A 61,157-nucleotide genomic window follows, 5' to 3' on the forward strand; every position below is an offset into this window, starting at 1 on the left:
AATTTGTTATTCCATGAGGATTTTAATGTCTAATTTGTTATAATACTTATATTAAAGAGCTCTTTCTCGTATTTCAGAAATTTAGGATACAAAAATATTTCGAGTATTATAGGCTTGTACGTCATCCTTTTTAACAATGTTTTTCTTCTTTTGAGGACCGAAGTGATGGCGTCACATTTTTTTTTTGCATTTCAGCATTTTTGATACCATATTTCGAAAGAGCATGATGAAATACATTACAAATCAAATTTTGGTGGGAATTGGTCCATGTATAGATATGACGTCATGAATACATAATTAGCCCCATTGCAGTATGGGCTTTTTGGCTCCTAAAATTAAGAACTACATGTAGGCCTATAGGATTATACATTGACTTCAATGGGGCTAATTATGTATTCATGAGGTCATATCTTACCGGGGCGGCCCCATGGACCGATCCCCACCAAATTTGAATTGTAGAGGTATTTCATCATACTCAATCGAAATATGGTATCAAAATCAAATATGGTAAAATACAACCCAAAAAAAGAAAAAAGAAAATTGATGATGTCACACTTCAGTGGGCCGACTCTATTGTTTTACTCTTGATTTGACCGTGTCCATGATCTAATGATAATTGTGAATGACAGACTTTCCCGCGCTTTGTAGCCAGTTTCCCGCCACTGTATGCGGTAGTTGTCAATTGCGTCAAGTTCCTGCGCTTCCAGGACCGCGAAAAACAAAATAAAGGAATTACAAAAGTAAACCTAAATCGGTTCATTAGAGCAGATCACACGAGAGGAAAATCTGCTTGCAGTCTCGGGGGAAAAAAAACCTCGATGGGCAACAATGAACGCATGCTTTTATTTCTTTTGAAAATCATTTTATTTTCAGATTTAAGTTGAATTATGAAGGCCCTATATCTTAATTAAAGCATGGGAAGATACTAAAGCTCCATGTGTGGGGAATAAGGGGGGGGGTAAATACTGTGCTCTTATTAGTTCCAGAGCAATTAACCATACTTTTAATTTTCCATGTATCAAAAATTGAAATTTCATTACCAAAGCTGGGTTCATGAAGCAAACAATAATTGTGGATTCGCAGCTAAGGTTTTGGATGATGCCACGAAAATTGTTCGGTATGCGGTATAGTGTTTCCACATGGACATATTGAGTTTTTACCGAATTTGTTTATTTGTCATTATAATCGTAAGTTTCCGTCTTCTACGTAGTTCATAATAAATTAGTCAATCAATCAATCGTTCAATAATCAATCAATCAATCAATTAATGTATTGGAAGATATCTGATATTGTGTTTTATTGTAACACTTAAAGGTCAAGTCCACCCCAGAAAATGTTGATTTGAATAAATAGAGAAAAATCAAACAATTAGCATAACGCTGAAAATTTAATCAAAATCGGATGTAAAATAAGAAAGTTATGACATTTTAAAGTTTCGCTTATTTTTCACAAAACAGTGATATGCTTAATTCAGTGACATGGCAAATGAGACAGTGTCCCTCACTCACTATTTCTTTTGTTTTGTTATTGTTTGAATTATACAATATTTCATTTTTTTACAGATTTGACTATCAGGACCAACTTGACTAAACCATATAGTATTAAACAATTGTAATTCCACATATTCAGGGAGAAATTAATTATTGTTTCACTTGACAATGAGGAGAAAATTAGAATATTTCATAATTTAAAATACAAAATAAATAGTGAGGGGATGACGTCATCAGTCTCCTCATTTGCATACCGACCAGGATGTGCATATAACTATTTTGTGAAATTAAGCGAAACTTTAAAATGTCATAACTCTCTTATTTTACACCTGATTTTGATGAAATTTTCAGTGTTATATGCTTGTTGGATTTTCCTCTTTTTATTCAAATAAACTTTTTGCTGGGATGGACTTGTCCTTTAAGGAAAAAAAATGTATAGTGTTAAATTTATGAGTTGTCAAGGTATTTGTAAAGAGGTGAGATTTTTGTTTGTTATACGTATTTTATTTTGTATATGAATAAAGTTGTTGTCAAATAAAAACAACTCAATACAAAAAAATAAAAATGAAAAATTAATTAAAAATATTAGTCAATCAATAACAGGTCAAACAATGAAACTGATAAGTTCAGTACACTTATGCATGACACCGATATCACCTTTTTGTTATTTTTATTGTCTATATTTTGACTGCTTCATCATTAATGTTTTTGTTTATATAATATAGTTCATATAGTTGTTAATGTTTTATGTCGATTGTTCCCCCTAATTCAACAAACGATATTCAATGACTCTATGAACTAATGACCCGTACACCATGTGTCTTGGCACGAGTATATGGGCCGTTACTGATATGCTATTTCCTCCCATAAATTATATTTTATGGGGAACATAAAATCAGAAAATGAACACAAAGCGAACAACCGTTCAGGGGATAGTAAAAAATGTTCTATCAGTGGCAATGACAAAAAATACTCTCATATACATTAAAACAAGAGATACTTTTGTAGATTTATGTCGTCAAAGCTTCAACATTATGAAAAAAAGAAAAGTTATCAATTATCTTTTGAATTGGTTGAATTGAATTGAATCTTGAAGCGTGCCATATAACGAAATTAACATGATTGTATGTACCACGAACCAATAACGACACATCTTTTCCATATTTATGATAACGTCTATATACATAATAAAAAAATTATCGAAAGATAAAGTCAAATTTGTAAAAGAATACATCGTTTATAGGCCTTTATAGGGCTACGTATCAGGGCCTGCTACGTGTGTTTATCATGTTTAATATGAGCAAATTTAAAGGGATGGTCCAGGCTGGAGGTATTTATATCTCAATAAATAGAGTAAAATTCTCAGATCAAAATGCTTAAAATTAGATCAAAATGCTTAAAATTTGATCAAAATCGGATAACAAATAACAAAGTTATTGAATTTTAAAACTTTGCATTATTCCGGTGAAACAGTTCTATAGGCATGTCTTTATGAATATTCATTTGGCTAATGATGTCATATCACCACTTGTTCTTTTGTATTTTATTATATGAAATCAGGTTTATTCATTTTTTTTTCTACCAAGAACTAAAACAATTGGATTGACAAATGATTAAATGCATTAGTTATTTATTGCCGCAACTTATTTCACCACAATGGAGACACATTATTTATACATCTATGAAAAAATGAAACATTTATGGTTTCATGTAATAGCATAAGAAAAAGGAAAGTGGGGATGTGACATCATCAGCCCACCTAATGAATATTCATGACTATGTGCATTTACCTGTTTTCACAAAAACTTGATAAATTTTGAAAATCAATAACTTTGCTTTCTGTTATTCGATTTTGATGAAATTTTCAGCATTTTGCTCTGTGAATTTTACTCTATTTATTTAGATATGTTTTCAGTCCAGACCATCCCTTAATGACCGGAAATCGACGAACTCCTTCCCCTATTGGTCTGCTGTGTTTAATTTGTAAATTTCTGAGTGCTGTTATAAAAAGTATTATGAAATTATGAGGGCCTATATTCCTCGAGTAATCTATCGGGTATCATATTTAATTAGGCCTAAATTATTATATTATTTTGATGTAATTCATGTTGTGTATTTTTTCTATTGAATTTCCTCAAAAGACATACTAGAGACCCCATGCATACGCTGAATTACACATAATTCTGTCTCTTTTCCTAATTCTAATCTGTGGACAGGGGTAATGTAGAAGTCAGGGGCGGAGCCAGTTATTTAGATTAGAGGGGCATTATCTACCCACCTCACCTCAATTTAATAATCGTGATATCATAATTTAATATTCTATGAGTCAAACTTCCCTTTATTTTACTTCTGCTTCTTATTTCTTGCCCTGTCTTATTTCTCTTACCCCTCCCCGACATACCCATTTTAAAGCTGCCTTTGAACCGATCGAAAGTGAGGGGGTGAGACCCCCCTGCCACCGCTCCTAGATATATACCGGATGGGACAGATGCATGAGCACTTTGATAAATAAAAACGTTCTACAGAAAAACTCGTCCTCCATAATTATGAGACGGGATATATTTGAAATACCAAATTCCTGGAAATGACACGACCCTGGATGGACAATTTAACAATTCTTTTCCGTTTGAAGGAAGAAGGTCGGTCAAGGGAGGACATTTTCTAACCAGTCCGGCGAAATTTGAGTACATACACGCAAGAATGCTGGTTGAGAATCGAGTTGTGCTCATGCACTATATAGGCCGATATTGGCCTATAAAATTATATTTTCAAGTACATTATGTTAATACGCCGCGCCTCATTATAATATTGCAATAAATGATGCTGTAATGAATTTTATTCTAATTTTGGGGTATATACCCCAGTGGCGTAATGAGCCAAGACTTTTGAGGGGGCCAGGTGTGGCGTATCGGGTATAACTTATTTTTTAAAAGTTGCAAGAGCGAAGTGAGCGAGCAAAAATTTCAACATTTTTATTACAAATATCAAATGTTGTGATAGATTTCGACATAATATTCAGAAAATATAATGATAATAAAAAATATAATATGTTTCATTCTCTCTCTTTTTTTTCCTGAGTCTTAACACTCCCCCTACTGTGCACCACCGCTATACCAGCAGGCTCAAGTGAGCAGCTTGCCGTTTTGTTTCCCTTGAAAAAAACGAATAGAAAATGCTATTTTCCCCTCTTTGCACAGCTTCGCTCACTGTTTGAAATTAGGCCAACAAGCAGAGGCAGGCATAATTATATAACAAGTTATAAGCAACGAGCTTGATGTTTTGTAAATATTTCTTATACACGAGCTACTTTTGGATCAGATAGAACGATTGTTTAAAGGGATGGTTCGGGCTGAAAATATTTATATCTAAATACATAGAGTAGAATTCACTGAGTAAAACGCCAAAAATTTCATCAAAATCGGATAACAAATAATAAAGTTATTGAAGTTTAAATTTTAGAAATATTTTGTGAAAACAGTCATCATGAATATTCATTATAGGTGGGCTGATGATGTCACATCTCCACTTTCCGTTTTCTTATGTTATTACATAAATCATAAGTTTTTCATTATTTCATACTTGTGTGAATAATATGTCTCCCTTATAATGAAATAAGTTGCATCAATATATATCTAATGCACTAAATCAGTTGTCATCAAATTTTTCTAGTTCTTGGAGGAAAAAAATTGAATAAACCTAATTTCATATAATAAAATACAAACGAACAAGTGGGGATGTGGCATCATCAGCCCACCTAATGAATATTCATGACTACTGTTTTCACAAAATATTGCTTAACTTTTTCGGCCTTTTTCTCAGTGAATTCTACTCTATTTATTAAGCTATAAATACTTTCAGCCCGGACCGTCCCTTTAAGCTGCTGTAGTAGGGTACATGCTCTACCACACCTTCCCAAGTCAAGCAGGAACGCTACCGCGCTCCTTCTTTTCGATTCCTATATGACATCATTATCTCGGTTATACTTGTATATAATTAATGTAAAAATGTCGTTGTAGTTTTGTCTGACCAATTTATTGTATCTCCGTTGTCTGACCAGGGAATTGTTAGTGTCCTTTGGGTGCGTAACACAAAACTCAGCAATTATCGTGAACATTTTTTTTTACGATTGATTACATTGACTACAATGTACAATCAATCGTGAAAATCAAGCTTTATAAATCGCTAAACTTTGTGTTGTAATATAGGTCCATGGTTATAATACAGGGGAACCTGATCTGACCATGTAGGTCTGTAGTCTGACAAACCTAAAATGGGGATGGGGTTTATCTTATGGAATATGGGTTGGGGTGGGGGGTCTAATAACTTCCGTACCATGTGACGTCAGAGGGCCGGTACCTCGATTAGTGAGCCGAGAAATCGGTGAATGGCAAACCGGATGTCGGTCGTAGCCCATTTCCGGTTAGCTCCTTGACCTTCCTTTGCCGTCGGGTCATCTCATTAATATCAGGGAAAAGACAAATTGTGTTCCTTATTTGATTAAAAAGGTATGATAAAGGTGGTCATAAAGCTACGGGAAGAAAATAGATAGCCTATGAATATAAATGCTCCTTCAAGAAGTTCAAGTTCGGTAGTCATTTACATGCAGAGACAAGTGGTACTGCCTGACTCCTAACTATGTACGTCAAGATTCGGGTAAAGTTGAAACGCACCCACCTAAAGCTTGAAAGGGCCTAGGATGCCGAGATATTCAGTTGTTATCTAAAGGTTCGATTTCAAAGGCTACACGAATACCCCCCCCCCCCTTCTCCCTATACATACATGACAAAATGTACATTTACACGGCGTAACCACTACATTCCAACACGATTTCCCATGCACTTTTTGTCTGCCATACTGGTCTCTTTTTATGCGCATATACAAAATATGTATTTCAAAAACCGAAAAGACTGGATAATAGATTCAGCTACAATAAACATCCCCAGCACCATAGTGCATTTCAAGTAATTACATTCTCAGTTTGCGAACCATTGATCGAAAATAATCTATGAATCATAGACCTGCCATTACTTCACAATGTTGCGGATTCCGAACAAGACTACGCTCGGTCGGTAACTAAGGACGCTCTACACATCGGCACGCCATTTTTCTGTGTTGTGGTTTTGATGTGGAACCAAGTCCTGTTCCTCACTGAACATAGAGTAGTATCTCATGTTGATGAAGCGTCTACAGGTTTCTTTTTAATACGCTCTCTATATTTTTAATCGGATTTTTCATAGGCCTATATTATGTTGACCAGCTTATCCTCTTGTGAACTGTCAAATTACTTATTTTTTAATTCTGGAAAGTTTTAGCTCGACAGCTCTCAGAAGATGGAAGCTTACGTCTCTTCATCATCCCCTCACATTGAAACCAAATTTATCACATAGTGTTGTCGAAGATCGTGTGACGTCATGACCTACATTGTTTTACTACTAAACAAAATTATCTCAAGGATCTTGATCTAATATCGGTCTTTCATTTTACAAATACAACCCGGATCCAAATTGAATAGGAAAAGGAAAGAAGGGGGAGGGGGGGGGGGGCTTTTTTCGGAATCGAAACTATATAGGTCAAAATAAAAATGATCCAGAAAAAATTTCAATCAAGCAGTTTTTCATGAACATTCATAATCAGAATCGAACGTAACATGTAATGTGATATAATATTTTTCACCGTTTAAAGTTTCGTTTTATTTCATGCAGAAAACAGATGAGGTTTATATATAATATATGCATAAAACGAGTGATATAAACAAATAAGAAAGTAGATTGGTTTCAACACACTAGACCTATTTATTTTCTATTTCAGTTTATGAAATATAAAATAATCCCCATCCTTCGAACATTATCCACTTTGGGAAACTTAAAGATACTATAACTAATGGATCCGATTTTTGATTAGATTTTAAGCGTTTTCACTATGTAGTTAGCCTGTTAGGCGTACATAAACGTTTATTGGGGTGGAATTGGCCTTTAAAATGGGCCATTGTAAAACGATCAGCTGACCAAATATTTCCTGTGTCAAAAACATGCAATAATTGTGCAGTTAACCCCCCCCCACACCCCCTCATCTTTTTTCTTTCCTAACCTCTCCAATGTACTTTTAATGAAGCACAAATTATTTTGCTGAAAGGGCGAGGCGCCAGGACCTACAGACACGCTTGGTTTTTAGAGTAAATAGGAAATGGTCGGAATTATCAATATGATGTGGGTCCATGATGGTTTCGCTATAAAAACGTTTAAAAAAAAGTCATCACCATTGCTTCTCACCATATCTGATTGATTGATTGATTCTGACTGATTGATTCAATATTATGAAGACGAGAGATATATTAGTTCTATATCGGGTTTATTTAACAAATTTAATACTTAATGGATGTCACTTCATTCTTTATCTACTTGAGAGAAATGTTTAAGTAGTATTATTGTTTGAGATCATTTAATGATTGTGTAATAATGTTTGCTTGTCGGTATATTTTGATATTATTTGACTCAATAAAAGGTCTTTGGAGGGCTAAAAAGAAGTTGGAAAAAATATCTGATTGATATCTTAATGATATCTGAATGGGCTGCCCCTTTCTATCGAATAGAGAGCAATGAGCGATTTGATTCGCGTTTCTTCTTTTAATTCATTGATTTCAATTAGGGGGTGCGATATACCAGTGCAGGCATATCAAATAAGGCCCAGATAAGTACATGAAGTATCATGATTATGCATGTTATATATTCAGTCTCAATATTTAACCTGCATCTCACATATGGAGCTTTTCTGACGAAGTCGTAAAGGGTTTCGAACCTTAAACCTTCCCAACCACGTTATTTCCACATTGAACATTTTGTATAGTTGGATATGATGTCAACGAAAATATATACTGATAAAAATTATTCAAAAAAATATCTACCAGGCAGTTGATATTAATGAATTAAAGAATTCTCCCCCAAAAATGATGAAATTAAAATGGGATATGTTGCCTCCTCCCCTTGTTGAATAGAACGGATTATGGAGTTGAAAAATGCTCACAAAATGTTAAACCACTTTGATCTAAATTCTCATAATATAACTTCTGACGTTTAAATTCCGCAGATTTTTCATGCAGTTTAAAACCGACAATCCCTTGATTAATTTTTACTCAGATTTTATTTATATTTTCTACAAAAAATATTTGTTATCAATTTTCGATGTTCGATGGTTATTTAAGAACAGAGAAGATATAATAAATTACGCATATACAGTATAGGCTTTACTCTGCTTACGTACGTATGTACGTGGCGAAGTCGCGCTCGCCCCTCGAGTTTTTATAAATAGTAACTTCTGCCTAGCACCAGCGGATCGAGGGGCTGTACTTGTTGTAGGAGTGACAAAGCATAGCTCCACCACTCATGTTTTATGCATAGCTTATACGCAGATACGGAGCGCACCATTGGCCAAACGTTCGCGGGCTTGGCGCTCCGTGATTATTCGTCTTCAACATTTGTCACAAGAGATTGGAACCCCAATAGCCCCAAAACTTTGAAAAGGGGCCATAAAACCTAATCGAAAACTCTCTCTTTTTACCTGTATGATCATATATTTTGTTCATACCACGCCACATCATCTGAAAATATTATAAAAGCTAACTATCCTATCCCATTGTCAAGCCCTTTCCCCTTATCAATATTTTTTTTTCTTTCTCTGAATCGATGTAAATTTCACACAACACAGATCCAGGGAAGTATTTCTGAATGACGAATTTCTAAAGTCCCGCCTCCTAAATGATATCATCGCGGGAAAAAGAAAAGGGAGAGGTTTATTTTGCTATGCTACGTTGTACCCATTGAATTACTATATTGGACATGCAAGCTACATTAAAAAAATATTAAGATATAGAAGTCACCAACCTGGTGGTGTTTTTTTTTTTTTTTTTGGTGGGGGGGGGGGGGGGGCTTGATGGCTAATAAAGCAAGAATGCTTGCAATCAAGTTGCCAGAAGATCGAAGGCTTAAGGACTTTAAGGTCCTATCTGAGGGACCAAAAATGCCTACAATGGTGAAATTGATGTAAAGTGGGCCTTAGAATTATAAATACGAATGAATCATTAATTTCATATCGAGATGAAATATTGCTCATAATTTCAAGTGATAAAAAACCCCGTATTACAGGAGATCCGTTTTCATGTCTATTTCATAACGAAAGTAGTGGGGTAAAACTCTAACTGAAGGAATTGAGCTCAGATCGTTACTGATCGGATAGAATCTAATGAACAGATACTGGGGAAATTTATTCCCCTTGATATGGCAAATAGAAATACCGATTAATCAATTATAATCTACGTGTATGAGCTCTAACATTTCTTTGTTCATTTTGTCGGGTTGTAAACGCGCTTTAGGGTCTGCGACAGAAGACTAGGGCGTGCTGGGGATTTGGAGGAGACGTCCACACAGCGAGCCGCAGGCTCGATAAGGAAGTGTACTGTCTAGAATTTGTACACAGTCTATTGGGAGCGTGATGCCAATACACTGTACTGTATGTATTGGTATTCGCTTTGTGTACATTGTGTATGAGGATGCGGCCGGTCGATTTGTACAGTATACTGTGTGCGGCTATGCTGTATGGTAATACATTGGAGCGAGTGCATTGCGAATCTCCACGCACACATGCGTGTAGTCAAGTTTGCACATGGAGTAAGCGAGAATTCTGGAAAATATTTGAAAAATCATAAAATCGCCCCTACCCAATCAAAAGTTATAATCCAACCATTCATCGTGTTAAGAAAAATATGCTCTTTCCAATGAGGTGATTTTCGTTTAAAAATTCCCCGATTTGTTTTTTTTGAAAAATTTCATAGGCCTATACGTAAGTGTACAGTGGTATGGTATATGCCTTTTCTGAACACAACATATTATCGATACTAACTGATTAGCAATAGTTTGTGAGAGGTCCTTAAACCCTGAAATCTATAATTTTACCCATGCAAAATTATTCCCCTCGATTTCATCAATAAATTATGGTCTACTCCCTCCCCCATTTGAATTTCCCAATTTTGTTTTTGCTGCAAAATGCCAAACGATGAACTAGTCGATGAATGATAATAAAAAGGTAACAATTCAGTCAAAAAGTCGTGCAGTTGAACTGGTATAATTTATTTTGGGCATATTCGATATAGAGGTAGGGTACCCAATTCCGAAACTATATTTCACAGCCTGTATGCAGGCTTACTTCACAAAGAGGTATACCATGGCTCCCCAAAACGTTGGGCCGTTCCCGATCGAATCTTTGACCATACACATCGCATACACATTCCATCAATAGATTTTCAGCAACAGGCCCTAGCCAGCCAGATCCCCACGTGAAAAAAAAGACCAGACCATAAAAGAAACCTATTCAGAGACAAGCCCCCCCCCCCCCGTGTGCGCTTTCCCCTCCCCCCATGTCCCCTCCCAAACGCAAAGAAAAGACAGAGGGGGTGGGGAGGAAGAGAGAGAGAGAGAAGAAAAGAAGGAAAAATGAAACGTGTGTGGTATATATCGTGCATGGAGTTATGAGTTGGGCTAGCTATCTAGCTTTTGACCAATCACAAAATAGTGTCTTGTTGGGTATACCTCTTGCATATTCATGACAGCAACCACTGGTTGAATACATGCGCGAACTTTGTATACACGTACATGTATAATAAAGAACTACTCGGATACACACACAAGCATGCGTTGTGAGGGAATTTACCATCGATGCATTCGGTAGAGGGGCAGCACCGAGTTCACAGGCCTAACGTAGAGAACCCGAAGTGAATCGTCGAAAAGTTGTGGAGTTTGGGTCCATATTAGTGGTGATATTTACCCGTTTTCGCCCATATTTCGAGATCCCATCTCCACTGGGTTTGTAGGTCCTGTTCGTCTGCTGTACCCCGTCGTGTCAAGTCATCCAAAATCACCGATTCCCCCTTCCTATTTTGCCTTTAGAAGTTGAAGAACATCACATCAAACTCGATCAAAACTCAAAAAGTAACTTCGGCTCTCGTGCACCGCAAAACGAGCTTGTGGAACGATCATGGAAAACTTGTTCTGCTTCGAACAAGAATATTTTGACCATGCTAAATCACCTATGTCATACGTGGACCAAGTCTTATTGCGAGATAAAAATTTGGACAACTTATTAGCAGTCGAAGAACAATATGTGTTGTCGGCGGACTATTTTGGTAACCACTTCCAACGAGAGCTGAGACCATCGATGAGAAAACTTGTGGTGGACTGGATGTTTGAAGTGAGTATTTCCTACGTTTTTCAGTTTCAAAATAATTTATTTTTTATTTCAATCACTAGAATATATTCTAAGCTTTATTTTGATGTGCAATTTGTTCGAGTTTCCTTTTTTTAAACATTTTTTTCTTAATTTGAAAGAAGTCACCGACTTCCAGAATGAACTCTATAGTCTTATGAATGATTTCAATGTCAAACCAATCATGTTGATTATTCGGTTAAGTTTGCTCTGATTTGTTTTTTGTTGAAGGACTTTTTACAGGAATGTATTTTAAAATATTACCTTCTGTTGTATCTATTTTTACCATTCTTTCTGTTTTCAGGAAGTTTTAATTTGAACCGTCATTAACTTAGCATGTTGTATTCGTTGTGGCCGACTTGCAAACTTATCGGACCCTCGATCAAGTTGATTTTCTGTGTCAGTCTGATCTCATATTTTAGCCTAGAGGGTTCTAATTACTGTCAGTTGTTTCTATGTTGACAAATTGTATAAATGTATTTGTAACAATTATTATTCGTTGCCCATTAGACGTGTGTGATTTGTCTATTGTCATTGACTTTACAAAGTTTAACGCGATGGGCACTTGATTTTGAGCGCGGCTTCAGATGGCACTGAAATAGACGGCCTTTTCTGCTTTCTGAAGACTTAAGTTAAAAATCTGTCCATATTAAAAGTTAGCCCAGATATTTCTCTTTCAGGTAATACCAAAGTTGTCACAATTAATTCTGCCAGTTATTTTTTCCGAATTTAACACGAATTTTTGCCAAGCCAACTTTTGAGAGCGCAAAGGGCCTGATCGCATTGACTCCAACGTTGTGCGCGACGCAAAATCTGCAGATCTAATTCTGCAACCACCCTAGAAAGTAATGATTTTGTTATTTTTTGCTCCTTTTTTCGAAAAAGTAGCCATATGAAATAGATGTGTATGTTTTAGTCTTTCTGCCCATGCTTTGAAATTATATAAAATGTTCCGGTGTTCATTTATTTCGAATTAATTTTGATGAGTGTTTTGAGGCGAGTAGGCGATCGCTTTTTGGTTTTCGCAAACTGGTCGGCTGAGCTAGCTGTGTGCATAGGCATTGGCTTGCTGTAAAGCCACGGGACGGGCGCTTGACTGCATACTGTATCTAATTTACCGGCAAATGATCTTTCGATCGTGTATACATGGGTACATGGGGAGGCGCGCGCTTTTTCTATTTCGACAAATTTAATTGGAGGTTGGGAGGCTGGTTGCGCAGAGACAGAAGAAACTTGGTACCAAAATATATTTGGGTGGAACTTTGAAGATTAAAATTGGGAGTTCCAATAATCTGATCACTGATTATATTAACTGAATAATAAATATGCAAAATCATCATTCAAGAGTGCATCTATTTCGTTAATTACTCTTTTTATTAATTGATAGATTCTATATAAAATCATGAACAAGATAACTGAAGAGCTAGAGTAATATCTCGTGCAACTCGCGGATATAGCCAGTTTGTATCCAACCAATTTATTGGGGAAGTTCATTTGTTTAGTTTAGTATTCGTAAACAGATCAATATGTAGGGAAATGTTAAAATGCAATTCAACGTACATCCGTGTTTTCGCTCATCCGCAATTTTTACAATTTTATTTTAGTCTTTCCGTGGGCTGATAATAAAAACATCGGTCTCGATCTAGACCAAATTAAATATTCTTGCACTTTATGGGGCATTTCCCCCGTCTATTGTGATTTAAATATGAGCCAAAACTGAAAAAGGACGTGATGGATCTGAAAATCTGGTCTAATAATATATTTCTACAACAAACTACAGTATTATAAAAGTTTATTATATTAACTTTTAATTGATCTTGAGTACTCTATTGCTGCGCCCTGTTTATTTCCCCCCATAAATTTTCTACCCCAATACCCGAATGGTAAACAAAAACGATTAAAATATTTTTGACTTTGTAAGTATTTTTTCTTTTCGATCAGATTTTTTTTTTCTGGAGTTATTCCAAATGAATACACGCTCTTTCTCTTTTTAAAGGTTTATATTTTTAAGTTGTCGCGATTGGATTATTTTTTGTGGAGTTATTCCAAATGAATTTACACGCTCTTTCTCTATTTTTTTAATTATTTATTTTTTGTCGCGATTGGATTATTTTTTGTGGAGTTATTCCAAATGAATTTACACGCTCTTTCACTATTTTTGTTTTGTTTGTATAGGTTTGCGAAGAACAACAAAGAGAGGAGGATGTGTTCCCACTTTCAGTCAATTATCTGGACAGATTCCTCTCGATGGAGAGAATATCACGGGACAGGTTCCAACTCTTAGGCGCCACCTGTATGTTTCTTGCTTCAAAACTCCTAGAAACAATTCCCCTAACGTCAGAAAAACTTATCATCTACACAGACAATAGCATCACATTGGAGCAACTTCTCGTAAGTCCTTCCATTTTTTGGTGCTTTTTATGCAGGTCAATTGTTTCAGAGTAATCAATTTTCAGGCATGAAGTATTTTAAAATGGAAATAAATCGAGATGAGTGTAATGTTTTCTTGGTTAAAAGTACGCGGCGAGACGACGATGGCCGACAGAGTCGCGAGAAAGTTTTGGAATGAGGATGAAGTTTCCGCGATTGATGATATAAAAAAAAGTATTTTCGCACTTTGAGTGTTTGATGAGATGATATCAGAAGTGTTTGAGAATGAATTACAGATGATATTTTCTGTCTGGAGTCGTAAAACATGAAAATTATTCTGTAAACATTCTTAGGCAATTTTGATGAGGCTTTGTTTGTTGGATTATATTTCATGGATATTTTATTAATCACCAGTTTGCCAGGTAAGTTTTTGTTTTTGTTTGGTGTAATTGTGTTTTATTACATCTAGTATTGTCACCCCCTCCACTTTTTAAAAGCTTAGTCACTAGACAATTTATTTTCTAATTTGATAAATACCGGGTACTTAAAATTGTTATTATAAAATACAAGCTTAACGCGCCCCTTATGATTTTCAGTACGTTGCGCAGGGTACTTGTGTATTGTCTACGGGAAATGAGTGTGTACGGTAATTGTATTGGTAATATGCGTCTCCGTGTGTATCTCGGATCGGGGAACGGACCAATTACACTCAACAATGACGGCGCGCATACATTACAGTGAGCATGACGTGTAGGTGTGTTCTCTGTGTAACTCTCTCATTGGCTGAAAATTTTCCCAGGGGCGCGCCGCATGTGAAACTTTCGGCGCGCGTTCTGGAAGTAATTATTTCCACATTGTATAACATTATAAGCGGGGCGTAGTTCACCTTGAAAAAGTGCAACTTTGTTTACATTATCACTTCAGAACCTTTTGTACAGCATTCTACTTTTATTTGCATTTTTGAAAAAGAAAAAAAAATCTGGATTAATCATGACAAAAAATGCCTAATGAAATAAAAGGCAGTAAAAAAAAATAGAGAAAAGATTATGATTCAATTATGTGATGTGATCATGACAAGATTATTTTTGCTGTAGAAACTTTGTTCTGGGAATTAGGGGTGTAGTCTGATTCCATATTTCCATGTACTAGTACATGTATTAAGATTTTTTTTTCTCTTCTAATTTTTTTGAAATATTCTGTTTATCCTATATATTCTAAAGTGGTGGATTCATATAGTAATTGAAAAATATAGGCTTACAATTGGAAAGGTTTGGTTATTATTTTTAGGGTATTTTTTTGTAAAATGAAATTCCTTAAAAAAGAAATTATGTGAGCCTATTTTATTTTGGATTTTGGTGGTAGCTAGCTGTCTTGTTCCTCTAAATACTTTGTCTGTCCTTAGCAATTCAACGGTTCTGAGGTTTCTTTTCAACTCATGATGATAGGAAGACTTTAAAATCAGCTAGGCATAGTTAGGAAGAAAAAGGAAGGGGAAAAAAGAGAATCCATAGGGGCAACTCTTTTTTGAAACAGTATGGGTCATCTTGGTCCCCATTGAATGGCTTCTCTCTTTGTAATCTTTGGTAAGAATGAGGATCAATTGATCGAAGCAGGGAGAGGCATTGATTATGTATTGAGTGGAGCATGGGAAAATTCGCCTGGACCAAGAACCAATGCATGTGTGTGGGAAGCACAGAACGGGGGGAGATAAATGAAAGAGAAAAAAAAATCAATATGGCTTCATAGGGCGATATGTTCAAAGGATTAAATGTACTTTCTAAGCTCTGGAATTTCTAAAATTACATTCCTTCATCAAAAGGAAATCGACATGATAGTGCCACATAATATACCCTGTGGATTAGGAAACGATAGCGCAAGGGATTACAACTCTGTTTTGAAATATTGATAATGTTTGCCTACATTTTATTAATGATTGCGATTTCAGATGAGAGTTTGTTTGGAAATGATAGTTCCCAAACTAAATTAGATTTGGTCACCCTCAAGCAGAGTTGTCATTTTAAAAAGAATTTTAAATGGTATTTAAAAAAAATAATTTTGCCTATCTTGGCCAACACGAGGTTGATAAGTTATAGTAACTTTTCAAACTCCAGCAATTCTCTCTTACATGTAACTTTCAGCATATACAAAACTTTTTCATTATTTGATATCAGTATTGTTTGACCCCCCCCCACCAAGCTTTCTTTTTTATTGATATTAATTACCAGTCCATACTGTACATGTATGTATTGGCCTCATTAAATTTGCCTTTAATTTAAAGTATAAAAAAGGGTAGAGTAGATAACCTAGCTTGACGAATGATAAGTGAATTGTTCCCCCCACATCGTGCCATAGTGTTCAATTCCACACACTTCAAATTTTCTTGCTTTCAGATGAGCTTACCAGAACAGAGACCTGGTTAATATTCTTTCCAAGAACTAAGTAATCTTAACTCATTTGCATAGTTTCTATACATTCAGGATATACATACAGGCATCAAAATCAGGTTTAGTTGAGAATCAGTCAACTTTGAACCATATGTACCATGACTGATGTGTTGGTTTAAGCTTGTAACTTGTCACAAAGGGGGTTTAAAATGGTGAGTTGTCTAATTCTTTATGAAGATAAATCATTCTGATGGATTTATCTATTCAGAGGACTGCTTTGTCTTTAATCCCCAAATGATTTATTCTTTGAAAAGAGGATTAAAGGATCAAGAGCTTGGGACCATTTATATTGGTGTGTGAACTTGATGGTTCTAAGCCTTAAATAAGTGTCAAGTTCAAAACTATACAAAGGAGTCCTATCTTTCGTGCTATATCTAATCATGGATCTGCTACAGGTCCATAATGTAATCATGCCGCTGCAAACATTAACAAATTAATCTTTAAAATTTACCCACCTTTAAAGGAAATTTTTGTCATTGATATTGCATGATAAGTTTAGATATATCTGAAAATGCAATGTATTTGTTTTGTTTTGGTATATTAAAAGTTCATATAGATTAATCATTAAGGAGGTAAATTTGATATATTCTAAATATCTGAAATTTATTTTTACTTGCATTTGAAATGCAGGAAATCGTGGTGGCATTGCCCTTTAAAAACGTTGACCAGGAAGTTCTGTTTTGCCACAGCAGTGTGTACAGCTGCAAAGAGATGCAAACCAATGGAGGAATGGGAGCATTCTTTTCTTTTCCTGCGAATCTCCTACATCCATTTCTGTCTGACATGGCTTTTCGTTCCAGTCTACCAGTAAATCTTAGAACTCGGCTCAACTTCGTGTTACGTTTCATGGATAGGGTCAAAATGGAGTTGTCATAGTTTAAAAAAACATAGTAAAACAAAAACTTTTGGTTTTATGAAATAGGGCAGCACATATCAGCTGACTTAGTATGAACGACCTTGTGATCCGAAAGGTCAGGCACGGTAGACTGTACATACAATGGTTTCTTGTGAATCATGGGACAGGTAGACAGTATTTTTGCTATGAATTACGCAATTTTGTCATCTTGATTAGGGAATTTTTTTTTCTTCTTCAATTTTCTAATTCTAAATCAGCTTTTATGATTGATGTAATTATTTTTGATGTAATCTAGTATGAAGTAAGTTATAAAAATAAATTATAGAGATAATGTTTGAGTTATTGATATTTGATTTATGTAATTTATGGATACTTGAGTTGTTGAATTTTCTCATACAAAAAAAAGCCTTATCGGAGTTCTTTAATGATATGTTCTCACTTCTCACACATATTCAATTCAAGAGATTGCTGTATCGATACCCTTAACATCGAAACAGGATGCAGTATCTGGTAATTAGTCTGAGTGTGAAATACGAACTTCAGTCAGTCATACATACGTTTATTTAACGAGACATACAATTTATGAATGAGCTCCCTCGGCGTAGTCTGCGTTCAGTCCCTACCAGTGATTTACATGTAGGTACCGTACAGACAGAGGCCCCTGAATTCGAAACAAGTTGTATTTGTGCTAGTCTTGTGTGAAGACCCACTTGTTGCTCAAAGTTTCAACCATAGTCTATACATGCAGACTAGCTTCAGTCAATGATCATGTGAATAGTGGATATATTTTATTATTGAGAAAAGCAAAGTAGGATTTGTATATTTAGAGAGTTTTTTTATTATTTTACTTTGTACATCAATATGTTTGTGTGTATTTGGGGTTGGTTGCATTAGTTTTACAGTAGGTGAGTTCATATGGTAAATGGTAATGTTTCAATACCATTCATTGCCTTTAACATTCAAGAATTTAAAAAAATAATTACGTTTTGCATCAGCTATTTTAACGTTTTATAAAAGCAGGACTTGATGAAGTCTCTCATGTCGGGATTCCGGATGCAACAAGATCCTTGTTATGTTTCTATTGATGATAATTATTTCCCCTTTCTTCTTCTCTTCTCTCATATGTATTTATTCGAACCGATAGATACTGGAACAAAGGGCCATGTCTGTTTTAGTGTTGAGAATTCGTAAGAAACTAGAGATTGTGAAGCCTTTTGCTGGTGGTGCTTGAAATCAGCAAGAGAGGCTGGCAATTACATAAGCGTTTCCTTTTTTGAAACGTTTTAATGGTGGTCAAGATTTGATACGATTATAGAAATCATGTGATGAATTTTTACTTCACACTTTGTCTCCAGTGCATGAAGGACATGTTTTATGCCAAAGAATGTTATAATTATTCGGCTTGATTGTATGATATTTTTACCTGATAGTACACACACATAATTAATTACCCACAAAAAATATTAGTCATTAATTAATCACTATTATTCAATTTTCAAAGAATCTACGTTCTACCCCAGCAAACATACAAAGATAGAATGAACATGTATGTAATAAGGTTATGGGGATATGGAAATTGTGGGTTGATATGGATATAAGGTCATTTTGTCTACAAACATTACTTTATCCCCTCATGCAGCTAATGTTATTTTAGGAGTGTCATTGACTCATGATATATGAGTGTGTGGTCAGAGTGGTTTCTTATGTTTCTTGTGGTCACTCTGAGAGGACTGAGGATCCTGGAGGAAATTTAATCTTCCTTGTCCAAAACTAAACAGGATCTTGCTTTTAATTTTGACAAAAATGACACCATTCTTGCTAAATGTTTCCTTTTCCTATCCTCAAATACTTCTATGAGTTGGGATGAAGGATTCGAAACCAAATGTTTGGTTAACATGGTTGTGGAATGATCACTTTAAAACTTGTGGTTATGTTTTCTCTTTCCTCTCTAGCCACATTTGACCAAGATATAGTTTCGACTCTCAAGAGATTTCAATTCACTCTTGGATATTTTTACAGGGCTAAAGAGTACGGAACTTCATGTGGACATGACGTGTATTTGATTAGAATGAAATTATTAGACATTTTTCCAGCCCCACCCATGTTAGACCATGCAGTATATTTACACGTACCAATGTTATGGCAAAGTGTAAGAGAAGCGTTTTATAAAGCACCAATTTTAACAGTTTGACAAATAATTGTTCAATTATTTATTGGATGATTCATGTCATGATATCCTATTGATATCCATTGCCATTTTAAGACAATATTATGATTATAAATATTAGAAATTAATTAAAAATATAAATATAAAATTTAAAAATATAAAACTATAGATTGGCTCATTAATGAAAAATAAAAATACTGATGAATTTATAGATTAGATTTTTCATTTATTGATTATTTGGTAGCTATTGAAACAAAATATCAAGTGCACTTGTAGATTCTGTTTCATTAAGATAATTTGAATAATTAAAACAAATAGACAATTTTAGAAATCTATTATTTCCAGTTATTGAGGGATAATCTTTTATTTCCTCTAATGATACGGTACTTTAAAAAAGGTTGTAGCATATAGCAGACAATGAATTTCATTGGAATATTGACAGTAGTGAAACTGGGGGTGATAGGCTGTGCATGATTTTAAGTGATGAATTTGCTCAGCGCTAGAGCAGAAGAAGAACATACCAGTACTTCTTGGTTAGAATTTCTTCGAAAAACAAATTAATCACTTTCTAGAATGCAAGTTGACTCTGAATGCGAGTCCAGGTATCCATCTTACGTTACTTCAGGTATTAATAGTAGGCACGATTTCAACTGGCTTCCTGGGGAGTGTTTCATCCACATTTTCATCCGACAAGTAGTCAGATCTGACATCTTTCTCTGATGTTGATTGGCTGAGAGGTACTGTTACCTATGGTAACTGTCGGATAAAATTGGACTTGTCGGATAAAACGTCCGACAAGTCCTTTCATGAAATGCCCCCCCCCCCCCACCCCCAGATCTGAATTTTTTTTTTCATCAGGTAATCAAACTTGAACTTGGAAAGCTTGTAAAGTTTCAAAGCAGACGTGAGCTAGTCTTTCTGGGCAATTGCTGGGTGCACTTTTTAGAAGTTAGAAGAGTACTGTCCTGTTCAACTGTTCTCATTTTGTACTGTTCATTTGAATTGTTTCACTGATGAACAAAAATATGTTGTTAGGTAGATCAGTTAACAAATTTTAAAAAACTTTGTATCTAATATTTCCCTTTAACACACATTGTGCAAGTCTTTGGCGACTAAAAGTAAAGATTTATTGAGTTGACTAAATCTTTCAGACATTGGACTTTATACATGTACATGTATTATATTTGATTATTGAAATTAACCCTAGTTTGATATCAGATATGTTTCGATTTCCAAATGTTGACAATGATCCTCATTTGAAGATTAGATATACTTTTTTTATTGTCTTTATCACTTAGACTAAATCTGACTTTCTCCTTGTGCAAAGTCTGCTGAGTGAATATTACTAGTTCTGTTATGTTATGTTATACTTTATCTTCATCATCATCTTTGAATCTGTGAAATTGGACTCGAGATGGCGCTGTTTACAAAGTTGTTAATTGCCTATGTACATTTCCTTGTTTATTTACAGTAATTTGAACACAAGCAATACTAACCAAGTTTAAACATGATCTATTTGTCTTTTCGTGAATTCTTGATTATATAAAGTGTCATTGAAAGTCAATTTTTTTTCTTTGTTTATTTTCTTAATTGACAGAAATTTGAACAGCTAGTATTAACCAAGTTAAAATGGGATCTAATGGCAATCACTCCAAATGCATTTCTTGAGCACATACTCCACCGGCTACCCGTCGACAAGGAGCAGGCAACGTTGCTAAGGAAACATGCCCAAACCTTTATCGTGCTGTGCGCGACAGGTAAGTCAAAGCCTGCCCTCTCGTAATTTTTCTCCTTTTTTCTTTAATAAGAACTTATATGACTGAAACAACTATTATCATTGTTCACAGAAATGATGAAACTTAGAGATGTATGATGTGAAATTGTTAATTTGTAGTTGAAGATTGGAAGTGTTAATTAATTTAGACCTTAAATTCACTTATTGTAGTCCCACCTATAAAACTTTCTGTCATGCTTTGGTTTTTCTTATATCCTTGCTGTTCCTTGTCAAGTTCTTACAGCAATTTCTTTTCATCTCGTCCCCTACCTCTTTCTTGATAACCCCTTCTCCTCACTCCCGTCTTTTTTCAGTCGCTTCCCAAAACTTTCCTTCATGTTTCGTCTTCCCCACTGGCTCAATTTCAGCTCTTCCTTTGCCGAGCTTTTCCGTATTTGAGGATGACCCTCACAGAAGTTCATCATCGGGGTGAAGTAAGTTGGTCTTTAGAGGTCAAGTTAGACGGTTCTTTTCTTCCTCCCTATATCTCCTGCTGGGTAACTATGTTTGACAGCTTAATGAGACTATCAGATCCTCCCCGTTTCCTGTACTTGAGGAAGAGGAGATCTTTTTTTTCTCTCTCGTTTGGTTTTAATTTCTAGGGACCCTCTTCGCTGCTCGGTTGAAAACTTCCTTGTTCTGGCGATGCCATCAGGGGCAGGGAGTCTGGGAAGTTGACGGATCCACGGGAAGAAGGCGTTGTCATTATCAAAGACTTGCCTTGTTTCTAGATTGAGATCTCGAAGAAAGATTAGAGCTGAGGCCTGGGTATGCAGAGCCCTGGTTCCGACAGTGAGCGGTTGTTGAAGCACTACCCCTGCCACAAACAGGTGTTTTAGTCATTTTTTGACCTAGTGTCATTTTAACTTGGCCTTGTTTATAATCATGAAGATGCTCATTACGACTCGCTTTGTAGAATGTTGTGACCAATTATCATGGGCTGTGGAGTTATTTCACCCTGTCTTGGTTTCAGGAGATGAGTCGATAAATAGGGTTAAAAATTCTTAACCAAATTCACCAAGTGCATGCAGCCTTTAATGATTTGTGAAGTGCCCTTTAATGGCCACACTGCCTGGGCTTCCCTAGACACAAAGCATGCTGGGAAGGTAATTGCCAAGGCGACAGTCAAGGGACAATGTCCGCCTCTGGAATTTCCACCTACCGGAGTTGGATCTAGGATGGGGGTCGGCTTGGGAGGAGGAGGAGTAGGGTAAATTAGGGGTGGGAAATTTCTGAAGCTACCAGATATGGTTTGTCCAATGTCAAACCCTGGATACAACAAAGACGGTGACTGTTTCTCTCTTGCTCCAGGTCACATTGATTATTCCCAGCCGATGGTGCTGTTGGCTAAATAGAGCCAACAATTTGTCTCTGCCTTCACCCAATATAGCCCACCTTATGGTGCATTGCAAATAAAGAGTTAGGATTCTGAAATCATGGAGCTAGCTCCATGCGGAAATCTTTAATGAATTCCCAACTATTGGAACCCTTATATCCCAATGCTGAACAGAATATTTGCACTTCTTTTAATTGATACCGCAAGGACCCAAGAGTTTGAGGGTTGCCCCCTTGTCTACTTATTGACTGCCCTGGGTAACCATGATACAGGCAGGTGGTCCTTGCACTACCCTTGCATTCACACACAAGCCAAGGTCATCCTGAACAACGTTTCAAAAAACGTTTAAACTCGTCTAAAGCCACGCCACAGTCCTGGTAATAACTCATGTTGCACTAGCCTCTTGTCCAAGTTTGTGAGGTGTACGATGACAAGCGAGAACAATGAGGAAGAAGAAAGGAAACTTGATTCCTTCAAGGCTTCATGATTAAGACATTCGTGTCAACTGGTCTCGCCCCACCCTGCTCCACCTCCTCTCTCGTCCCCTCTCCCTTCCTCCAGCTGTGAGCCGTGCAGGAAATTCCGCTGGTTATGTTAGCATGCTCACCGGGAGAAACGTTGATCTGCGTAACCCGAGCGTAACCAAATCAAAAAGAGGAGGACACGAGAAAGTTCACAGAAAAAATGGCAACATGCTTCTAACGTGTATGTCCCATCCTGTCCTTTGTGGAAAACCTTGCTTCTTATTAATCGATCTATACAGGAAGAATTGGGCGATGTGAGCCACTCATGATTGATAATGTTAATTGCCCCATTGAGACTCCAAATTCTTCATTGTAAGACTTATTGCTCGCATTGATAAGAGTACCAGCAACTCGTGATGTTACAAATTTCCAAGAATGAAGACATCCGCAGGGACCCTTCCTTTCTTTTGGCAAATAATACATCCATTCCAAACATAAACTATAAGCTGATGTATCTGTGGTACAATACGGTTCCATATCTATTTGTTTCTAGCTATCGGCCTGTTACAATGGTTTTCATCGTCTGGATGGACGATGCCTCCCACTTTCAAAGAAACATCTCTGGCCTGATCGTTAATAACCCTCAGATTAGGCCGTGAAATGCTCATCAATCCCTGTTTGCAGTTCTAAGGCATGGCAAGAGAATCTGTAGAAGAACTGAATTCTCTTATAAGAGCCGATTCTCTTATAAGAAGATACCATTGTGAATATCGACAGTTTTTACAGCACGTCATCAATCTAGTATATTTCACTGCCAGCTCTTTGTGATCATTCCCTTACAAATTAGTCAGATAGAATCTTTTCCTTTCAAACTCCTTCTACAACTCTGCCATGCTTTCAATTTGAAGTGTCGTACAGAGTCATTTTCTGCTCTTCACTCCTGTCTCTCCAAAATGATTTAAAACCCTTCACTTAGCTCGTCAAGCCACAATTCTTTTTGTAAAGTCCTCTTTTTTTTCTCTTCTAGAACATGAAGTGTCCTTTCATGCCAGAAGACACAGTGCTTCTTTTCAGAGATAATCTTCTCGCAGGCAAAAGATGGTCACCCCTGCCGCTATATGTAGTTTATCCTTGCTTGCGCCCCTGACAGGTCCCCAAATCCCCGAATTGGAGTCTGATTCAGAGTACATACTTTTAAAAAATCTGATACCGGGTTTCCTGAGCCTCGGGCTCGGTCAATGAAGAGTTGAGGGCCACGCCCCAATTATGAAATTAACATGGAAGTGGTGTTTCGCTACTCCCGAATGACATCATGCTCCGTTGAATGTTCTGAGGAACTCCAGCTTGCTTGGTTACAAGAACTTTGTTGGGGCGCTTTGTTTACACTCGTTCGCATTCTTGCGTTAGCTCGGGGACCCTTCTGTCAAGTGGATCTCAAAATGTTTCTAAATGTCACTATTTTTCTTTTCACCCCCCCCCCCCTCTTTCTTTTTTTCATCACTAGATCTTGTTCTTTGGTTTTCTATGTAATAGGCCCCCACACACACACACCAATCACTAGTGGCAAATGATATCTGTAACAGCCCTTCCCATAGGAATCTTTGGAAGCCAGTCAAGTTGCCCAATTTGAGGAAGCATGAAATAGTCCTTACACAGCATTCAAATCTTACATTGTGCAAAGCATATCAAATTGCTCATGTATAGTTTTGGATAAATCTTTGTGATAATGAGGGGGGTTTTTGTAATTTTTAATTCTCTTTTTTTTTCGGAAGGGGGAGGGGGTAACTCCAAATCCAGGGGGCAATCAGTTAGTTTTTAAATCTCATTTATCCTCAGTTAATTGCCCCCCCCCTGCCTCTATCCCTTTAGTATTATTATTATTATCTCTTCACTCTTTCTTTAATACTTCAATCGTTACTTTGTTGAACTGATGGTATAAGAAATTAAAGGATAATTTGGTCTATGTATTTGTATTTAGTCTCAACACCCAGTTTAGGCCTCACTCAATCTTATTAGGGCCAGATTCCCCTGTGTTCTTAACATTCCTTGCCATTTGATTCAATTCTGTTCCTTATTCAAATGGAATGAAAGGAAGAACAAGACAGAGAAAAGAGGGGCTTAGAAATCATCAAGAAAGTTACAGAATGATAACAAATGAGCAAGATTAGGCCCGATGTCATCTTTATTTCTGGGGAGTGTTTCATTAAGTGTCTCGTCAGTGATTTCCAGTGTCTAATCTGCTCTGAGCCAATCAGATGCAAGGATTTCAGTAGCTTATAACAATTGTCTGTGAAAATCAATGACTATTTTGCTTTATGAAATGCTACCCAGAATCAGATTCTAGAATTGACTGGAGAGATTAATAATGAAGAAAGGGTGAATGAAAACATTTTATAATAGAAAAAGGGGGATTTTTTTGTTTTGTTTGGAAAGGTCAAACCCCCATGCCCACCCATGTCTTATGTACTCTTTCTCTCTCTCTCTCTCTCTCTCTCTCTTTCTTTCTCTCTCTGTTTTATTCTCCCACCCTCCCATACAGAGACCGTTTCTAATTAGAATACAAGAAATGGAATAAAACCTTGTTCTTGGAACATTAGGATTCCATCTTTCACTTTAACAAAATCAGTTCCCACGGTCGGCCGCAATATCAAAGTGCACACAAACTTTGATTTTATTTGTACATACATCCAAATTTTTCTATGGCCTATTGGTTTTTCATTTAGTCATGCCATGTCAACTTTCATTTTGTCAGGATAAGGCTTGGAGAATGGAACCGTAAGATTAAAATACAAAAATTTGCATTTTTTTCCTATCTGTCTTCTCAGTTCCATGTTTAGTTAGGCATTCCATTATCAAAGGAAAAAAAAGAAAATTTTCTTTTCATTTTTTTTTTCTTTAATACCCAAAATATGAAACAAAGTTCAAAACCCGCCCTTTCCGAGCTAGACTTTGTCAAACATTGCAAAAAGAAGAAATTCACCTTGATTCTACAATATTGGTATGGATAATTCATTTCTTTTTTTTGCTGGGCCTGCCGAACTGGCAAGGCATAGTTGATTTGCGTGGGATTCCTTGTACGTGTTCCAAAAACTATCTTTTTTCTTCATTCGATCATTTTGTCAAATGCTACACCTCATTACACTGTAGGTGTTTATTTTCATATCTCCTCGATCTTTTCATTTTGCATTTTTTTCATTCTTAGTCGTAATTTTCAGATCCAGTGTTTGAGCTATTCATAGGTTTTTTTTTTCAACCTTTAGCATTCAAGGGCCAGGCAGTCTGGAATGTCCCTTTCTCTCTCTCTCTCTCTCTCAAAATTCTCTTACAATATCAGACAAAAAGGTCACACACATACAGACTTCTGAATTGTGAATAACTGTCTGATGTAGTTCACTTGCAGCTAAAATCGATTTCATTAGCTGTAAACTAGATGAATGAAATTGAGTTTCTACTTGAGTTTGATTTTATCTGACGTAAAATTGATTTGATCCAATTTGGAAATAGTTTTATCCCACTCATACGTGAATAGGGCCTATATTTCTCACTGGGAATTGCTGGTATCTCATTCAAAAATTAACCTCAGTGAATCACCCCAGCAAGGTTCAACAATGAAGTAGATAAAAGGATGATTGTTATTTGTTTGAGGTTATTAAATAATTATTTTCTCTCCCCTCTCTCTCTTTTTATTACAGATTATAATTTTGCAATGCAACCCCCTTCGTTGATCGCTGCCAGTGGTGTAGCAGCGGCAGCAAACGGACTTAGAATGCAAATCCCTAAACTAATGGATCTCCTTCATAGAATAACCAAAATTGAAACCGTAAGTATCCGCTTCTTTTTCAAAAGTCATTCCAAAATATCAAGAGGAGGGCGTCTTTGTCGTGCTAGATAGGGGAACTTTGCAAATCCAAGAGGTAGTTCTTGAAGGCTTTTTTCCTGGGGTCTGGTTGTTGCACCTTCGACCTTGCACTTCAAAGGCATTTTAGCTTCTACCTGGTTGTCAGACTGTCGCTCATTTCTTTGGCCACGGTGATCAATTAAAGTCTGTGACAGGTTGCCCTGAAAAAATGGTAAAGATCTCCCTACTCCAAAAGGGGGTAGACAAGATAGGAGCAAATACTATGGATTGATGGATCACAGATCAAATATGAAAAGATCAAACTGGAGTGGCCTTGCGATGGGTCTCATTATATTTAATTGAACCCTTCATTTCATGTGGGGTATTCAATTTGGGTCAGAATTTTTTTAAAGGGGGTTGGTAATTTTTCAAGGCTGATTATTCACTGATTATACTTTTTTCTAAAAAAAAGATCACAGTGACTGTTGATTGCTCTGCTTCCGCTGGGCCAGCTCCTGAACTAAGTCTAAGACCAACCCCTGGTTTTGAGGTTTTACGAAGGACTCGGCATGCATCATTGTTTTTGTACACTTGGGAAATACTTTTAGTGCCATCATCTGCTAGTACCGTTATTGGAGATATTTTAAAGATATAGAGCTATTGCATCACTTCGATCATTACTTGTTCTTTCAAAGGGCAAAACATTCAGGATATTTACGTTGCCTACAAGTAGAATTTCCAAAAGCCGTTTCAGTGAATTGCGATTCCTGCTCGGGCATACGGTCCAAGGCACCCCCTAAATGGAGTCCCAGCAAAGGAGTAATTAGCAAGACAGTTTCTGTCACTTTTAAAACTCTGTCCCAATCTAGAAGAGGAAGTGTGTATTTTAGAGAGTAGTTGCTTCCACCCCAACAAACATGCTTTACTGTGGAACGGGAGCTCCCTTAGCAACTAGACGTATCCGTGATAGTCGCAACAAAAGCAAGCCCAGCCTCTTAACTCTTTCTTTCTTCCCTTCCTTGGTGAAGCCTTCCTGAGAACGCTTCTCATTAATTTCCAACATAGAGTGATTCTTTTGCATTAACAAGATTTTTCTGGATTCATATGAGAGAGAAAAAAAACATTTCCTCCTAAGATTCCTTCAATTTAGCCCGGTGTGATTACCAAATGGCTGCCGAGTGGAAAAGAAAAGGCTTTAGAAAATGAAAAAGCAGATTTAAACAAGCTCTATCAAAGTCTGTTCATGAGACTACTCGTCAGGCACGGCCTACCAAAGCAAACCTTGTAATAAACTCTATGAATAGGCCTTTAAACCCATCCTCAAACATGGCCCCGTTTTTTTGTGTCAGTTGCCTCCTCCCCCCTTTTAGTACACATTCCTTCTTTAGTTTGCAAATTTAGCCGCATAATGGATCGGTTGATTGTCTCCGACTTGTCTAGAATTGATCGTTTCTTTGATGGCATTCTTGTATGTCTAATTGAAACACAAAGGAGGAACAATTCTCTTTTTGAAACGCAAAAGATAGGGTTGGGACTTCTGGTACAATGCACATGCCTTCCTTTTTAGTCTTTGTACCAAGACTTCCTCACTTTGTTTGTCTTCTAACAAGACTGACTGGAGAAAAAAAGAGGTGTTTGCACCTCTCGTTTAAAGAACTGCTCCAAAATTTGCACTGCCAAAAAAAGATTCCTGTGCGAAAATGGGAGGAGGGTTCATCATCTTGTTCAGCTCTTGATTGTACTACTGTAGACCCGATTTGCTAAAATCTAAATGATATAGAAATCTTGTCACTTTTTGTCAGAGACTATTTGTAGTTTAGGAGGGAGTTGTAAATATAATGAGCAATTAGTTGTCTTCAACTTTTTGTAACATTGCCAATTTGATAACTTCATAGATTATGATGAAATTATTGTCTTCATAAATAATCATTGTCACTTAAAATTTGATTTCAAGTACTGTCAAATATAGCATCACAATCTAAAATGAAATCTAATGAATCATTAAATAATTTATTAGTTTATCTTATAACAATCAATCCCCAGGGTTTCCCATTTTTGACAATAGAGCATCACATCTCGTAAATTGAAGTAACAGAAGTCGAAATATAAAAATACATTGTTTTTATCAATAATTTTTTTTCCTTTAATGATTCTAAGAACATGTTTGTAATTGATTGTCAGTGCCATTGTTTTCTTTTAGAAATGGAAATGATCAAACCATATGTCAGTTTTGAGTTGAAATAAAGGCCATGGATAATTAATGAACTTAAGTCTGTTCAGACATGCCGATTTTAATTGTAATTGCTGCAGGAGTGACCTGGGAACTCGCAAACAATACTGCCGTACTTTGGCAAAAGGAAGCAAGTTACAAAAGTATCATTTGTTGTAAATGAGCAGTGTGTGTTCATCATTTACATAGGCATCGATGCAATTCAACAGCATGATTTCTTCAATATCTTTCTATAGAACGATCATTTCTTCCCCCAATTTTGCCTGAACGTGCAACATACAAAGGGTGTTTCAGAAACAACTTTAACTCAAATTTGACTGATGTGTCACTTGCTTCCTTTTGCCAAAGTTGGGCAGAATAGTTTCACTCTTTCATATCCAGCCATGTTAATGTTCTATACTTGAGTATAGCAATTATTCTTGTAGAGGAAGCGTTATGCTTTAGTTAGGCCTAATGTGAACGGCCCTTAATGGATGAATTAAGTCCAAGAAGGGGAAAAACCCATTTATTTTAGTATCTTATGAAAGCTGCATGTTAAGTGTTGTTTCCTGGATCAAATCGGTTGTGATCTTCAGCCAAAAATTACTTTCTAGGACTATTCATTGTTTCGCCTTTCAACGAGAAACAGAGAAACGATAACAATTGGTCACCAAGAACTCGAGTGTCAGCAGCGAGACTTTCAATTTCTGTCCAAGTTTGCAAGAAGTTTTTGTGTGGTTGGATGATTTTCTTTGCTGAAAAAGGGTTTTAGAATTCATAGATTTAAACATGGTTTTTAATAGAAAATTACCACTTGCAAAAACATGCCTGATACAAGGCAAGGCATAATATTGTTCGCAGAGACTATTAGAGGGTTTCTCCAAAGCAGGATTTTAACTGCGGAACCGAACCGTGATGAAAATAAAATGACGTCTTTCTCTGATTCTGATTTTTCTTCATGACAGACATGTTTTATTTATAGCATGGAAATCCCTGTTAATTGCCTTTTAGAATGATGGAAAATGTATTACTTGTATTTTGCGGTATAAAGGGAGGTATATTCGGTGTCAAATGATAATGGAAATATGTTTCCAAGTGGAGAGTATTGAAATCAACTCAGTCTTAGGTCTTACACGGTTACTATGATTGCGATCATGGGTAAAAATAAAAAAATTTAACTTGAAAAAAGACTATACTGTCAATTTGAACTTTGCAGCGATGGCAAATGTCATAAGGGCTGGGTTGTGTCTGGCCCTTAGCAGAAAAAAAAAGAGACAAACTTTGTCCAAATCTGCGAAATTCCTGAGACGACATACCATTCCTAACCTTCCATTTCCCCTCTGGGATACATTTTCCCAAGATTTTCTCAAGATTTTCTCACTCTGTTGATAAAAGAAACGAGGAAAAGGGGTGAGTCATCGACTCTGAAAAGTGGGCAGAAAAGAAACAAATGCTTGACCACACATATTGTGAAGAGGATGTTCCCTTTGGGTCCCCTAATCTGTGTGATTAACCTTAAAGATCTGCTACAAAGAATGGAGTATGTGGGACTGTTGAGAATCACTTTTTATCAGCAGTAACTCCTTTCAATGAAAAGGATGCATAATTGGAACCTTCCTGCACCCCCCCCCCTTCTTTAAATCTTCATCAAAACTGAAAAGGTGATATTTTAATAGTAGATTTTAATGACTTTCTTTCTACATGTATATGTATATGCCCACTCCTGATGTTTATTATGATAATAAAGTTGCTTTCATTATACTCCAGTAAACATTCAAATGATAGAGTGTACTCAAAGGGTGTTGAGAAATCCTTTTTTTTTTATTTCTGTTGAAAGTTGACCATACTTATGAAGTAAACCATGCTGGAAGCGTACCAAGACGTCAAGAGCTGAAGCTGCTTGATGTCTTGCCAAAACTCGGACTAAGAGGAATTTAAATTGATGCGAAGAACAATAGCAAATAACGTAAATATGAAAATAAGTATTATTTATTCGATCGAGGTTATAAGCATTATCGATTCAAGAGGCTGTGGATGAAAAAGAAAACCTTTTTGGCACCTTTGTCTCTTGTTTGTTATTGTTACTACTTTGGAATGCTTTCTCTTATTTATTCTTATTGATTGGAGTACTTTTACCAACAACATCTGTGATGAGTAGTTTGTTTTATATATGGAGTGTTGTGGCAGTGTATATGAACTACCATAACAGAGGGGAGAGGGGGGGGGGGCTTTAGTTTACTGTTATGGAGGGGGGATCCTTGATTAGGACTTAACTTTGTTCATAATTAATTATTATCTTTAGCAAGACTAGGAGACAGATTGAAGATTAGGACAAAGGCTTGAAACAGACCAATCTTTGGATGAAAGAAGAGGAATTTTAAGTCTCTTTGTGGTAGCATCCTCTTTCCAAACCCTGAAGGAAACCGAATATCAGGAAAATAAATCAAAGAGAGGCATGAATAGCATTTTTGGCCCTCTATCCCTCTCGTTTTGATACACTGTGACGATTTTCTCTCATGGATCCTCCCTTGTGGTGTGGTGGTGTGTGAATAGATTCGGTTTCGGTGGAATGCTTCGCGAAGGTTTCCGACCGGTCAGTGACTTGGATGAAGTGGGGTGAGCGGAGGGACAAGCAAAATCACCACAGGTCTACTTTTTTGGGGGACCGGAATGTTTCCGTGCAATTTTCTTACCCCCTTGGCTGCCTCCAGCCAAATGAAAACCAACTTTGGGTTTGCATAGAAGGGTCATGGTTGTTCAAAGAGAAGCAATGAAAAAGCAAAATCAAAAGAGAGAGAGAGAGAATGGACCCTAGAAGGAAACCAAAAAAAAATACACATAAAGGTGTTCTTTTAGCTCGGGTTGCTCGTGGGCTATCTTTTCTTCACTCTTTACCACACACTGTGTCTAGAAAATAATGATATAGGCTTGTGTTAACACTTGCCTAAAGTTGTTACATGGATGTATGTGGTTATTTTGCAGTGTGTTCGATGCTATTTATGATACTGTTAGACTACAACATTGAAATTAATTTTAGATCGTATGAATTTAGGCCTTGTTCCTCGCTGGCACTTTTGCCACTCAGTTCCCAAATGCTTTCCCATCATCATGTCACGATTTGTAGGCAATTGATTATCGTGCTAGATATCGGTTTGATTTCCAGAAACGTAACTTCAAGTGTAAACATTGTCTTGTGTGTGAATGTGCCCATACCCCTTACTGTGCGAACTGTTTGATAGAGACACTGACTCACGTTCATGCTGATACTCCAAACAACGTTTTCAAAGCGGTGGTTCCAAAGAAAAGGAGAGAAAAAATGAACCGAGCGGGGCAATTTTGTCAGATCATTCAGTCTCTATCGAATAAAAGAAGAAAAACCATGCAATACAGAATTCTGTATTGCTTTTTCATAGTTTAGGAAAATCTTCTAAAGATCAAATCTTCTTTGTGCAAAAAACTTCGACTCTCTGTAACCTCTTTTGTTACTATTTTAGGGTAAAACTTGGTTCAAAAGTTTCTTGGGTTTTTATATCCGTCTTTTATATCATAGGAAACTGTAGATTAGCTGAAGAATTTAATGTATTTGCTTAGTTGCAAATGGCCCATACAGAGTTACATTTTATGCCTGATGTCATGTAATTTGTTATCTTGTCTTGTTGGCCGTACATGTTACAAAATATGCACTCCAGCGGTATTTTAAACTTTTGAAATCTGTGTCTGTGGTATCAAAGTCTAAAGTTAACAGGCAGTATTCTTCATAACGAGTTCATCATTTAAAGGAACACTTTGATTTCCAAATGATCTTAAAGGTAAATGCTAGTTTTGGTAACGATATCAAAATGAGTTCGTACAGAATCCAATGAAATGATCACCAGAGTGTCTGTTTGTATAAATAAAACGCATGCGCCAAAGGATTCTGGAAGAAATTTTGTAATTGCTGAGAAATCAGCAAATAAGCACAGGATTCGGGTAGAGCGTCGGGCCCGACGCTCAAAGCAATAATTATACACTGTCCCACGTGCGCTTATCTGTGTTGGGGAAGTTCAGTCTGAACATTTTTCAGCGTAGATTTCAAGATTTCACAAAGTTCAGTTTATGTAACTGTACCAGATCTAGATCCTCGATGATATACTGACAATTAAACTTGGTTTTACAGACTTTCTCATGAAATCAGTGTTTACTGCAACTACTGGAATTTCTCTTTAACCGAATATCGAAACAAGAAAGGGGGCTATAACATTTTTCAGTTTACTATTTAAGTTCTAACTTAAAGTGTCACCTTCCTCTGAAATTTAACTTTTCAGTAGTGCCTATATGCTTTCATAATCTCACTATCATCATTTTTTTTAAATATTTCTAGTGTTGAATAGGGTTAATAGTTTTAATAGGCCTATATATTTAACTCTTGTGCTGAGCCAATTTTCTTGGTGCTTGTTTTGTTGTTGTTGAAAGAGAGAACTTTGAGAAGGTGAATACAGAATAGGCAATTCGGTAAGGAATCTGTTTAGGAAGAGTGCTTTCAAATCCAAACAATGCTTGGTATAACTTGGGTGTATTGCATTAAATCTGAAATCAAGTCAGACTTCCTGTAAGCCCCGTAGATTCCAGTGGTTGCCGACGGTAACCGAGATTCGAAATCCAGCCAGTGCCGTCTCTCTCCTCCTCCCCTCCGCTATAAGGTCTCCAGTTTCTGTAATCTATAGCGGGAGAATTAAGGTAAAATAGAGTAGAACAAATAACCCAACAGAATCCAACACCTTTTTATATTTCTTCTTTCTTTGTGTAGAATGTTTCTTGAAAGATCCTTTTTCCTCATACTCAAAAGAATCCACATTCCTTTGCTTTATCCCTGGCTAGTCTCCCATCCGCAGACCCTTCGCCCGTCACCGTGAGGTAAATATGACACCTTCGGTCTGGCATTCAAACAGATGCTTGTGTATCTCTTGTTTTTGTTGATGCTTGGCTCAAGACTTCAAGAGTTGCTTGGAGACCATGGGAACAAGAGAGAACAGTGGTTTTCTTCTTTTTTTCCTTCTCAGGCTCAGCTCAGGAAGGTCTCTGGTCGCAAATCTTTCAAGTGATATTACCTGCACAAAGAATGCAGACATGGGTTGACCTGATTGCAAGTTGCAATGACCTGGTACAATTCATTTCTTGTAGGGCAAGTGTTTGCAGCGCACTGTGTACATGTCTTTTAACTTTCTCCTTTTACTTTCCTGTTCCTGACCTTTGCTCATTTTTATTTTACTACCATCAATTACTCAGGAATGTATTATAGGTTCCCTGAAGAGCCAGTGGCTTCAAGATGACCCCCCCCCCACATCTCCAATCCATTTTACCTAATGGAAATTTCTTACCCCCCCCCCCCCACAAAAAATAAAGGATTTTAAGGATACCTTTCTGGTATGAGATTGAGAAGTGTATCTATGGTCATATAAAGTCCATTGACTCTAGTGCCGAGCTCCATGGTCATGTAGGCCTATACATGTAACTGTAAGGGAGGAGGAGGCTCAAGTGTAACGATGGACTTGCAAGCTGATAGTAATTCCATCATTTTGATGAAACTATAACCTACAGTATCTTCAAACAAAATTGTCGAAAGGAAAAAAGTACCATAAACCACCGAATCCTTGGTTATTACGTCTTGTGCTTGTCAAGTGTCTTTGGGACTTGCGTTTCGGTTACGAAGGGGGTGCCCTCTGCCACCCGCATATAATGATGTAATAAGGCAGATATGATTTTGAACTTTATGGAACTATCGTGTTTCTCCCCGCCAAAAAGCTCTCCTGTTACCACCAAGCGAGGGAGACTCCAGGGTCTCCTCGTCTCCTGGCTGAACTTTCTAGTCTTGTGTTACAGGCCCTTTCAATTTCTGCTGATGATCGATGTTTCGCAATTTGGCCCTATTTGGAAGGGTGGGGGACCTATGACTCGATCAACCATTCATTTCACCTTATACATTGTAATTCTGACATTGTAGCAAACTGGTTTTTGTCTGGCTTTTTGATAGAAGTGTGCTTTGGACAGTTAAAACTGCATTGGTTTCATGCACCTACCGTATTATTCATTTTAATGCACTGACATGAAAAGGGCCATGTGGGACTGAACTTTGCACTTTGTGAAAATGGTATCCAAGCCTTGTATTGAAGGCTAAGTGGGAAACACTGTGAGACTGTACACATTCCACGATGGTTAAACTAGCTGACATCAGTATACCATGCACGCCCCCTCCACCACCCCTTAACCTCGTACAAGCGAACGTGCGGAACGACCATAACATTTCTCCCCCTTTTTCCCTCCGCAGGACCAATCCCACCGAAATGCATACTTATGAAAATTGAAAGTGGATAGGCTTATGTGTATAGAGATGTTAAACATCTGTCATCTTTGCATACAGGGCATAATGTTTGCAATGTTACTCCCAACATCTGGACTTCCCATGAAGTTGATTCTTTTCTTGTAGAATGCCCCCTCCTGCCCCCATAATAGCTCTATGATCATACAGTACCTTTGCCATTGGTGCACAGGTGTAGGGGAGATTTAACCCCCTGACCCCTCCCACCCCATGGACCATCCCCCAGGGTCTGCAGTCCAAACAAGGGGGAGGTCAAAGGTCACCGAGAGGTCACATGACCTGTGTTAGAGAGATTTATTTCCATGACATTCTTTGGGGGCCCCCATGTTAGCAGAAACATTGAACAATCTCCCTTCATTTCACATATTATCACTCAAGTTCGATCAATGCATCCTTTGTACTGAAGAGATGAAAGTAAGTGTCCAACTACTGGGAAGGTTTATTTGTTGTTCTGCATGAATTTGGAGCTAAATTGCAATTTCAGAAGGAAACCAGTCTGCCATTTTCATCATTGATGAATAAGCAACTATTTTTGGTATCACAATACCAGCGGTGCACAAAACAAGAAGTACATGCACTTGGCCCGATTCTGAAAATGAAAATACGGGTAACTCTGCCTAAGTTGACTGTCTGTTAGTGGAATATTATAAAGTCAAAGCAATTTTAAGACCAGATTGTTCAAAACATGTTATATATACCTCTTTTAAGTCGAATTTCTCCTAAATCAAACTGATTTTTTTCTGTGGAGTGTGGTCCCAAAAGATTTGACTTGGGCAGAACTACCTGTAGGAGTGGTCTTCTGTGAAGAAAAAAAAAAATCACTTTTTAGCCACTTATCTTATGGCGGTCAGATATGACCCATTTCCCTTTTCAGAAGAGTTTGCAATAATTGAGACCACTGTTGGAGAGCATGATTTTGATCAGCTGTGAGACCTGTTACCAAGGTAGTGAACAGTTCCAGTTGTACCACATTGAGAAAGTTTTGAGTTCGAAATGCAACAGAGCAGGACTCTGCCATGTAGTGGACATCCATTACCCAAGTCCCTTTAAATGGAGGTAAACACTTGTCTAAAGAGCACATGATATAGTTCTTAAAGGCAAGTGTTGACCAACACCAACTTGTTCTTTGCTTTGCAAGAGAAGGGGATCGATCACAGTGGAGGCCCTCGGGGGTAGAGCCAGGCCTATCTCCGGCCTAAATCAAACATGACCAGGCTCTTTCGTTAGCACTGTCCGCTTAGAATCAACATGATCCCGATACCGAGATAGGGATTAAATAGTAGACCCTGTGTCTCGTTTGGGGCTAGGTAATTAGGCTAGCATTTTGTATTTAGACTATAGTTCAGTATGAGGACTTATCAGTTTTTACCCATCAGTTGCAAAAGCAACCAGTATGTTTAAAGAAAATATATGCAACAGTTACCAGTTCCTTGTTAGCCAGCCTTCCCCTTGGTCTTGTAGCTAAGTTCAACAGTCATAACATTAATTGCTATTTGATACATACTCTTTCCAGGTAACACAGAGTTCATGGTTGTCTCAGAACTTCACCTTCAGAAGAAGGTGAAGAGTTGTTTAGCCAATTTGGTATTTTCAAACTTGAATCAGAGATTATATATACCTTATGATGATTTGAATTCTTAACCCATTATTCCAGGGGGGGGGATAATCTAGAAAGCTAAAATGCATGGCTTTGTTAAAATGGACTGTGTGAGATATCTCTGTTGGCTCCAGTATTCTATTGCTGCCTTTGAGATTGTTTTGACTTTCCGACTTTGTTTTCACCCACATAGAGGATGTTATTTCTTTCGTTACAAAATTCCATTTCCGATTGAACTTTTGAAAGTTTAAGAAGCAAGGGATGAAGGTGTGTTGGTATGAAGGTGCTTCGTGTCCACCTATACGATTTGAATATGACTTCAAATTTTCTTATTGAAAGAAAAATGAGTGGAAAAGGATAACTAAAGTAAAGTAGAACATTCTCTGTCAAATTTTCATGTGCTATTGTTTGATAGAAGATGAGGAGAAAAGTCTTTGGCATTCTAAGTCCCCACTTCATCATTCAATAAGCACTCTAGAACGAAAATCTTAAAACAATGATGACATGGTTGAGTATCTGTACTTTGAAAAGAGGAGGACAAACTGCTTGTTCCTAATCTAGACCCTGTGTGAACGTGGACGGCATTTTTGCGGTCGAGCGTGGCCGAACACGGTCCCACCCAGAGAAAATGTGCCAAGGTCTCGCTTTTTCCGATATCAGGCAAGCCACAATGTTATGTCGACCGCATACATCATGTTCAAAACTGCAGTTGGGGACCGTTGCCTTAGTCCCACGCAAACATGGGGAAAAAGGGGGGAAAGATGACGAAGAAAAAAATTGGCAGGCCTCCCCTGGATCAGTTTGAAAAATTGAGCGCACCACCGGGTGGTTTTCTTCCTCGCTCTCTTTTAACTTTTTTTTTCTTTTTAACAAGGATTCTTGGGAAACACTACACACTGTGGGTCTCTCCCGACCAGGTTTGTTGTCATCGGTTTCCATGACGATAGCCAAAAGTATTGGGTTATCTCTCTCCCCTGTCTAGCCCCAGGGTGGATACGTTGAGGTCTGATTGGTGGAGCCGGGGTACTTGACCCTTCTTTCACCCCTATTAGAATCTCTCGGCATACCTGCACGATCTTGAGGTTTTGGAGCTTAAAGGTGCACTCTTTTGTTTTGTGTTTTTGCTCTTCATATTCATTTAGAAAATATGAAAATGTACTGCATACCTCAGAAATATGAATAAAGCCTTGGAGATGTTACAAGGATGCAAGTTCCCCATCTAGTTCATGTTCACTGATGAACTTCTCAAAGTACATTGTATGTTTTTTTATGTTCTGCATAAACATTAATTACAGGTGCTGATTTAGTATTTAATTTCTCCATTAAAATGAAATTGACAATCTGGTAGGCCTATCAGCCAAGCTTTCTCAAAGTTCATGAAGTGGTTAAGAAGTGGGCATTGGAACTGTGACATTAATCAAAGTTTCCCTTTTTTCTCTCTCTCTCTCTTTGCTCCCTCTGCAGGATCACCTTAACATGGTACGAGATCTAATGGAAAACCTACTAAGTAAGAATCTAGGAACAAGTGCTTCTAACAAGTCCGCAGAACATCCCTCGGTCTCAAAGACAAGAACCATGAGCGAGAGCGACAAACCAAGCACACCAACCGGCGTAGACGAGGTAGAAATCATCTGTTGACAGAAGAACTTACCCTGCGTCCATTGAGACAGTTTGCTGAATATAAACGATAGCGCGTAGCATCCTTGATGAAACGCTGATGTGGATGTTACGTTCGAGGTTACCGTTCGTTCGTTAAACGGAGAGCGGGAAATGCGTGACGCTCGGACACAACGAAAAAGTGCAAAGTTATGGTTGCTGTGATGTTGGCTGTTGTTTCCACCAGCGACAGAGTCGTCGAAGGATCAACTAGTCGCACCAACAAAAAAATAAATAAAAATGGAAACGGGTACCAGAGAATGTTGTAGAGTGTGCAGTGTCTTATCTCCGTTCTTTGGAAGATAGAAACGGATAAATGCCATCGTAGTTCTACCTCAAAGACTGTTAGATGACCAGAACCCACAAGTGCCGACTCTCGATCACATCTCGCCTATGAGATCAAGTTCCGATATCTAGGCAGATCAGCGCCCCCTGTAAGATCATTTCAAGAAGTATGACAGAATGGACTGGGGTTTGAAGCTCATTTCGGGAAGTACAGCCGAAGGGAAAGGGACTGCTCTTCACAGCGACGTCTTGGGTTTATCTTTTGGAGATGAGACACAGATTCGCCTCTAATCGAAGGAGGGTAGTTATAAAACAAACAAGGCAGCTGACTATACACATTTTATTCTGTAACTACTCTCTTACAAATTCAACATTTGAAGAAGAAGAAAAAACATTTTTTATTATCATAAACAGTATCTGCAATAAACATTTGTGCCTTCTAAGACACCATCAACAGGCCAAAATTTGATGTCTTGGATAATCGTTATCCAAGGTGAATATTTCAGTTCTTGAAATTTGGCTGTCACCGTATGTGCCTTATTTTGTATTTGAAGTAGGATTAGATGAAATGTAGTCAAATGTACATCAGACATGCTCTACGGATCAGATTAATCGTTTACTCGGTTGAATTTTCTATGAAACGTTTGTCTGTGGATAATTTCGTGACTCGGTAAACAATCAGGCTCGTGGCTGAGAGCACTGTCAGACATATTGGGTACTAAATTTTAAAAATTTGTCACTCATCAATGTTACTTTGTTGCAAATTGGCAACATGTAGTCCGATAGCCCTTATATTGGCTCTAAAAGATCGTGGTAGTTAAAGTGCATAATATTAATAACTACCAATATATGACTGGTTCATGATGAATATGTTGCTGTTATCTCGCGATCAAATGCCACAAATATATTATTTTTCGCAAGGTAACGATAGGTTATTTAAATTGTTCTTCTTAGTGGAAAAAGAGCTGAATTCACTTATTGTTTATTCTCTTTAAATTATAATTTTGTTTATCACTTTATTCATTTTCCTGTTTTATTTGTGTGTGTGCGTGGAGAATGCTTGTGTTTGATGGGCCGATTTTGAAGACTTATTTTTAAGTTTATTGCAAATATGTATTTAAAAATGCAGCTCTTTTGGAGTGTTGGTACTTTTTTTTTTCATTAATTTTTTTCCCATTATTTCTGCATTTTGCATGATGCAGTTCTCAAAAGACAATGTGAAAATATGTAGTTCATGTGCCATAAAATTATGAACAGATAAAGACAGTTAAGAAATTTGTACATGAAGTGCCTTGATGTATTTTAATTTTTTTTACCAAAGGAAGAGAGGGGGCTATAGAATCAATGAAATTGCATTTCCATGTACTGATCTTGAAAGAATTCTTGATTTTTTTGTGTGTCGCTGGCCCGAAATATTTTTCAATCATTCCGAGATGTGAGAATTCCAGAATTAGTACCCAGATTTCCAAGTTCTAATGAAATTAATACCATTCCGATTGATCATTCCAAAGAAAAGAAGAAAAATAATCACATGGACGTATATGTGGCTAGCCGGAAGGAGGAAATGAAAATGTGTTAGATTTTATTATGTACAGGCATTAAAATGTCAAAATTTAAAACTTTTTGATCATAAAGTTCAAATTTTAAGGAATGTTGGGTGTTTTTTATATACACTGTTTCAAATAATGTTGTCAAAATGTTACTGTTTTTTTCTTCTTCTGATTAGGTATAGAAAGAATTGACAATTTTGTCTTTGCAATTATGATGTTATGAAAATGTTAATTGATGTTTACAGAGCTTGCCCACATATTTTCACGTTCATGATGATACGACATCGTGAATTAGACGAGTGTTTTGGAGTAGGACTCAGAAGGAAAAAAAATTCCTACTCAGAGTGTCTGAATTATGTTCCACTATAGTCAATAGATTGTATTATATCTGCCTCTCGTGCCAGAATCAATTTGGAAACTCATTCTGTTCATAAGCAGTACTTCCAATCAGAGTTATGTACAATCACACGTTCCTTCCATTTTTTAAACTTGACCATTTATATAGAAAAAAAGAAAAAAAATAGTACTAGTTGATTAAAAAAAAGTTATGTGGTGTTTTTTTGCAAGAATATATCCATTTTGGTGTGTTAACCTTGTAAGATTTTTTACATTTATATAACTCAATTGGAATACAATTTTTTAATTGATTTGTACGATAAAGTTCTTCCATTACTCTCTTTTTTAAGCTAGAAGAGAAATTATAGTTAGTGTCTGAATTTTGAGACTAGATGGGAATTTGCGGAACACGTTTGATTGCGTTTGTTAAACTGAGTATAAAGTTATATGAAAGAGTGAGTGAGTGAAACAATCGAACAAATTATAGTGAGTTTGCTGTGCCCTTTATCAATAAAAATATATTATTCCCCCCCTTAAGAAGTGTTAAATCTACGGCATTAATGATGTGAGTTTTGGTTTTGTAATCCATTTTTTTTTCTTGTGAAATGTTCCTTCTGTGTCTCATTGTCTTCATGTGTGTCTTGTTCCCTCACTCTTTTTTTTTTTTTATATATTCCAACTTTTTCTGGACTTTGGAAATTTTGTGAGGGGTTGTCGAACGAAACAGTAAGAAACAGATTATATTGCAGACAAACAGGAGTACTTAACTACATGATATATATTATATTGTGCACTAAAAATGCAAATCTTTGTTATCAGTATAATGTTTAATTTAAGCCATGTTTATGACGATCTATCCTGTATGAAGTATATGTTGCATTGTAAACCCTATTAATTAGTGTTAATTGAAAATGTTGAATTATTAATGTTAAATCCTTACAAATGTGTTGATAAATTCATTGACATTTTTCTCAAATTAGAACTCCATGTTATGTTGTGGAGGCAATTATTGCAAATTTTTATCAGATGTACGCTGTATATTCTCTGCGGTGTTTACATCAGTTTATAGAGCTTTAATGATATACCTTGATTATGTTATTCCAGAGATAGCAATGAACACCCGTTTTCAACTTATCACAAAATTTTCCATTATCAACTTATTTAAAAAATTTCTTCAAGACTTCGCTATTTCTTGTGTAACTTTGTGCACATTCTTTGTGTCTTCTTCTCCACCTTATTATCAATTGAACAGCGCTTCTTCTTTTTTTTCAGTCCGTGTTTTCTTATAACATTTCTTACCCATTTTCGATGCTTAAAGTTGAAGTGCAGTTTACATATGGGTGATATACAATAAAAATTTATACCTTTTGATAGCATCTAAACGTATTGCAATCTAAAACACAACAAGCTGAATTTCACAGGGGTTAGGGAGTTATTATTGTTACATATTTTTAGGTGTTATCTTCAGTTTCCCTGTGAAGTTTAGCTTTTTGTGTTTTGGATGCATAGTTGCTATAGTGTGGAGAGCTGTGATATATTAATAATTGGTATTATTATTATTATTTGTGAGAGTCCTTCTGAGTGAAAATGAAAAAATAAAACAGAGTAAACCAGAATTATATTGTGTGATGTGACTTTATTCTATTGTAATTCATCAATATTGGAAGTTCAGGATGTTGAAAATTATATTGAGAAACTGGTCATGGTAACAAAGGGTCAGTGGTAGTGGTTGAGATGATGATGGTGGTGATGATGATGATGGTGGTGGTGGTGGTAATGGTGATGATGGTGGTGATGATGATGATGGTGATGATTGGGATGGTGATGATGATGGTGGTGATGGTGATGGGGATGATGATGATGATGGTGGTGATGATGATGATGGTGATGGTGGTGATGTGACGATGGTGATGATGATGGTGGTGATGGTGATGATGATGATGGTGGTGGTAATGGTGATGATGATGATGATGGTGGTGGTGGTGGTGATGATGATGATGGTGGTGGTAATGGTGATGATGATGATGATGGTGGTGGTGGTGGTGATGATGATGATAATGGTGGTAATGGTGATGATGAAGATGATGGTGGTGATGGTGATGATGGGGATGGTGATGGTGATGGTGATGATAATTGTGATGATGATGATGATGATGATGATGGTGATGATGATGATGATGATGGTGATGATGGGGATGGTGATGATGATAATGGTGGTGATGATGATGATTATGGTGATGATGGTGATGATGATGGTGATGGGGATGATGATGACGATAATTATGATGGTGATGAATAGTTATGACTGCACAAAAGATTGCAATGGTGGGGTGACAAAAAAAAGCCAAAATAGTCCATTTACTTCCATAGTAACCTTCACTTTTGTAATTTAATAGTATCAATGATCTCAACGTCCAAGACCAATCCCGATTTCACATCAAATATATTCACAAAATTTCTAAATTCCCCAGTACTCTAACAATGAACACACATTTTCCCACCTTGGAGGTAGAAAGAACGCCACCGCCTACTTAAAAAGACCACAATATTTTTTCCATAACATTTAAATGCACGAGCTCGTTAACAAGCCACTGCCGTGAAATTCTAATACATTTTTGTAATTTCTAAAGGTAAAATGGAAGATATTGGGTAAACTTATGTTGGTATTTTCCAGGTCATTCACATATCGATGCCCCTAAAGGTGAAAGAAGGTATCGTGCATAAGCATCAAAAGAACCGCTCGAGCGGGGTTCCTGTATCATTAAGAGGGGCTTTGTTGCACCCCTCTGCCTTTACTTTTTTTCCTCTTTTACCCCTGAAGTAAACTCTTATCCTTTAATAATCTTTCTCTCTCACTCTCTCTATTTCACAATTTTTTAAAATAACTCTCTCCGACTCTCTCTCCGCCTCTCTCTTTTCTCTCTTGCTATCTTTTTCCGTTTCTCCCCTCCTCCATTTCTTAGTTGCTCTCTCTGATCTCTCTCTCCCCTTTTCCGTCTCTCTTATTTGCTCTCTCTCTCTCTCTTTGCTCCCTCTATTAATCAGTCTCTCCCCTTTCCGTTATTCTTATTGCTCTATCTCACTTTGCTCGCTCACTCTTTCTTACCCCCCTCCCCTCTCTCTATATCCCTCTCTTCCAATGGCGTAATGAGCCAAGTATTTTCAGGGGCAAAGATATGGCAAATCGGGCGAAATTTATAAAAAGATGCAAGCGATCGAGCAATAATTTCGACATTTGTATCACAAAAATACAGTTTTATGATATATTTTGCCAAATGTTCAGATTTTTATCCTCTCTTTCCCCTTTCTTTCCTTTCCTCTTTATTATTTTGGTCATCATTTTTTATTTGGAAGGGGGGGGGCAAGCGCCCCAAGGCCCCTCCCCCACCTGTACGCCACTGGTCTATTCCACCCTCTCTCTCTCCCCGACTCGCTCTCTCGTGACAGTATAATCCAGCTCATTACATATCATCACGTCATAAGGTTTCTTATGCTACCACAATGAGAGTGATATTCAAAAGAATAATTATTTTTAAAGTCTCCTCCTTATACACCTAGGATTTCCCGGCGGGAGGTACAGAGAGGAACAAGAGAGGTAAAGAGAGGCACAGGACCGGGGCCCCATGTTCCACAGACCAAATTATAGGCTTACATTGGAAGACCGAGTGGTGTTAAACTACACCTGACGGTGTTGTGATAGGATCGCACCAAGCATTTGACACCAGTGTTTATTTCTATGGTGTTGAATAACATTGTGTTAAATCAACACCCATTGGTGTTTAATTCCGTCGACACTATTTGGTGTTATATTCAAACCCTATGTTAACCAAAGGGTGCTGCCCCCTCACCAACTGGTGTCGTTGTTGTTTTATGGTGTACTGACCACTATGTGTATAAATAAACACAAATTATTCTCATGAAACGTGCCGGAAAAAGGGTTTATTTGCCCCTGGAAAATCACAAAAGTACCCCTAAATCAAGCTTATCAGCTCCACATACTTCTGATGCAGATAATAGGAGGAACGAGGGATCTAAGTATAACCTATAATTCAAATCCAAATCGGCTTAATCGATTAATCACCAAAATGGGCATTTTATCACAAAAAAATATACAAAATAATTGCTCGTATATAGTCATTGCTGATGTAGGATTCCTAATACATTACTTGCATTAATCTTAATCAGTATTAATCGAGTAATGCCCATATTGAACTCTTTAGAAAAAAATATACAAATCATTAATAGCTATTGCACTTTTCATAATACAGAGTAAGGATTCCTGATATTTGTAACATAACGAAGTTCTCTGACTAAAAAATGGTTCCACTAACTGTTTCAACTCGAAAAAAGAAATGTTTCCATGATCAGAATGTGAATATCCTTTCATCGGTTGTCATGACAACTGTTATGTTTTTTTTCCAATCGAGCAATTAAGAATATTACGCAAGCCACTGATTTGATAAAATTAATATTCTGAACAATGTCTTGTTCCAGTAAACACCATTAATACTATACTATTGATCCAATTAAGTACACCTAAAAAAAGGGGTTTTGAATTCAATTCTTAGAAGCATTACGATAATGGCCTTTTTGGAACTGCAGGGACCGCGGAAGCGGGGGAGGGGGTGGGGCGGGGATGGGGGGTTGTGATTTTTTGCATCGTCAGCCCCAATGTACTTTTGGCTCAGCCCCCCACTTTGAAAACCGTTCCGCGGCTCCTGAAGGAATGATCATTGTGAATAAGCATACCAGCTATTAAATTGTCAAAATTATATTGCTTTCTCAAAAGTAGGCATATGATCTTATTATCTGGATTATGTAATATACACCTATTGTCCAGCTGCACGTATCTGGGAAAATGTTTTAATAATTGATCCGCTTTCCGAGTAAGTTGTGGGTGTATTGTAGATGTCGTGGTGAAATCTACAATGTGTTTGTTATTGGACATAAATACCTTGTTAACTTCGTCCAGTTTGACTTACTTAGCTTTTGAAAATGACACGAATGACCTTATTAACTTCAATTAATTCGGGGTATCACCCCCCCCAAAAAAAAAAAAACCGCTTCGCTCGCCTCTATCGAGTATAGCGTTACGCCACCGCGGTGCACAGTTCCACTAAAATGATCGTGGTTTAGTGGTTAACATGAAGGTCAAGGGTTCGATTCCCTGCAGTACTTCGGTCTTTACGAAGGCCTCCATCTGTTGGTATTTATTATACATTTATCAAAATAGTGAAGTCAGAAATTTGGGGGGAAATGTATATTATTAGGGGTTTTTAAAGGACAAGTCCACTCCAGAAAACAGTGGATTTGAATAAATAGAAAAAAATCAAACTAGCATAACGCTGAAAATGTCATCAAAATCGGATGTAAAATAAGAAAGTTATTACATTTTAAAGATTTGCCTATTTTTCACAAAACAGTGATATTTACACCTCAGTGACATGCAAATGAGACAGTCGATGATGTCCCTCACTCACTATTTCTTTGTTTTTTATTGTTTGAATTATACAATATTTCATTTTTTACAGATTTGACAATAAGGACCAACTTGACTGAACCATATAGTATTAAACAATGTCAGTTCCACATATTCAGGTAGGAACTAATCATTGTTCAACTTGATAATGAGGAGAAAATTAGAATATTTCATATAATAAAATACAAAAGAAATAGTGAGTGGATGATGTCATCAGTGTCCTCATTTGCATACCGAACAGGATATGCATATATCTGTTTTGTGAAATTAAGTGAAACTTTAAAATTTAAAATTTTCAGTGTTATGCTTGTTGGATTTTTTTCTTTTTATTCAAATCAACTTTTTGTTGGGGTGGACTTGTCCTTTAATGGAAAAAAGGTATCAATGTTATGTAATTGCATAATGACGAAACAAAACAATATCGACCATTATTTACAAATGAACTTATAGGCTAAACATATTTTAGAACCCCCGAACTAGTATATAAATGGAGGTAGAGATAGAGAGTAGAGATATACGCAGTTGAAAGAAAAAATGAATAGATAAATAAATTAGTAAATAAATCAGTCGGCTTATGACAGTAGGTATGTGATGTGAGGGCTTTTGGGGGAGATTTGATTTAAAAAATGTCACTTTTTAGTCCTTTTTTAATGTCGTTTATTATCTATGAACATCAGTCTCAAATCATTTACAATTACTTGTAAATGTTGTGATTATATATGTGTTGGAAAACTAACAAACACATAATAAATATCAATCAATAATTATCAATCAATCAGTCAGTCAGTCAGTCAATCAATCAATCAAATAATCAATCAATCAAATAATCAATCAATTAATTATATAGCTTTCACCTTTTCGTTGGATGATTGTGGCAAAAAAAAACTGGTGTGGTATATGCTGGTCCGGGTAATACACGGAACTAAAAGAATTTCCTATCTTATGAAAATAAATGCTCAGACGAAATAGCAGTAGATAAAATGGAAGCATACGAGACGAAATTGAATTGGATACAGTGAGACAAGTGGAAATTTACCAGTGATAATATAGGCCTATCATTACCTAGATCCCCAGGAAAGAAACGTCTATACATTTTAAAAAGAAAGAAAAAAAAAATCAGTCTATTCACCTCCAATAACTCGACCTCATACTAGGAAAAGTATTGAAAAGAAATCATACACATATCATAATTCCAGAACAATATTTCCCATTGATACGACCCTAAATAATAGAAACGAAAGAAAAGCCCAAATCGGAACGAAAAAAAAATCTTTTTGTTTGCCTACCCAGGAGACATAACCTCATACTCTGCGTACCTATGAACCCGCGATTCTACCCCATGTAAATTGATTATTTTATTTCTTGTCAGATTTTAGCCTCATATTCATTTTTTTTTAAAGGGGAGGTTCTCTCTGACGAGCAGTTGGTTTTAATCAAAGAGAAAATCGTAGAAAATTTGGATTTTTTTTAAAACAAAAAAACATCAAAGAGAACAGAGTTAGAATTTGTTAAACTTTTAAGTCGAGTTTTGCTCATCCATTATGTGATTTTGATGATTTTTTTTGTAATGGCCTTTTTTTCTAAAAATTGAACTTTTGTGAATTTATTATTTGTGCTGTGTATACATATATCATAAGACACATCATTCCATATCGCAATTTATACAAAAATATGGTAAAAATATCGATAAAAAATGGAAATAGTACATATGGGGAGCTGCTAGCACGTGACGTCATAATTGAAAAAAGTTATAAAATTCATAGCCTTTTTTGTTATCTTTTGATGGATTTTCATTAAATCTTCAATATCCATCTCTTTTTTTTGCTTATGTTAAAACCAACTTATCGTCAGGCTAAACTCCCCCTTTAAGGTATAACTGGCGATGTATGACGCTTAGCCTAATACATAGTAAGCTAGGTTCGGATTAAAAAAAAAATATATATATATATAGCTCGGGGCTTTCTAACCCCCAAGAAGAGGTTGCCATTGATCACTCTTTATTCCTCTATATCCTGAAATTAATCAAAATCAGAAACCATTACATCTATCGAAATTCTTAACAACCAGAAACGTCTTTCGATTCCATCATCATGCTTTCAAGTGCAAAGTGAAACTACAAATTATGATATATACTTTTGTTTCCAATTTCATGGTCGTTCGCTACGCTCCCTCGGAGGAAGGGGTTCGTTTATATAAATTCATATTATTATTATTGCATTTAAAAAGTCAAGTCAATGCCGGAACACTGGTCACCCCCCCCCCCGATCCCAATCATGACAAATCATCACAATTTAGAGTTTATATTTGTATATATTTTTGCTCTATGTATGTATTATCACTTATTTTCATTATCAATGTTACTTGGTTTATTATTATTATCATTATTATAATAAGTGTTATCATTATTACTATTATTATTCCTATTATTAAAATTATTGTTATTTATTTATTATTATTTTTATTATTATTATTACTATAACTATCATTATCAATGTTATTAATATCACCCCCAACGCACACACGCAATTTGAGGCACATGTAAAAGTTTCCTAGTCCACTGTGGCTTAATATTGCCTGTTTGAACACTAATATAGGGGCGGGCTCTGTGAGAAGAACTTTCTGTTCTCATTACAACTCACATTGATTTTTTCAAATGAATTTGATTATCGAGAAAGATAACAACAAAATATTACCATCACCTGAAATTCTGGGGTTCTATAAGCCCTGCATGCTCCTGCTCGACCTAAAAAAACTTGGTCTTGTGAAAGAATAAACAAAAAGAAATTAACCAAAAATATTCATTCATGCATTCATTGATCAATCAACTAATTCGTTTATTTATTCATTCACTCACTCTCTCACTACCCCCTCACTCACTCACTCACTCACTCATTCACTCATTCATTCAATCATTCATTCACTCACTCACTCATTCACTCTCTCACTCCCCCCCTCACTCACTCACCCACTCACTCACTCACTCACCCACTCACTCACTCACTCATTCACTCAATCATTCATTCACTCACTCACTCACTCACTCATTCATTCGTTCATTCATTCTATCATTCATTCACTCACTCACTCACTCACTCACCCACTCACTCACTCACTCACTCACTCACTCACTCACTCACTCACTCACTCATTCATTCATTCAATCAATCATTCACTCACTCATTCACTCTCTCACTCCCCCTCACTCACTCACTCGCCCACTCACTCACTCACTCACTCACTCACTCACTCACCCACTCACTTACTCACTAACCCACTCACGCACTCATTCACTCATTCATTCGTTCATTCATTCTATCATTCATTCATTCTCTCTCTCTCTCCCCCCTCACTCACTCACTCAATCACTCACTCACTCACCCACTTACTCACTCACTCACTAACCCACTCACTCACTCATTCACTCATTCATTCAATCATTCATTCACTCACTCACTCACTCATTCATTCGTTCGTTCGCTGGTCCGTCTATTAATTCGCCTATCCATGCATCACCATTCATCTATTCATCCATTCCATTCCCCTTTTAGGACAATCGACCATTTCATTTCGTTCATTTATAATTCAAGTGAGGTAATAGGCAAACGACTTTTTGGGAATGATGTAAATGAAATTCAAATCGCATTTCGAATTATCATCATTAATATGGGAGAATAATGAGCGTAGCAACATCTCTTTAAAATCTCCCTAATACCACCTAAATCAATCATTAGATACAAGGTATTACTTTTTTTTTTATTATCTCATTATGATAATGATTGTTTTGGTTTCTTTCCTTCACAACAATGCTCAAACAAACTGTTCATTAATTTCTTTGTCATGAAAGTATAGGTTGCTTTTTACATGTCATTTAATCAATCATGCTTTCAAGTATAAAATTTATGAATAATCGATTAATTACTTCATTCATTTATTAATTTTTCTATTTCGTTCACCAGTCATTCGTAAAAAGTCTAATCATTTGTACATTCATTCATTCATCATTTATTCATTCATTCATTCATTCATTCGTTTGTTCATTTATTCATTCGTTGGTTCATTCATTCATTCATTCATTCATTCGTTTGTTCACCCATTCATTCATTCATTCGTTGGTTCATTCGTTCGTTCATTCATTCATTCATTCACATATTCTTCCATTCATTCATTTATCCATCCATTAATCTATTCATTTATTTATTCATTCACTTTCTCAATTACTCATATTTTAATCCATCCGCAATGTTTTACTACACATAATTAATATACAACCATCATTATGATTAATGCAGGATTACCAAACTATCAATTGTAACTTTATTGTCTTTTAAAATCGCATTCATTATAAGTATTATAAAGTAGATAAAAACGACATTAAGAAACAAAGATCTGTATCGTTTTAAAGCAAATTTTTAAAGTCTAATAGAAAAAGAAAGAAAGAAAGAATCAATAATTTTTAGCTTTTTTTGTTCAAAGATGGGAGCTGATAAAATACGCTAGATCCTCATCTATTTTCTTTAGTTTTGTTTTTCATTAAAGAATACATTATACTTAATTACGTCATACTGTTTTCCAGTAATGCATTCATCGAATATTTATAAATTGTATCTTTCATCAACCTGCCATCATTGTCTCATGTTGTAAATTCAATATGAAACTTGCATTAATTCACACGAGCCTGATTCTCGTATCCACACATTGTATAGATATAGGACGTATGGATGTAGGACGTATGGTTATAGGGCAATGGATATATGGATAGGACGTATGGATATATGACGTATGGATATATGACATAATATAGATTTAGGACGTATGGATATAGGACAATGGATATAGGACATAATGGATATAGGACGTATGGATATAAGACATATGGATGTAGGATGTTTGGATGTAGGACGTATGGATGTAAGACATATGGATGTATGACGTATATATATAGGACGGTTGTGTGTAGGACGTTTGGATATATAGGACCTAAATGGATTTATGACGAATTACGTATTGGTATATGATGTATGGATATAGGATCATGTATGGATATAGGATCATGTATGGATATAGGACGCATGGATGAAAGACTTATGGATTTAGAGCGTATGGACCGGATGTAGGGATATAAGACGTATGGATATAGGATGTAGGACGTGTGGATATAGGACGTGCGGATATCAGGCATACATATATAAAGTATTGATAAAAGACGTAATAATTGCTACCGGAAACAGCCATGACGTCATTGCGGCACCCTTTTATATTTCCACTCTGGCGCAGCATTGCGTCAGTTACCAAGTTACCAATGTAACAAAATGTAATGCCTATATGGATACTTTATCATTTTTTAAATATAGGTTACACTCAAGGCTTATATTCCCTTTGGTATCAATTATAACGAAATGATTAATAACATCGGAAATGACTCCATCCCCAACCACATTATATCAGACATGATAGGCTTCAGAAGTGCGCCATATTTTCAAGTTCAGTTTCAAGTTCAAGTCGCAAAGACATTATGGAGCTTCAAGAAATCTCAACTCCTTGCATGCACGTATCAAGTGCATTAGGTGGGCGTAGAGCCCGCATGGGCAACTTATATTTCTGACTGGTAGAGGTATTTCATGACAGTCTAGCTCCTCTAAAGGATAATTAAAGGGAACGCCGATCATTGTGTTACTATATTAACTTTAGTAACATAGAAGTAAATTGATTGAATCGGTAAGCTGCCAATTTTTCTACATTAATTTCTTGGCATTTGACAGAGCAGGGGCGTTTGTTCTCCCCTGCAAGATGCAAGGGAGAAGAATAAGAAAAAAATTCTTCCATATTACAAGGTAAACAAAGGGAGGAAGGGCGGCTCCACTATGTAGGCCCAATATTTTGACGGGGGGGGGGGGCGTGACAACCAACGCCATCAAAAGGTATCATCAAGCTTTGAATATAGGTGTTGTACAGTTACACTACAAGGCTTTGTTTCAATACTTTTTTTGTTTCTCTAATTCTCTCCCCCTCTTTACCTCTTTTTCTAATCATCACTCTCCAGCAACCTTCGAGGGCTTGTCGCCCCTGCCCCCATAATCTGCTCCTGAACGTCCATGAAGGCAACCTTGCAAATTCACAGATATAATAGCAGTTGATGCCTTGATATCACTATAGAAATGAATATATTCTGAAAAGGAGAAATTGTATTGCTACACATCATTAAAAAAGTAATAATCCAAAATTTCAAAGGGCCAAGGAGTGATCCGTTTCCAAATTGTTAGATTATTACAATTGAACATGTTGAACATGCCAGATTCAACATAAAAATGGTTGAAAATATGATAACACTTTACCACATGAAATGTATATCGAATTATGGCAATATGGCCAGTCTTCAGAGTTTGTACATTTTAATTTGGAAATATTGGAAAACTGCTGTGACCATGGTAACCCATTCAAATCATTATTTCAAAAGAACACTCTGAAAAGGAAGAGATAGATATGAATTGTTATTTCTTCAACATTATTGATATTACATTACTAACATTCCAATCAAACTCCCACAATCACCTTTCCATATTTTGATGAAAATCCTTGTTATTGCCCTTCGCATTCTCAGCGAATATCTTTCGCTTTTGAACGTGTCGAATGAGAAGTTCTGTAATAATTCATATCTTTTAATTTCACACCACAGCGATTGGAATGGTGATCTGTTTACAATACGTTTGTGATTGTTTTGTCCTTTCTATTGTCATGCCATTGAAATGGTTTATTTCCAATTTGTCTAATGCCAATTCGTCTTATTACCAACTCGTCTACTATCATTTTGGTCTATCATCAATTCGTCCATATCCACATGGTTTAATTGCCATTTCGTCCACTCACCATTTCGTCTGATAACAAGTAGGTCTAATAGCCATTTAGTACATAAACCATTTGGTCCAATGGACTAAGTGCTGATTGGGCGAAATGAATGAAAGGAAAATGGATATTATAACAACTGGTTATGAGACGAAATGGTCATCGACGAAGTGGTGATTAGACGAAGTGATGATTGGACCAAATGCTCATCGGCCCAAATGGTTGTTAGACAAAATGTCGATGGATGGAATGACATTAGACTTTAGAAGGTAGACCATGTGATGAGTGGACGAGTTGGCAATGGACGAATCGGCAATTTACCATTGAAATCATCCAAACATTGGAGCGTCATGGCTGTTTGAAATGCACGTCCAACACTCAAAATTACAGGGATTTCAATAAAATCCAGGTGGACTGTAAGTTAGGGAACAATCGAATTCCTAATTGTATACGTCTAAAACCAGAACCAGAAATAAGAAACAAAAATTCTGGATTTATTTGTAATCCCCAAAATTGATTTTTTTAATCGCAAAGGATAGGAATTCAAATCCCCGAGATTAAAAAATTAAGTTTTAGTATTGAAATAAATCCAGAATTCGATTGGTCCCTAAATACAGTCCACTTTGATTTAATTCAAATCCCTGTAATTTTGAGTGTAGATTACACTCCCTTGTCCACTCGCATTCCAATGTTTACAAGCTAAAAGGGCAATTTGCCGATAGGTCTTCACTTACTCCGTTTACTTTCAATTTCGAATAATCCCACACGATCTAATCCTAATGGCCCGTATTTTGATACACTGTAAAAACTGTGGTGTCAAAACTGACACCAGTGGGTGTTAATAGAGGACCACACCCTCTGGTGTTAAAATTACACCCTAGAGATTGAATATAACACCAAAGAGTGTACATGTAACAACCAAAGGTGTTGCAATAACACCTATAAGTGCTAAACTAACACTGTCAATTTCGTGCTCATACTGATCCATTTTTCTATGATAGTAGTATTCTGAAAGTAAAAGATTTATATCTGCTTCAATTAGGTCAATTTATGTTTAAGTATACTAACGATTTGTTGCCAAATTCTTTCGATAATATGTTTTCAAGAAATCGCGCAATTCATTATTACCCAACGAGACGATCAGAAGAGTTTCGTTTGCCTTTGCTTAGAACTCTCTTCGCTAAAAATACGTTTATATATGAAGGTCCAAACCTCTGGAATTCTTTTTCTGATTACTTAAAAAATTCTCCTTCTTTATATGTATTTAAAAAAAGATTGAAATTATCGTTACTCTTAAAATACAAAGATTAAGTTATTGTTCCTGCTACGCGCGCACCCATACATTATCTGTCCTGATCATCTGAATGATTTTGCATTATCACTCTTGCTTTCTTTTATTATTTATTCCATACGCGCAGTGTTACCTTATTTAAATATTTAAATTTTAAAATGTTTTATCTGATGCTATGACAATTTTGTTTCGACAGTAATTCTTCAGGGTATGAAATATTTAATTTTCGTTTAAGTTTTGTGTTATAATTTTTTGTTCTTGTTATATGTTTGTGTTTTGTAATTTTGTCTGTCCCATATTCTATTTTACATGTCCGTCTTCGCAGGATTATAGTTACTATAGCATAATAATTGCTATTATAAATATTGTCACCGTTATCATTATTTTTTTTTCTTTTCTTACAAAATCAAGTATTTTCTAACCAACAAATTTGTTTTTATTTTTTTTTGTTAATGTTGTATAAATAAAAAATGTTATTTCACTGGGTCCTAAGCAATACAAGCTTTGCTTTTAATTTAGGTTCCCCCACTTTTGTTATCTTTTTTGACAAATTATTGTTAATTTTTCGATTTTGTGTAACTATTTCTTGATTGATATGTATTATTGTCATATATGATTTGTTATTGTAAACGAAAGTGGAAAAATAAATTCAAATCAAATCAAATCAAACACCGGTGTAAAATAACTGGTGTGGTCCTCTATGTACACCGGTTAACACCGCAGTTTTTGCTGTGTAGCGGTTTAAATTAAACTCAGGTTTAAAGTTGTGGTTTAAGTATGGATAGCCAATTGTTACATAAATCACTAACGGTAGAGATATCATATTTCAGCTCATTTGGGTCTCAAATCATTCATAATTGTCTAGGAAGTATAAATAGATTATTGTCTTCACCATCGATGAATAAGGAAAGAGCATAGTAAACATAAGAAACATACAACTTAATACAAAATGTTGATACTTTTGGCTTCCCATACTTAAACCACAACTTTAAATCTGAGTTGAAGTTAAATCTGACTTCAGAATACGGGCCTTTAAGTCTAAAACCAGTTCATCTAATCATTCGGTCTTATTGTAATTTTAGCCCATTAGCTATTTTGTCTAATTTTCAGTTAGGCAATATCCATTTCGTATATCCACTGGGTCTAATACTACTTAGCCTATTTAGGCGGTTAGATGAAGTGCTCATGATCCGAATGAACCCTACGATTTCACTACGAGTAATAACCCTACCTGCGTCAACTTACGGAGCTAGGTTCACAAGGGTAATACAGCATACGAACTATACGAAACATTGAGCACACGAGCTTGACAATTAGGGGTCATATAACCAAATAACGAGACACACACGAGTTAATGTAGCTAAAAATCTACAAGGAACCCATGGTCTTGGGAACACCACGAATCATGCGGAGCCAATGAGCAAGACGCCCACGAGTAACATATCTTTCAGACTAGTCATGAGAGCAAGATCCTATACGAGATACAGAGCAAACAACTGTAAATCATACAGCCTCTGTGCTTGGTATCCACGACCCATGTATCGTATTGACCCACGAGCCTTGAGTGACAGTCACAATGATACACGAGCTAAGATGATATAAGTAAATGGAGCCCACGAGCTTTGAGTCCCACGCACGAGCTATATTAATAGACAGGCATGGAAACGTGGCGCCCACGGGCCAGACAGTCGTGATTTATATATTATCCAGAGATCTCGACAACTACGATTCATAAACAACACCACGAGCTCGACAACCACGTGTGATAAGTCCGTCGTATATAAGTCGTATGAATATGTCGTGAGTATGTCGTAAATAAGTCGTATGACCCACGGGCTAGACACACACCATTCATAAGTACATGCTCATACATACTTCTGTATAATGAATACCAAAACCTTTTAACTTTTGTTCTACAAAGTTGGGATTTTATTTATCACGATGATATCATGTGACACTTAATTTTCCAATATTTTATAAGGTGGTATTCGATCGCTGCAGAAAACTTAATCTTCATTGAAAAAATATTAATTGTAACATGAACATACTTATGATTCCAAACAATTCCATTCTACTATACAACAACACATCGGTCATACTTACCTGGTTTAATTTTTGTTGTCCATACTCTATTTATTCGAATGTTTATCATTAACCCCTTTACTTCACCTGTTTGCATATTTTAACGTGATGTTATTCATTTTTTATAAATTCTCCTTCCATTTCAAGTTTCGGATTTGCCACAAAATGGACGAGATTGTATATTTACCGAAAATTACCAACCAACCGTGAAATTCCAGAGTCTATTTTAAACCTAATTTCACCCGTTTCTAATTTCTCTGTGTATGAATTGGATAAATGCCATTGTTCCCGAATATTTTCCCATGGTAAAAGAAAATTCTGGACAAAGATCCGTGAATGGAAGAGGGTAAAGGCCGTAACTTTCGACAAAACAAACGGAACCTGTAAATATTTAGATCGCGTTCGCTTTCCCATAGTGCTTAAAATATAAATAGACAAGGTCAAATAGGAAATAAAGAAAAATGAAAAAACAAGTAATATTAAATAAAGAAAAATTATATGATAGAAATGAGTTAAGTGTGTGTTACCAATGGTTCTGGTGTGACGTTTGCTCCGGCGAAAATTGCTCAGATGAAAGTAAATAAACGAAATAAACGAAACTAAATAAACCCTATTAATCCTTATCTTTACATTATTCTGAACCAAAAACTCTATTACAATCCTAACTCTAACCAAATGACCTCTGAGATATTCGGACCAGAGCAAATGTCACCGTTACGAATATCCTTCTTGAAATCGGGTGGCGCACTAATTGAAGGAGGAGGAGGGCGTGACGGACGGCAGGGGGGGGGGGGGGGCTGAGGATTTAGTGCCTTGCATTCTCAGGCGACAGTATATCATATCTACACATCAGACCGTTATACAAGACCTAACTTAAAACCTAGTCCCCAAAGCCCTATCATAATCCTAATCAGGTATTATATTTTCAGAACGATTGTGACAAAAGCAAACAAGTCGCTCGATTTACCAAATAATCAATCAATAATGATTCATTTACTGAATTATGGATAAAAAATTATGTGCATGCCAAAATTTTGTATTTGTTTCTCCTTGATTTATGTATATTTTCTCTATGTCTATTAATGTGTATGTTCGCATGTAAACGAAATGAATTTCCATCAAGTTGGACAATAAAACAGATAAATACATAAAAAAAAAATTGAGGGTATTGTGTCGCAAAAGCATAATTACGAATTCATTTCTGAATGGGGGAAGAATACATGCGATAAATCACAATTTGATATAAAATGAATCAAATATACATAATTATCTTTGTCTATTTCACTGGATGTAAGAGGAAAAAGGAGAAGGGGGGGGGGGGGACACGAAAAAGTGAGGGTGAAAGACTATAGAAGAAGTAGAATCTGGGGAAAACAATAAATATTTCAGCTTTGTCAAAACTTGCTTCCATCAAGACGCATCAACTGTCAGAATCGAGTTACTTCTGAATCAGGAATCAAATGGGATGGCATGTCAGGCAATGTGAAATATTAAAGGGATCGTTCAAGATAAAAACGCTAAAAATGCAACAAAATAGCAAGAAAAAGACATACAGCAACGAAACGGAACGATAAGAATGAGGCGGATTACAATATTGAAGTACGAATTTGCACGGACTTTTGCGTTATCTTGTGTGGGCTTATGCCGTTCTTCGTCGCTAGATGGCGCTAATGCACTTCATCACACAGATCCTAAAACGGCACTGAATTCAGTACATGTACATGCGATTGAGGAAGATGGAAAGCAGTAGACCTTCAACAAAACTGTCTTGTTCTGTCTCATTTGCCTTGTCTTATCAACTTGTTTTGTTTGTCTTTTTTAAGAGGTTACAGGAGTGATATAAGAGGTTATCAATTTGCCCACACGTGGAAGGTATTATTATTGATGACACGACATAAGTCCTGTATGAATTCGAGGTAACGGTATTCACATAATTTCAAAATAAATGACTTAAAATAATTCTGATTATCTTACCTTGAGTTTCTTGCTTGCTTCATCAGGAAGCTCATACAAATTGGTGTGGAAATCCAATAAAACAAGGGAACCAGAGGTCAGGAGACAAGACATCCATTACAGAAAATTTTGTTGATCATCCGGAGCTTGGGCCTTGAAGTAAGATGTCCAAATTTCACAAAAGAACGAAGTTTTACAATTGAAACTGCCACTGAGATTTGATGATTGCACAAGCGACGCATCGCCGCAGTACATCGAAATGAAAAGAAAATGTGCTATATTATATGACTGCTTCGCTTCCTCGGCACAAAACGACACTTTTTATAAAGCAGATAGACTCCATAGAGTTGCTGATAATATCGCGTTACTATTCCAAATTAACTGCACAGTCATGGCAGTTATAGAGAGAAGTCCGGCAACATTAATAATAATTCTTTAGTAGTTTCCATCAGGATAAATAGCAGAAAAATAGGCCTACATCGGCCGAAATAGGCACAATTCACGGGTTAGTAAAGTCTTTCTATATAGAGTATAAATTCCACCATGTGTTTTTTGTAAGATTGCCTTTCTAGTCTCGATGGTTATAGTTTTTGCTATCCAACGCTAAACGGCTGAGGTGCCATAGTACAAACTATTAAACTGTAGAGTGTGATTGCCTGACCTATAATGCATCAAGGGACAATGTTGAATAGGCAGAACGAAGGCCTTTGAAGCTTGCTGAATAAGCTGGTTCGCAGTGAAAAAAGGATTGGTTTGAAAAAATATTCCTTGTCCACGGATTTTGAATGAAATAGTTTGAAATCTGAGTGAATGTTTTTTATGTACAGATCAGATGAATAACACTAACCAACTGCGACTGAAATGCATGTTTGTTTGTTTGTTTTATTTGGCACCAAGCAAAATATCATTCATAAATCCACACTGAAAAAAAAATACCCAACAGATTGTTACATAAAACACGCATAGTAGAAACAAAGCATAAAAACAAACATTTGAAACGCAGAAATCATGATAATAATTTCGTTTTGACTCAAGATAAAAACATTCCATGATTTCGTTTAGAATACAAAAAAAATGTTCATCTATGATATTATTATTGTTCTCCTTAAAGTTAGATTGCAATATCTTGAATGTAAAAAACATTAATTCATATACCAGGCAAATATATCATTATGTTCTATATCTGCTGTTATCACCTATTCGTGTTTTGTCTTAAGATGGCGCTAGACCACTTCGGCTCAGTGTGGCCTCTTATACTTTATCTTTTGTATGTGTCGAGTATTTTTGAACGATTAAACCCCATCAATTTGAAACGTACATTCCAAAGAAAGAAATAGATGTATTTTACTTAGTATTTCCCTACAAAGGAGATATGAAAATTATCTTTTTAAAAAAGCAAAGATCTGTCCTAAAAATATTGGATGACGTTTATTTTCATTGACCTATGTAGTCTAAATTACTAAACTAATTTCCAATAGAAAAAAGCTAAAATGATTGATATATGTATGTATATCATAAATATTAACACTGTGAATAATTTTAAACATGTTCATTCGAAGTCCCGGATGAATAAAACCAAATGTTGCATTCCGTCTTTCTTCTGTCTACATATAGGACCAATTATTAAACAGTTAACATCCCGAACTCTGTCCCCTTAATAATTCATCTCCCTTTGACTTTCAGTAGCCATATCCCTTTTACTATAACAAGTGGCGTAATTAATGAGCCAGAAATTTTGAGGGGGCGTATAGGGCAAAATTTATTAAAAGTTGTGAGGAAGAAAGCAAAATTATTAACATTTTTATTACAAAAATCAAATTTTGTGATAGATTTTGACGTAATATTCAGAAAATAATATTATGTTTCACCCTTCTGTCTTTCCTTTTCTCCTTGGTCTTTGAAAATCTATTTCTCCCTCCGCCTTCTTTCCACTTCTCTTTATCATCCACACTACGATCCGCATCTTTTACTTCTATCCATGATTCTTCTGTCTGTCAATCCTTATTTCCTTTCTATCCTTCTCTCCTCCTTTCACTCTATCCTTCATCCCTTCCCCCTCTCGCCCCCTTTGTCGAATTTCTCATTTTCAGTTTACCAAAATAATATCGAGTCCACTTTTATTCTTCTCCCCATCTTTCATATCCCGCTCCTCTATATCTATCATAACCCGTAATCTCTTCTCCCTCCCTCTCTCTTTCACCCTTCACCTCTCGCCCCCATTGTTGTCCGTTTCTCTAATTTCCAATCACCAAATATCAAGTCCATCTTTGTTATCTCCATCTCTTCTGTTTTCTTCCTCTATACGTCCCATAATCATCGTAATTTCTCTTCTCTCTCCACTCTTACCCTTCTTCCCCTCACATCCCACCCTCGTTGCTGTCTCCACCCCCTCTTCATTTCATCCCCCACCCTCGTTGCTGTCTCCACCCCCTCATTTCATCCCCCCTCCTCATTTCATCCCCCACCCTCGTTGCTGTCTCCACCCCCTCCTCATTTCATCCCCCACCCTCGTTGCTGTCTCCACCCCCTCTTCA

General features: G+C 36.4%; 1 protein-coding gene across 2 annotated transcripts; it reads left to right on the forward strand.

Moving 5' to 3' along the window:
* Positions 1-11,121: 11,121 nt before the first annotated feature.
* LOC135157781 (G1/S-specific cyclin-D1-like) lies at positions 11,122-42,594 on the forward strand. Of its 2 annotated transcripts, XM_064114656.1 has the most exons (6): positions 11,122-11,726; positions 13,917-14,132; positions 21,176-21,335; positions 26,845-26,972; positions 31,037-31,165; positions 38,616-42,594. In XM_064114656.1, the coding sequence occupies exons 1-5, from the start codon at positions 11,514-11,516 to the stop codon at positions 31,055-31,057; spliced, it is 738 nt and encodes a 245-aa protein (XP_063970726.1). In that variant the 5' UTR covers positions 11,122-11,513; the 3' UTR covers positions 31,058-31,165; positions 38,616-42,594. The 2 variants fall into 2 exon arrangements, with proteins under 2 accessions (XP_063970726.1, XP_063970725.1); XM_064114655.1 differs by lacking the exons at positions 31,037-31,165; positions 38,616-42,594 and having other exon boundaries at positions 26,845-30,353.
* The last annotated feature ends 18,563 nt before the right edge of the window (positions 42,595-61,157 follow it).

This window comes from Lytechinus pictus, unplaced genomic scaffold, assembly GCF_037042905.1.
Source record: "Lytechinus pictus isolate F3 Inbred unplaced genomic scaffold, Lp3.0 scaffold_20, whole genome shotgun sequence".
Classification (NCBI taxonomy): domain Eukaryota; kingdom Metazoa; phylum Echinodermata; class Echinoidea; order Temnopleuroida; family Toxopneustidae; genus Lytechinus; species Lytechinus pictus.

What these genes read in the sequence shown, in the direction of transcription:
- LOC135157781 (XM_064114655.1), top strand. Translation starts at nt 11,514, where the DNA reads ATGGAAAACTTGTTCTGCTTCGAACAAGAATATTTTGACCATGCTAAA. An exon ending in TGGTGGACTGGATGTTTGAA is followed by an intron (nt 11,727 to 13,916) that starts GTGAGTATTTCC and finishes TTGTTTGTATAG; the next exon opens with GTTTGCGAAGAACAACAAAG. An exon ending in TATCGTGCTGTGCGCGACAG is followed by an intron (nt 21,336 to 26,844) that starts GTAAGTCAAAGC and finishes TTTTTATTACAG; the next exon opens with ATTATAATTTTGCAATGCAA.